Source organism: Antennarius striatus, chromosome 18, assembly GCF_040054535.1.
Source record: "Antennarius striatus isolate MH-2024 chromosome 18, ASM4005453v1, whole genome shotgun sequence".
Classification (NCBI taxonomy): domain Eukaryota; kingdom Metazoa; phylum Chordata; class Actinopteri; order Lophiiformes; family Antennariidae; genus Antennarius; species Antennarius striatus.
In genome coordinates, this window is record NC_090793.1 from 6,231,088 (window position 1) to 6,283,485 (window position 52,398).

At 39.6% G+C, this 52,398-nt stretch overlaps 6 protein-coding genes across 8 annotated transcripts; 4 read left to right on the forward strand and 2 right to left on the reverse strand.

Annotated features, from left to right (window-relative positions):
• The first annotated feature begins 3,387 nt into the window (after positions 1 to 3,387).
• LOC137612317 (uncharacterized) lies at positions 3,388 to 9,356 on the forward strand. The gene is made up of 6 exons (XM_068340786.1): positions 3,388 to 3,741; positions 6,223 to 6,405; positions 6,486 to 6,743; positions 6,950 to 7,048; positions 7,262 to 7,279; positions 7,679 to 9,356. Exons 1-6 carry the CDS (start codon positions 3,672 to 3,674, stop codon positions 7,762 to 7,764), a joined length of 714 nt encoding a protein of 237 aa, XP_068196887.1. The 5' UTR covers positions 3,388 to 3,671; the 3' UTR covers positions 7,765 to 9,356.
• A 3,652-nt stretch (positions 9,357 to 13,008) lies between these two features.
• Positions 13,009 to 16,505, forward strand: LOC137612309 (cell division cycle protein 20 homolog). The gene is made up of 11 exons (XM_068340779.1): positions 13,009 to 13,054; positions 13,295 to 13,513; positions 13,614 to 13,756; positions 13,847 to 13,943; positions 14,059 to 14,184; positions 14,442 to 14,638; positions 14,720 to 14,814; positions 14,898 to 15,135; positions 15,628 to 15,753; positions 15,875 to 15,992; positions 16,088 to 16,505. Exons 2-11 carry the CDS (start codon positions 13,324 to 13,326, stop codon positions 16,264 to 16,266), a joined length of 1,509 nt encoding a protein of 502 aa, XP_068196880.1. The 5' UTR covers positions 13,009 to 13,054; positions 13,295 to 13,323; the 3' UTR covers positions 16,267 to 16,505.
• A 1,544-nt stretch (positions 16,506 to 18,049) lies between these two features.
• On the forward strand, positions 18,050 to 22,178 carry LOC137612488 (cell division cycle protein 20 homolog). Its single transcript, XM_068341029.1, has 9 exons — positions 18,050 to 18,112; positions 18,462 to 18,735; positions 18,843 to 18,968; positions 19,168 to 19,364; positions 19,441 to 19,535; positions 19,620 to 19,857; positions 21,132 to 21,257; positions 21,379 to 21,496; positions 21,592 to 22,178. The coding sequence occupies exons 2-9, from the start codon at positions 18,495 to 18,497 to the stop codon at positions 21,759 to 21,761; spliced, it is 1,311 nt and encodes a 436-aa protein (XP_068197130.1). The 5' UTR covers positions 18,050 to 18,112; positions 18,462 to 18,494; the 3' UTR covers positions 21,762 to 22,178.
• Positions 22,179 to 22,769: 591 nt separating this feature from the next.
• Positions 22,770 to 28,081, reverse strand: elovl1a (ELOVL fatty acid elongase 1a). Of its 2 annotated transcripts, none has more exons than XM_068340522.1 (8): positions 27,786 to 28,081; positions 26,810 to 26,902; positions 26,463 to 26,653; positions 26,240 to 26,320; positions 26,027 to 26,083; positions 25,834 to 25,939; positions 25,282 to 25,421; positions 22,770 to 24,014 (listed from the first exon to the last, which is right to left on the reverse strand). In XM_068340522.1, the coding sequence occupies exons 2-8, from the start codon at positions 26,868 to 26,870 to the stop codon at positions 23,712 to 23,714; spliced, it is 939 nt and encodes a 312-aa protein (XP_068196623.1). In that variant the 5' UTR covers positions 26,871 to 26,902; positions 27,786 to 28,081; the 3' UTR covers positions 22,770 to 23,711. The 2 variants fall into 2 exon arrangements, with proteins under 2 accessions (XP_068196623.1, XP_068196625.1); XM_068340524.1 differs by lacking the exon at positions 27,786 to 28,081 and adding an exon at positions 27,611 to 27,737.
• Positions 28,082 to 33,159: 5,078 nt separating this feature from the next.
• Positions 33,160 to 41,374, forward strand: LOC137612771 (bcl-2-related ovarian killer protein homolog B-like). 2 transcript variants are annotated; one of them, XR_011038872.1, is made up of 6 exons: positions 33,160 to 33,418; positions 33,873 to 34,225; positions 35,108 to 35,236; positions 38,218 to 38,381; positions 38,799 to 38,925; positions 40,500 to 41,374. XR_011038872.1 is itself a non-coding variant. In XM_068341472.1 (5 exons), the coding sequence occupies exons 2-5, from the start codon at positions 34,003 to 34,005 to the stop codon at positions 40,623 to 40,625; spliced, it is 642 nt and encodes a 213-aa protein (XP_068197573.1). In that variant the 5' UTR covers positions 33,166 to 33,418; positions 33,873 to 34,002; the 3' UTR covers positions 40,626 to 41,374. The 2 variants fall into 2 exon arrangements, 1 of the variants encoding a protein (XP_068197573.1); XM_068341472.1 differs by lacking the exon at positions 38,799 to 38,925 and having other exon boundaries at positions 33,166 to 33,418.
• A 6,025-nt stretch (positions 41,375 to 47,399) lies between these two features.
• Positions 47,400 to 52,164, reverse strand: agxtb (alanine--glyoxylate and serine--pyruvate aminotransferase b). Its single transcript, XM_068340955.1, has 11 exons — positions 51,838 to 52,164; positions 51,298 to 51,490; positions 51,097 to 51,161; positions 50,835 to 50,935; positions 50,673 to 50,743; positions 50,498 to 50,582; positions 50,287 to 50,385; positions 50,047 to 50,116; positions 48,265 to 48,360; positions 47,990 to 48,118; positions 47,400 to 47,675 (listed from the first exon to the last, which is right to left on the reverse strand). The coding sequence occupies exons 1-11, from the start codon at positions 52,108 to 52,110 to the stop codon at positions 47,568 to 47,570; spliced, it is 1,290 nt and encodes a 429-aa protein (XP_068197056.1). The 5' UTR covers positions 52,111 to 52,164; the 3' UTR covers positions 47,400 to 47,567.
• Between the last annotated feature and the right edge of the window lie 234 nt (positions 52,165 to 52,398).

Sequence of the window (52,398 nt, forward strand, 5' to 3'; positions counted from 1 at the left end):
CACCAGCTATGACTGGGGGATCCCAAGTGTTCCCAGGCCAGTGTTGAGATATAATCCCTCCACCTGGTCCTGAGTCTGCCCCGAGGTCTCCTCCCAGCTGGACGTGCCGTCCCGGAGGCATCCGCACCAGATGCCAGAACCACCTCCTTTCCACGCGAAGGAGCAGCGGCTCTACTCTGAGCCCCTCGCGAACAGCAGTGTTTCTCACCTTATCTCTAAGGGAGACACCAGCTATCCGCCTGAGAAAGCCCATTTCAGCCGCTTGTATCCGCGATCTCGTTCTTTTGGTCATGACCCATTGCTCATGACCATAGGTGAGGGTAGGAACGAAGATTGAATGGTAGATGGAGAGCTTTGCCTCTTGGCTTAGCGACTGCGATAACGCTCCTGCTGCCCCAATTCTACGTCCAATCTCATGCTCCATTGTTCCCTCACTCGTGAACAGGACCCCAAGATACTTAAAGTCCTTCACTTGTGGAAGGACCTCATTCCCCACTCGGAGAAGGCAGTCCACCGGTTTCAGGTAGCTATACAGTGAGACCGTAATGCTATCCCTTTATATGTCGTTATTAAAATTTTCAAATACGTTTGCTCTATAAGCTAAATTCCCGTAATTTAGCTAATGTATATAATGTAGTGGGGGTTTTTGTCAACAGCTGCATGTTTGTAACGTCTTCATTGAGTTGAGCGGTCCTGAAACTGCTGTGAAAAGGCACTAGGTGAGGCACAAAAACACCCGGCCTCATGGATAGGGGGCGCTGGTGATCCCAGGGATTCGTCTTGGGACTCCTCAGCCGAAGAATAAGTGAATGCAGGTTAATATCTAATGTACATTAATTCAAGTGCAGCAATTATTTTTTTTCCACTTGCCTACTCAAATGGAGGATTACATATTACAAACTGAAGGAAGATACGGACAATTTCTACACACAAGTTATTGATGCGTTTGTTCAGAGGGAGTGGCGCATGGACTTCATTTAAACCTGAGATATTAACAGGTAGGTAACAACATTACATTTTTTAAATCAAATATGCTTATTTGTGTGTTACTGTTTGTATGTGTAAATAATTCTGCAATGAGACTTTAACGTAACCCACTCACTGTTGCTAATTAAATGGTGAATAAGCTAGACTGTAGGTTCATATTGTTGTAAATCTGGTCATGTGATCATGATGACATCTGTGTCTCACCAGCCATGAACCTCACCGCACGTCACTGAAGATGAGACACCATCAGATATCAGGGTCAGCCTCTGACAAGCGAGCATCACACAGCAGTAACGTATTTTCAGTTTTAAATTCAGTTAAAATTTTTACATTTGTTTCTATAAGACATGATGTCTGTTTGAAGGAAGTATTGTTTTGTCTGTGTGCCATAGATTTTTATATTTTATTTTATTTATTCATATTTATTTCAGTTGAATGGACTCAGGGAAAATTGAAGATAAGAGCCATGAGAAAGAATACAACTGATTTGTTTTTTTAATTAATTTTACTATTTGAAAGCAGTGACTGGTAACAAAGTCTGGTTATGTCATCAGTGCAAAAATCCTTATCTATTGGGCTTATGATACTAGACACTAGTCTTATGATTCAGACACCAGTCTGAAGTATCTAATCTTTCACATGCTTCTTTGTCATTTGTTTCTGATATCACTGTCCGTGAGTGAAACCTCAGCTATAAATGGGCACACAGGATTCATAAGTGATCTAATGCAGTGTTTTTATTAGACTGATTAAAAGGATTGTATCAGTGTGTAACAATACTGTGAAAAAGTTCCTTAAATGCAAGAAATTAGAATTGACTTTGATGAGAAAATAGCTTATTAACAGGAGAATATCAATTCATTTAGTAAGCTGTTTCTATTTGTCAAATATCTTAGAATAAATTGGATTACTGCCTGAAAGAAATTAACCACACACACACACACACACACACACACACACACACACACACACACACACACACACACACACACACACACACACACACACACACACACACACACACACACACAAGCTATTAAAAGAAGATTTAGAATTAATTCTCATACAAATCAGCACAAGGTAGCTGAGTTTCTAAGATTCATCTAGGCACACACAAAAAGACATAATAGAAGACTGAATAATCATAATCTGGTATCTTGATAACCTAAACCCCCAACATCCAAGAACAACACTGTTTTAAAGGTAGAGTACTATGTCCTCATCTACACGCAATAAGCACATTAAACTAATACTTACCAATAAGATGCACAAATTATTACAATTAATTAGACTTCTTTTTTTAACTTACTTAAAAATGGCAATCATGTCATTGTACTGGTGCATCATATGTGAGGATTTGCTTTTCCTTCAAAACATTAAAATAATGTATCCTTATTTTCATATTTGTTGAGTTTTTGGTAGAACATATTGTCAGAATGACACTAAAGGTGTAAATAGTATCACATTGATGGCTGTTCCTTACAATTTATAATTTTTACAAACCAAACATTGAATCTATAACTGATCTTGGATGGATGGATGGATGGATGGATGGATGGATGGATGGATGGATGGATGGCTTCAATAACAAAGAAATACTGCTTTAACCATATTACAAACTCTGAGGCGTGCACCTTGCGGTCCAAGCACTAGTGTTATTGTTCATGCATAACATTTTCGCACGGAGAGGCCCCAGGTGGAGTCTTGCTGTGAGGCCACAGTTGCTACCCACTGTGTCACCCCAGATCTGGCATATTCCATACATCTGTGGAAGCTATACACTGTGGGTAGAAAAAAGCAACAACCAAACATGTTGAACCATGACATAGTGGCCTTAAAAGTAATGTGATTAACAAGTCTTAGCTCTGCTCTGGCCTAAGCGTTTACATTCTTCTATTCACGACTAAAACTGACCTAAAGATTTGCCATTAATAGCATTTCATCGTCATTTGATTGATTAGTTAATAATCAAGACTTTGTTTTTACTTTTAAATTATACCTATCGTTATAATTGCTATTATGATTTTTATGATTATTATGATTATTATGATTATTATGATTATTATTATTATTATTATTATTATAATAAAATATGTATTTAATTTCTATTTGATCGTTGATCTTCAGACATCAATAGGTGCCTATGCGCCGATCAAAGCTCCCCGGTTTCCCGAATATGTTACGTAACATTTAAATGCCGAAGTTTCACTTGAGAATTTGAAGTACTGTATTAGTACTTCCTACATACTGTACTTATAAGTAAAAAATGCTTCCCCCCCCCCCATCTGTGTGTACAAGACAAGCACCTGTTGGTCTTCGCTGGGACCCAGTGAAGCGTCTAACTTTGTACTATGGTCAGTCAGCGGAGCAGAGATGGACCGTACGCACAGGAAGCGGTCTTTCACGTACAGGTTTATCTCGATCGTTGAGCGATCTGGCAAGATGTCAGCTTTTTTTTAGCCAATCAGGACCGAGATCCACAATCGAATGCGAACTCGAAAGACGCAGGGAGTGGATCGGAGAGTTTCTGTCGACCTAAAGCGTCTTGGTGGCATTTTTTAAAGGCTGCTGGTGCGTTCAGCAGGGCTGCGGGCACTGAAATGGCTTAAAGCAGTCCTAGTTACTGAGTACTCTGCGCAGTTTTCTCCTTCCTCGACGGCTGAGCGCTGCGAGAACAGTACGAGATGGAAATGTATGTTCTGTGTATTCTGGCGCTAATGTGCGAGTTCTTGCTGGGTGTCCCCGTTCCAATAGGTAAGAAGACTGAAATACACGGTTTTTAAACAAATCCATTTTATCTATGTCAAACTTAATGTGTGTGTGCGCGTTAACTTTACGCATCACAATCTGTCGGCTACAGTTTGGACAAGTCTTCTACTTTCTTCTGTCGACACGAAAGACGCATTCGATTTATTTCTTGAATAGCATATAATAAAGTCATGCCATGCATAATCTCTGCATTAAAAACACGTTTTTGTGATTTTTAAAGTGGGCGTTTTGTTGGCTCCGTCAGAGGATTTATTAAATTGAGGACACGATTGTTTCTTGTGACCTCGAAGTTTATGTTTTCACCGCCGTGCGTTTGTTTGGTATAAAAAGAAGACAGGTCGTGTTTTAGTTCCCAATGAAAGGGGTGAGACCCACCAGGCGGGTAAACAACACCCAAAAACATGTTTGTAAACGCAATTTTAAGATCACAAGATTTGTAAGACTTTTTTTTTTTAATCCGGATTGAACCAAATTACACACTCGTGGATGTCACAACCTCTAAATCTGCCCGATTTAAAATAAAATCACAATTCATAATTTTACGATATAATGAAAGTTTGATCAAAACACCAATGTTTTTCGATCCACACTGAAATTTAACAGTAATTTAACAAAATGTAACAGTGCCTTTTCAGACCCAAGACCCGTAAAAGGACTTCCTTTTAAAATATGATATTGCTGCAAAGGTTTACTGTCACATAAAAAATATTTGTAGATTTTTATTTTGTTTTGAGGTTATGAAGAGATTAAAAAATACTCTTTCACCCCATTATCACCAAGGTAGATCTTAAGACTATTACCACAAGTTACATATCAAGAATCACCAAACTAATAGGTCAAATTTCAAACAGAGGACACTTAAGGACATACATTTTTGTAAGACATGAGCACTGGTAGCGATATGAAGTTATCAGATCCAAACCAGCAGCAAGGAAAGGCACACATTTTTGACGTACATTTTTGCAGTATCTAGTGTTGCAAAATTCCCAGTGTGGATGACTTTAAAAGCTGACTTTCATACCCAGCTTTATGTTTAAAGGGGTCCTATTATGAAAATCACACCTTTTCAGGTCTTTATATATAAAAAGTGGTCCTCCCTAACCCGACCAACTCCTAGAATCTGGTAAACAAACGTTTCCTGCATCAGTAGATATTTGGAGTTTTAGGAATTCATGGCCCGGATCGAATCAAAATGATCGGATTTTGCTGGAGTGTATTTGTTACATCACAAATCCTCTCTGTGATTGGACAGAGTGTTTGATGATATTGATTGGTTGACATGTCCAAGGGCGTGGCATCCCCGAGGGGAGAGTTCATTCTGGCTACGGTAGCATTGTGCGGTAATGTCCTAGCTTAGAGCTACACACTGAAAGCTCCTCACAAACTGTTGAACTCAGTTAGCATTTTGCTAACTAGTTAGGTCCACTAGTTAGGTCTAACTAGTTAGATAGAGAGCTGAGGGCTACGTCCCATTAAAACAGGCCTTTACAGAGCAGAAATGGATTTATCAATATTCAATCAAAGATATTTAGGACCACGGATCACTTTGGGGCAAGACATTTCAAATGCAGTGTAGTTGGACATCTGGCAGCTGAATGACATGAATTTAAAAAAGCCTAATATGGGACCTTTAATTTTTAAATAGACAGTTGATGGATTAGAGTCTGGCTTCATTTTTAAGCATCTGTTGGCAATTTTTTTGCAGAATTCATCTCCCCTTCTCTGTATATCAGCGCAGTGTGCACTTAAATGGCTTAAAGCAGACTTTATAAATAATAAAATTCACAACAACACTAATTCATAATAGCAAAAGAAAAAAGTATTTCAAAGTAGTGTAAAATGTCTTTGGTTGAGAGATTGATTGGCTAATTCCAAACACAATACAATCATGAAATATAAAAAGATAAAAAGATAAATATAATATTAACTATACAAGTGAAAGTGTGTTGCGTGCATGTTGTGTTAGAGTCGTACTTCTGTGGCACTTACGTATGTTGGGGCTGGGAGTGAAAATTTGGGGACCTCTTTCTGCAGCCCAGCCAGAATGAACAGGTATGGATTTTATTTTTTATTGTGGAGCTGGCACCTCTCCACTGCCAGTTCAGAATTTTTGGGCCTACATGGGCTTTGAGTCAACCACCCTCCAGTCCCCAACCCAAGACCTAGTGGAGTGAGCTACTGCCTCCCCTCAATATACAGTAGCAGCAGTTTTTAAAAATATAAAAAATATGTGGATCACTGTGCAGCATAGACAGTCCAGTTTAATGATGAGACATTCTTGACCATGGAAAAATATTTCCTGGAATTTTTAAAATATGTTGTCACTCTTTACATCTCTTGTTACATTACATAAAAACAGTCCATGTTCATAAAGCCTGCTGTTACATATGGAGCCTAATTTGTTTTTACTGTGGATGCATCTGTTTTTTTCTTCTTTTAATTATTTTATCTAAATTCTCTCATTAGACACTGTCATAGTGCAGGTCCAACAGAGGGCAGTCGTGGGCTCTCAACAGGTCATGGACCAGGTTCTTCTCAATGGAGTTGTTGTGACTGACAAAAGCCAGTACTTTGAAAGCATCATCCAAAGCATCCCATCTGATAAACATCTACTAACTCTTGCCATGATCAACCAGACTTCAGTACTGAGTAAAGGAAAATTATCATGCACCATTAAATATAATGACTGAGGAACGAGAATGTTTTACATACTTACCTATTGTTACTAGGAAACCACACTCTTCTTCGTTCTCGTGAATGCATACTGGAAGGGTCTCAGCGGCAATGGAGGGACCGGGTATTTTTGGATGGGATGGTGTATCTCAGTCTGGATCACAATGACAAGTGGACAGCTCATGTACGGCCAGCCCAGGTCCTCAAAGAGCTGTGGGAGCAGGAAGAGCAGCGCACAAAATCAGAGAGGATCCACCTTCAGGAGGGATGCATCACTTTAATGACAGAATTGAGGCTTTCAGAGGAGCAGCCAGGTATACTGAATATTCTGTTGGTTTTCTGAGAACATATCTTAGCTAGCTAATGGCATTTTGAGTCACATGACACAGTGACTTAAGTGTAATTCTGAAGTAAATTGTTGGTTTGTTGCCATAATTGCAACAATTCACCTCCACATCCAGCTATTATTAATTTGAAAGCTTCCAGATTAGTGAGTTTTCTTATTTTTATGTCTTCTCAGACCATGGCAGTCCTTGGCCCAAGTTTTTGATCCCAGGCTTGGCATTCCTGGTTTTTGTTGTACTAGTCATGATCAGTCTCCTTCTCTCTAAAAAGCTAGGTGAGTACTGAAGACTTTCTATTTGTTAAAGTTTAAAAAGCTGTTTTCTTATTACATACTCAAATTAGCATTTAAACTTCTGTGCTTTAATGTCATACTTTGTCTTACCCTCATGAGCATATTTTTCAATTAGTCACATGATTCTGTGGTCTAATAACACACAGTCATGGAAAGCTTGTCATGTGCTTGCTCTTTCTCTCACTCTCTGTGTAGGTTTGAGGCACCCTGGAGGTAAGACAACAACAATCCCTTTGTTTTTTTGTTTTTTTTAAGTTCACTGTAGGCTTAAGAATGTCTTCGTTAACTCTCATATGAGATGTCATGAGGTTTAGGTATTGCAGTAATTGTGTTTTTTTGTCCATCCTGAATCCCGTACCTGAATGATTTCACAATTATTACTAAATACGGCTGCATACTATGTAGTATGCATTGAATCCATCCATCCATCCATCCATCCATCCATCCATCCATCCATCCATCCATCTATCCATCCATCCATCTATCCATCCATGCATCTTCCACCGCTTATCTGGGGCTGGGTCGCGGAGGGAAGAGTTTGAACAGGGGTTGCAGTAAATTATGTAATTGCTTTGAATGTCTTATGTCTATCTGCCCCTTCATTTCTTGCAGGTGTTACTGGGTCAGTTATACACTATCCTAAGGACATGACAGAAACAGCCACTGGAGTTAAGGGCAGTGGTTATCATGCCCTGTGATTTGAAACTACAACTTTCAACTCCCTGATTGGCCACTTATTTTCTTTATACTACTGTTGAATGTCACTGGCTGATTTAAAACTTTGCCCTCCGTGTACACACTGCTGCTACATGAATCTAACCAAACCTTTGTTACTTCTGTTTCTGTTTCAAGTGGAAATGGCAGTTTTGTTTGTTTTGTTTTTTCGCATACACTTTTAAACCTCATACATATGCACACATATGGAGAAATAGAAATGTAAATATATGCTCACATACTGCAAGGAAGAATAAGATACATTTTTCTTAGTTGATTTCCGTGTAGGTTCTCAGTAATTCAGGTCATGGTTTTCCAAAGCAGTTTAAATCATTCCACTGGACTTTAAAACATACCCCTGGGGAATTAACACCTTCCAAGCCAGGTGGCTAGGTCATGGATAACTAGAAAAATTTCTTGAAGATGTTTCACCTCTCATCTATGACATGGATGGCTTCTTTTACTCCTCTCTCACCGCCTCACGCCCTAAGCCAGCTAGGAAGCTGGACCCGCTACAGCGGATGAAGCGTTTGGAAGAAGACTGACTGACTGTCAAACGACAACACAACGTCTGCTCTTTTTGCAACGAGAGCGAGGAGTTAGTTAGACCCTCCAGAGCAATCATAAACTTTCGCTTTTGCTTGGAGAATCCTGGTGGGTTTCTCTGTCTGTTAAAGTGCTTTGAAATGTCTGCTGATGTCATTAAGCTCTATAAAAATAAAGGTTGATTGATTATTACTATGCTTCCGAAAAAGATGCAAAAGTTGGAGAAAAAGCAAGTGACAATGAGTGCTTTCTTGAATAAAAATCAATCAAAACTTAATGTAGAAAAACACAGATAATACTCACAAATATTACTGAAATTTGTGTGGAGAAGGCTCTGTCAGCTTGGTGCGGTGTCCACAGGAGAATACGGTACATGAATTAAAGGCAATAAAAACTATTGAGAGAAAAGCAAAAGTGAAGAAAAATAATATATAATTTTACTCTTTTTTTTTTTTCATTTTACTTAAACAGTTATGTTGTTTGTTTAGTTTTTATATTGTACAATTGGCAAAAGTCAATCCTTGTGTATGCTTCTACCACATATTCTGTTATTACTTTTGGGATGCATAAACGTCATGTCGGGATGCACAAATTTTTCTTGAAGCGTATCCCAGGGATGCACTACTTTTTGAGCTAAAATGAACTCTGATGTAAAAGAGAAGGGTTATTCAAAGATAGGGTTCCCTTTGAAGTGCTCATTAAGCCCGTGTAAAGCCATTATCTCAATTGTTTGTTTTTGCTGGTCCAAATTATTGTGCCTGATTATTGTGCCTATCAGGGTTTAATGGACCAGGTATTAGTTATTTCAGATCAGTGGAACCCCACAGAAAACAGATGTCCAAAATAGGCATTACTGTACTTTCTGGAAATTAAAGAACGGTTGATAATTCCCAAAGATATCAGTTGATGTCAGTAAATGTCAGCTCTGTCCTACTGCACTGTGTTGATCTGAATTACAATTCCATCATCTCTTTGAATGTCTTTTTGTGTCAGCAAGCACCATCCAAATAAATGAGAAGAAATTTTTAAATGTCTGTATTCAGTAATTTAATCCCACTAAACTGGTAAATACACATATGACCCAAATTCCTGTGAAATGAAGTTGTTTATCCCAAATTAATGAGTTCCCGTCTATAATTTAGATATTTTTCCACAATTGTATAGATTCATTTGAAAACCCTAGTTACAGGTCTCGTTAGGTGTCATGATCATAATCATTATACATACATTATACATTATATATATATATATATATATATATATATATATATATATATATACACACACACACACACACACACATATATACACACTGTATAGCTATACATAACATATATACTGTATATATTATCTTACACTGTCGATTAATTATTTGGTTATACATTTCTTTTGTAGTGCATAGTCATTACCAAGAGCAAAATCAGATGTCAGAATGGATCAAACGGAAACACACACATGCCAGTAATGCTATCTAAGGCCAGCAGGTGGTTTCATGTACAGTAGTGATATCCGCTGTGCTCCGATACACGCCCGACTCATTAGGCCTTTCCTTCTGAACCACTGTTTTGAAGCTTGCTTCAAACATGGAAAACTACGTGACTGATGACGTTTGAAACAGAAAGTGCTTCGAAACACTGAAGGCTTCATTCAGCAGGTGACACACTGGTGCTTCATTCAACAGGTGAAGCAGTTAAGTGGTTCAGATCAATGGGCAGGGATTTGAAACACCGGCAGGTCCCAGGTGTGTTAGAATGGATGAAACAGCACGGTGCGTTGCCTATTCTGCACTGATTAGATTAGCGTTCTAATTGCTGACGGTTTACTTTCTTATTGCTTTGCAGTAGAACCAACTAGAGATCTCAAGTCAGGGACTTGTTAGAACTTGTGCTGCCAAACAAAGTAAATTTTCATTTCTAAGAAACTTATTTTCAAGCTCTGTTGCTCACACAGTAGAAAAGAATAAACCACACGTGTCATTACATCCCGCTTCAAACCGGTGATGTATTGTAATTGTCAGCGTTTGTGTGTTCGTCCGTTCGTCCATTCCTATAATATATGGCTACAATATTAATGTAGCCGCAAGAGGGCACAAGCCAGTGTCTTATTGTGATGGTCCCAAGCCCGGATAAATACAGAGGGTTGTGTCAGAAAAGGCATCTGATGTAAAACTTTTGCCAAATCAATATTCGAATCAAATCTATGACCAGATTGGTCGAGGACAGGGTTAACAACGACCGCCATCGGTGCTGTTAACGTACAAGGTGCCGGTGGAAATTGGACCACTGTAGGTCAAAGAAGGGGAGGAGGAAAGTGTGTTTGTGGGAAGACAGGAAAAGGTAGAGAGTTGGTTGATGTGTACTTGGTGTGTCATCTTGAAGGAAAGTAGATGAGGAGATTTGGTGGCGGAATGAGGAAGTACAGGAGTATATACAGAGAAAGAGCTTAGCTAAGAAGAAGTGGAACAATGAGACGACTGAGGAGAGTAGACAGGAGTACAGTACAGGGAGATGCAGCATAAGGTAAAAGTAGAGGTGGCAAAGGCCAAACAAGGGGCTTATGATGAGTTGTATGCTAGGTTGGACAGTAAGGAGGGAGAGACTGATCTATATAGGTTGGCAAAACAGAGAGACAGAGATGGGAAGGACATGCAGCAAGTTAGGGTGGTTAAAGATAGGGATGGAAGTGTATTACCAAGTGCCAGTAGTGTGATGGATAGATGGAAAGAGTACTCTGAAGAGTTGATGAACGAGGAAAATGAGAGAGAACAAAGACTAGAAGAGGTGGCTGTTGTGGACCAGGAAGTAGCAGACATTTGGCAGGATGAAGTGAGGAGGGCAATGAGGATGATGAAGAGTGGAAAAGCACTCGGTCCTGATGATATACCTGTAGAGGTATGGAGGTGTCAAGGAGAGGTGGCAGTAAGTAGAGATTCTGACTGGGTTGTTCAACAGGTTATAGATAGTGAGAAGATGCCTGTGGAATGGAGAAGTGTGCTGGTGCCCATTTTTAAGAACAAGGCAGATGTGAAGATTTTTGGCAACTACAGAGGAATAAATCTGATGAGCCATACAAAGAAGTTATGGGAAAGAGTAATGAAGCTAGACTAAGGGCAGAAGTGAGCATTTGTGAGCAGCAGTATGGTTTCGGCCAGAGGGAACTACATTGTGTTTTTGTAGATCTGGAGAAAGCTTATGACAGGGTACCCAACTGTGGTATTTTATGAGGAAGTCTGGAGTGGCAGAGAAGTATGTTAAGAGTGGTGCAGCACATGTATGAGGACTGTAAGACAGTGGTGAGGTGTGCTGTAGGTGTGATGGGGGAGTTCAAGGTGGAGGTGGGACTGCATCAGGGATCAGCTCTGAGCCCCTTCTTGTTTGCTATGGTGATGGACAGGCTGACAGACGAGGTTAGACAGGAATCTTCATGGACTATGATGTTTGCAGATGACATTGTGGTCTGTAGTGAGAGCAGGGAATAAGTGGAGGAAAAGCAAGAGAGGTGGAGGTTTGTCCTGGAGAGGAGAGGAATGAAGGTTAGCCGCAGTAAGACAGAGTACATGTGTGTGAATGAGAGGGACTCAAGTGGAAGAGTGAGGTTACAGGGAGAAGAGATCAAGAAGGTGGGGGATTTTGAGTGCTCAGGGTCAACAGTCCAAAGCAATGGAGAGTGGAACAGAGGTGAAGAAGTATGTACAGGCAGGATGGAACGGGTGGAGGAAAGTGTCAGGTGTGATAGAAGAGTTTCAGCTAAAATGAAAGGAAAGGTGTACAGGACTGTGGTGAGACCAGCGATGTTGTTTGGTCTAGAGACAGTGTCACTGAGGAAAAGACAGGAGACAGAGCTGGAGGTAGCAGAGATGAAGATGCTGAGGTTCTCTTTGGGAGTGACCAGGATGGATAGGATCAGGAATGAGTACATCAGAGGGACAGCACATGTTAGAGGTTTGGAGATAAAGTCAGAGGCCAGAATGAGATGGTTTGGACATGTGCAGAGGACAGATAGTGAATATATTGGTAGAAGGATGCTGAGTTTAGGTTTATGGATGTAGTGAAAGAGGACATGAAGGTAGTTGGTGTGAGAGAAGAGGATGCAGAAGACAGGGTTAGATGGAGGCAACGGATTTGCTGTGGCGACCCCTGAAGGGAAAAGCTGAAAGGAGATGAAGAAGATATGGCTAAAATATTGCAAGCAAGGATTAACACGTTAAATTATATTCGGTTTTATTCAGAAAATATGCGCAGTACAGGAAACGTCAAAGCGCTGTTTTCTGGGTTCATCGATTGTTTTGTGGCTGCAGTACAGTCACCCAGGCAATGAGGGCGCCCACGTTCCCAATGAATGGAGCGACTAGTAACGAAACGTTTTCGGCACAATTGCCCCAAACGGTTCGAAACTCCATGGGGCGCTATTCGGACATCACTAATTTCATGTGAACATAAAGCCTCAAGAAATGAACCCTTTCCCGAATCTCATGAGCGTCATGACGCTTCATCTCGCCTTCACCAGTTTCCGGCGTTGACAGGAAGTGACCTGGACCAATTGAATGTAAGCGTTTATGAAATCGCCGTGGCAACGCCTCCTCAAAAATGGCAGCTCCTTAAATGGACCAATCGCAAGAGCGCTTGTAGACATTTAAACCATGTGACATCATTTTCACGGATTTCAAAATTGTAACAGACACGAAAAGTTGTTCCTTGGTGACACAGCACGGAACGTCTTGCTGAAGAGGTGAGGATAATTTGTTTGTTTGTTTCGAAGTAACAAGTGTTGTATTTTATTGTACTTAAGTTTATTTTTTCTTCTTAACGATACTTAATGCTGACAACGATGAAGTTAATGATAACGTTTAGCATTACATCAGCTAGCCTAAATTCTTTATACCCAACTATCTGGGTATGTTTTGAACAATTTTTCAGCAGTTTAATCCCGTAATTTAAATCAACTTGATTGTTTTGTCTGTACGTACAGCTACAGGTTGTTCCAAAAAAACGGACAAAATGGCACATTTTGGGTTTGAGAATGATATCCATAGCATTTTGAAGCTGGATATGCCCATTACAAACGCTCCCATGGCGAGGTGGCAGCGAAAGGCCAGCTCATCGAGCGCTCCTGCTTTGAACGGATTGTCGCCTGGCAAGTCCATCAATGTTTCTCTAAATTCATCAAAAACTCCAAGCAAGACTCCAGGTGTGTGTAGTTCATTCATACAACTCCAGATTTGACTAACCTTTGTGTTTGTTTATCTGCTTTTGTTAACTCCAGAGGCCATTTTTTGTGTGTGTTATAGGCAAAAATAAGAAGCAAACACCTTCTAAGATGGGTGGTGATCGTTTCATTCCAATCAGAAACAGTAAACAAATGGATGTGGCGTCTTTCCTGCTCACAAAAGAGAATGAGCCTGTGGAGACAAACAATTCAGCACAGTCATCGGTAAGTTTTTTTAAGTTCATTTTGTCAAAGATGATGCTTCTGATAATCAAGAATTAGAATATGCCCATTTCTACCATCTATATTTTAAAGGAAAACCAGAAAGCCTGGTCTGTGATGTTGAATGGATATAACATTGACGATGCAAAAATCCTCCATATTGGAGGGAAGTCATTGAATGCTCCAGAGGGTGAGTTCATTTGTGTGGCCACAAGCTGTCTCGCTTGTGATAACAACATCATTTGGATGAATAAAGTTTTTAAAAAAATTATATATTTTTTCATATTTTCTCATTTAAAATACAGGCTATCAAAACAACTTAAAAGTTCTCTACAGCCAGTCTGCCACTCCTGCATCTGTCAAAAAGACAAGATACATATCCTCCACTCCTGACAGAATTTTGGATGCTCCTGAGCTCCGCAATGATTTTTGTAAGTCTGAATACATTTCTCCATATAAAATTAGTTAATGTTTTGCATTTCCTTCCTTGGCAACAGTAATGTATGCATAAATTGAAAACATTATTTATGCAGCAATCCTCTGTGGAGGATATTGATTTATTACACAAATTAATCTTTATACTGAATATGAAAATTTTCCTAGGCATATTTGGTCTTTACACAAAATGGCCCTTCTGTTTTTACCAAGCAGACCTTGATCAGGGTTCTGTTTGTATTGATCCTTCCAGATTTGAATCTTCTTGACTGGAGCAGTCGAAATACGCTTGCTGTGGCACTTCACAACAGTGTTTATCTTTGGAATGCGAGTCAAGGAGACATCATTCTTCTCATGAAGTTGGAGCGTGAGGAGGACTATGTCTCTTCACTGTCCTGGACAAAGGAGGGAAGCTACTTAGCTATTGGCACCAGTGACTGCAATGTTCAGGTGTGTGTGCAAATGAACTCATCTTATTGTTACAGATTTGTAGCTTGTCTCGCTCTTAGTGATGCATTTTTTATTTCTTAGTTGTGGGATGTTGAAAACCAGAAGCGTCTACGCAGCATGGCTGGCCATACAGCGAGAGTTGGAAGCCTCAGCTGGAATGAGCACGTTCTTTCCAGGTACAGTTGCTTCCTAATCTAATACAAAAGACAAAAAATGAATTCCTGTAATTTGTGGGACCCAAATATGTTTTCTTTCGTAGTGGCTCGAGATCAGGACACATTCAACATCATGATGTGAGGGTGGCAGACCATCACATCTGCACACTCACCAGCCACTCACAAGAGGTGTGTGGGCTGCAGTGGTCCCCCGATGGAAGATACCTTGCCAGCGGAGGCAATGACAACTTGGTGTATGTGTGGCCCCGTGTGCAGCAGGGCAGCGTCAGCAACGCCCGCCAGTCTGTCTGTTCCTGGAGCGAACATCAAGGAGCTGTCAAGGTGATTATCCTCACATCTGAAGTCATAAAAAGTTTTGTGAAAGAAATCAAAGATTAGATTTTTTTCTGGTCATTACACACATGGTGACACAGTGGGTAGCGCTGTTGCCATATAGCAAAGCGGTTCTGGGTTCCCGTCCTGCTCTGTGTGGAGTTTGCATGTTCTCCCATTGTCTGCGTGGGTTCTCTCCAGGTTCTCCAGCTTCTTCCCACCTCCTTCCCACCTCCCAACATGCACTTCAGGTTAGTGCGTGCGTGTTTGTGTCTCTGTGGCAGCGTGGCGCATTGGCGTTGCTCCTGGGGACAGCCTTGCCTCGCACCCAAGCAAGCTGGGATAGGCTCCAACTCCCCGCGACAGTGGGCAAAGTGGTTGAGAAAATGGATGACATTACATACTTTAATGTGTTTAGAATTGCTAGGATTGTTTAGATCCAATTTTTTAAAAATATCATAATATATAATGTTTGAAACAAACTTTGTGTTGTCATTTTAGGCTTTGGCCTGGTGTCCATGGCAGCCAAACATTCTTGCGTCTGGGGGTGGAACCAGTGATCGTCATATCCGCATCTGGAATGTAAACAGCAGCTCCTGTCTCACCTCGTTTGACACTCAGTCACAGGTAATATTACACATCTACACTCAGATGTACAGTGGAAAATGGGCTTAATTTTTGGATGGGAAATGATTTAACTTTGAGATCTAAAAGATGTCTGTTGATTAAACATAACTTTGTTTTTCAGATCTCATCACTGGTGTTTGCACCCAATTACAAGGAGTTGGTCTCTGCCCATGGGTACGCCCACAACAACGTGGTGATCTGGAAGTATCCCTCTCTCACCAAAGTTGCAGAGCTGAATGGTAAGTAACTCTCAGTGAATCACTTCTTCATTTACTCACACACAGCCAACCTGTAAGCTGCAAACTGCTGCACTTTCTGCTGGTTTTCATTTTAGGCCACGAGGACAGAGTTCTCAGCTTGACTCTGAGCCCTGACAAATCCACTATTGCAACTATGGCTGGAGATGAGACAATTCGTCTTTGGAAGAGTTTTGAATTGGATCCTGAAAAGAAGAAGGCTAAAGAGAGGCGGGGGATATCAACTAGCAGTGTGATTCATCAGTCAATCAGATAAAATTCTTCTTATGGTTTTTATTTTTTCTCATTCTGAAGTTAATTTGTGCCAGTATTTTATTTCATTTACAACAAAGATCTCAGCTGTGTTTTAGCATTTCCTGACAACTTCTTAATAATGTAAAGGGCTGTCACTCCCAACTGTTTATACAGGTCTGAGGAGTGTACAAGTACAGTACAACTAAGTTTCAGCCTTTAAGCGTAAAGCATTGATTATGACTTTTATCTGGCCTTTATAGAAATCTGGAATTGTATTCCATATTAATAAATGGTTTGTTTTCAATATGTAGTGTTGTCTGTTAATTATTATGTCAGTTCTGACCTGAATGTGCGTGCGTACGTATGTTTTACTTTCATCTTGGTTTTCTGCGTCTTTCGAGTGTATGGGAATCTTTGGACTGTCGAAAACTAAAAGTTTTTTTTTCTATTTAAATAAATGGGTACACCTTTTGACATTGTAACAGTTAAAAAATAGGAACAATTGCTGGATGCCCTTAAATATTAGAACCAATCTCAAATTTTAAGTGCTTCAAAAAGTTTCTCAACACAAAGATGTAAAAAAGTGCGAGAAATATTGAGTTGTTAGTGGTTCCAACATCAGGCATCACTGTTATGCTGATTTGTATGATGAAATGGTCCAGTATTAGAGAAGAATGGTGGTCTCAGAAATGCAGGTCGGCTGGTGATGATCTGGACCTGTATTTGGATGATTTACAAAGTTGTAGCATGTGCAACAAGTTACGCCCTTTCAGAGTACTAAACTTGCACCAATAATTGTATCAGATACAGGTTCAAAGTTGGTCATTCTAGACATCAGTACAACAAAGACATGGAAAAACTCAAGTTTAATCACAGTACAGTATTTCTTTTGAGGTTTGGTGGGACTGGTAAAAGCCGGTATGTCATTTGTCTTTTTTTTTTGGTGATCCATACAATCGACTGTTTAAAACATTCTCTCTAAGGTGAATGATCCATGTACAGTATATTCATTTCTGAGGAAAGCATCAGTACCATACATTGCATATCATCTCGTTCTTACCCTACTGACTGAAACATAATTCCAGCTGAATAATTGGGTGTCTTTTTGTGTCTGCAAACAAAACACCCAACTACATGAGATCAGATTTTTATCTGCTTGTTCAAACGTTTATTCCTACTAAACTGATACATATACTGTACATGCTCATCACCGATTTTTTTTTTTAGCTGGGAATGGGTCACCTATTTGTTGTCTATCCTGAGACTATTGGAAAAACTGATATTAATTCAATCATGCAACTCCACAACCTCAGTCTGACAGCAGCTCATCTTCATCAGTAAAAAAAACCGGACGATTTGTCTTTTTTCTTAGAATTGGATAAACAATCCAGGATCTTATTTTCGGATGATCAAAAAAAGCCTATTGGTGGCAAATTATTTGAAGTGAAACAACATCAAATATTTTGCTCTGTTAAACTTTTTTCATGATTAATAGTGAATTTGTAAAATCAGATAAACACGATGTAATTACTTCGTAAAGCACGTCACAAACTTATGAAACAAAAATAGTGACTTTTTTTTTTGCAGTGATCCAATCTTAGACAATAATTTATTGATTTGTCGATTTGTGTGTATTCACTCTACAACTCACCACCACAATCGCTTTTGCGCAAAATACAGATTAAGGGCTTTCGAGGAAGGAGGATGATTTCTGGCGATTTCAGGAAGTGACGTTAGCCAATCCCGTGAAGGCATTTTTGTTGCCATAGTAACGACGAATCGCAAAAGAACGCTCCTTCAGCGCACCGCTCGTTAGAGCAAAGGACGAGATACGTTGTCGCCACTGAACACACCGCTCTGCTGAAGAGGTGAGGTTGTTTTGTTCTAAATATGTTTTAAAAGTCCTGCAACTTGATTCACGCAGAATGGAGTCTTGATTTTCTCTGACATGATAAATGTTACCGCAGTGAACGGTGACGTTGGTGACGTTAATGCTAACTAGTTCTCGTTTAATTTGGCAAGATTGGATTATTCACACCTTCCTCTAGAAATATCTCACCTTGGCCAACGCAGTTTGCAAAACGAACATTATTTTTGGGTCCACAGACATCATGGTATTAACTCATCTTAGATTACAGTGTATTAGGATGTGAGCTTGTAAGGGTTTGGCATCACACAGACAGGTACAGATGTTGTTGTTTTTTCTTTTTCTGAAAGGAACTTGACCGGTCTCTCAAAACCCTGGCCAAAATGGCACAATTTGGGTTTGAGAATGACCTGCAGAGCATCTTGAAGCTGGATGCGCCCATCACAAACGTTCCCACGGCGAGGTGGCAGCGAAAGTCAAGCTCACCAGACGCTCCCGCCTCGGACGGTCTGTCGCCTAGAAAGTCTGTCACTGCGTCCCGAGAGTCATCAATGAGGCAAACGGGTAACACTGACGATGCTACGATCCTGCGCATTGGAGGGAAGCCAGTCAATGCTCCAGAGGGTGAGGACTTCTGTGTGGCCACAAGTAGTTCTGCTAGAACATTAGATGCATGACCGAACCCCATGATTTTTTTTTTAAACTTGTCTATTTTTCCGTCACAAATACAGGCTATCAAAACAACCTAAAAGTTCTCTACAGCCAGTCTGTAACTCCTGCGTCTGTCAGAAAAACAAGATACATATCCTCCACTCCTGACAGAATTTTGGATGCTCCTGAGCTTCGCAATGATTTTTGTAAGCCTGAATACATTTCTCCATATAAAATCTATTCATTCATGTTTTTGTGGCTGTCCTTTGAGGCTCTGGATTTACAAGACTATTTTATATACTGATGATAATAAATATGAACACAGTATTTGGCCTTTTTGCAAAAGAGCATGCATGTACACCAGGCAAACATTTATTTGGTACTTTTATTTCTTCTTTCCTCCAGATTTGAATCTACTTGACTGGAGCAGTCGAAATGTGCTTGCTGTGGCGCTTCACAACAGTGTTTATCTTTGGAATGCGAGTCAAGGAGACATCATTCTTCTCATGAAGCTGGAGCGTGAGGAGGACTATGTCTCTTCACTGTCCTGGACAAAGGAGGGAAGCTACTTAGCTATTGGCACCAGTGACTGCAATGTTCAGGTGTGTGTGCTAATGAACACATTTTTACAGATTTGTAGCTTGTCTTGCTTTTTGTGATGTATTTTTTATTTCTTAGTTGTGGGATGTTGAAAACCAGAAGCGTCTACGCAGCATGGCTGGCCATACAGCGAGAGTTGGAAGCCTCAGCTGGAATGAGCACGTTCTTTCCAGGTACAGTTGCTTCCTAATCTAATACAAAAGACAAAAAATGAAAATCCTGTAATTTGTGGGACCCAAATATGTTTTCTTTTGTAGTGGCTCGAGATCAGGACACATTCAACATCATGATGTGAGGGTGGCAGAACATCACATCTGCACACTCACCAGCCACTCACAAGAGGTGTGTGGGCTGCAGTGGTCCCCCGATGGAAGATACCTCGCCAGCGGAGGCAATGACAACTTGGTGTATGTGTGGCCCCGTGTGCAGCAGGGCAGCGTCAGCAACGCCCGCCAGTCTGTCTGTTCCTGGAGCGAACATCAAGGAGCTGTCAAGGTGATTATCCTCACATCTTCGTCTTCCTTTTTTCCTTTCAGCTTTTCCCTTCAGGGGTCACCACAGGAAATCCGTTGCCTCCATCTAACCCTGTCTCCTGCATCCTCTTCTCTCACACCAACTACCTTCATGTCCTCTTTCACTACATCCATAAACCTCCTCTTTGGTCTTCCTCTAGGCCTCCTGCCTGGCAGTTCTAAACTGCATCCTTCTACCAATATATTCACTATCTCTCCTCTGGACATGTCCAAACCATCTCAGTCTGGCCTCTGACTTTATCTCCAAACCTCTAACACGTGCTGTCCCTCTGATGTACTCATTCCTGATCCTATCCATTCTGGTCACTCCCAAAGAGAACCTCATCATCTTCATCTCTGCTACCTCCAGCTCTGTCTCCTGTCTTTTCCTCAGTGACACTGTCTCTAGACCAAACAACATCGCTGGTCTCACCACAGTTTTGTACACCTTTCCTTTCATTTTAGCTGATACTCTTCTATCACACATCACACCTGACACTTTCCTCCACCCGTTCCATCATGCCTGTACACGCTTCTTCACCTCTTTTCCACACTCTCCATTGCTCTGGACTGTTGACCTTAAGTACTTAAAATCCTCCACCTCCTTGATCTCTTCTCCCTGTAACCTCACTCTTCCACTTGGGTCCCTCTCATTCACACACATGTACTCTGTCTTACTGCGGCTAACCTTCATTCCTCTCCTTTCCAGGACAAACCTCCACCTCTCTAGCTTCTCCTCCACCTGTTCCCTGCTCTCACTACAGATCACAATGTCATCTACAAACATCATAGTCCATGGAGATTCCTGTCTAACCTGTCTGTCAGTCTGTCCATCACCATAGCAAACAAGAAGGAGCTCAGAGCTGATCCCTGATGCAGTCCCACCTCCACCTTGAACTCCTCTGTCACACCTACAGCACACCTCACCACTGTCTTACAGTCCTCATACATGTCCTGCACCGCTCTAACATACTTCTCTGCCACTACAGACTTCTTCACACAATACCACAGTTCCCAGAGGGGAACTGTGGTATTGTGTGAGGATACAATATGTATTGTATAAGGATACAATACTTGTTTTTATAAATCTGAATTCATAAAAACAAGTTCAGCATTTTGCAAAAGAAATTAAAGATTTGATTTTTTCCCCTTGTCATTACATGCATTCATGTGTTTTTAGATTGTGCAGACACATTTTAGTACCATTTTATCCTAAAATTGGTATTGTTTGAAACAAACTTTGTCATGTCATTTTAGGCTTTGGCCTGGTGTCCATGGCAGCCAAACATTCTTGCTTCTGGGGGCGGAACCAGTGATCGTCACATCCGCACCTGGAATGTAAACAGCAAGTCCTGTCTCACCTCGTTTGACACTCAGTCACAGGTAATATTACACATCTACACCCAGATGTACAGTGGAAAATGGGCTTAATTTTTAGATGGGAAATGATATAACTTTGAGATTTAAACAATGTCTGTTGATTAAACATAACTTTGTTTTTCAGATCTCATCACTGGTGTTTGTGCCCAATTACAAGGAGTTGGTCTCTGCCCATGGGTACGCTCACAACAACGTGGTGATCTGGAAGTATCCCTCTCTCACCAAAGTTGCAGAGCTGAATGGTAAGTAACTCTCGGTGAATCACTTCTTCATTTATTCACACACGAGCAACTTGTGAGCTGCAAACTGCTGCACTTTCTGCTGGTTTTCATTTTAGGCCACAAGGACAGAGTTCTCAGCTTGACTCTGAACCCTGACAAATCCACTATTGCAACTATGGCTGGAGATGAGACAATTCGTCTTTGGAAGAGTTTTGAATTGGATCCCACTAAAAAGAGAGGCTTGGCTATATCAGCTAGCAGTCTGATTCATCAGTCAATCAGATAATTTTCCTCCACTTGACTTTTGGAATGGATGAAAAAAGTGATTTTACTTTTTTTTTAATCCATCCCATACATTTATCCACAGTAATTGATCTAGGCCATTATTTTATTTCATTTACAATAAATATTTCAGCTGTGTTTTAGTAATTTCTGGCATTTTACTTCTCATCAATGTAAAAGGCTGTCACTCCCAACTGTTTATACAGACCTGACCGGTGTACAACTACAGTACAACGAAATTTCCGCATTTAAGCAGTCCTGCTTTATGAAGTGTAATTATGACTTTCATATGGCTTTCATTGTAATCTGTAATTGTATTTCATGTATTGGGCTATTAATAAATAGTTTGTTTTCAATATTTGGTTTTGCCAGTTAATTCATATGTTAGTTCTGACATGTTTCCACTCTGTCCAAGAATGTAGGCCCAGGACAAATAAAATAATATATAAATTGAATTATAACCAATTATGTATAAATTCAAAAAAATAAGTGTAATGGTAGATATTCTGCAACTTCAAACATTCATCTGATACCTGCCAAATGAAGGGAATAAAAAGGTCATTTTTGTTCTGTGGTTGAGTTATTCCTCCTCAACATTGGACTGTGAACAAATGTCATCGTAACCACCAACAGAGTAATGCTGCTTAATCCAAGAAGCTGGTTTTTGACTTCCATTGGCAACCCAAACCTTGCCCAATACCTGTGATTATCCAGGGAAGGGACATTGAAATGGTAACATGTGAAAGCATGAAGGGACATTTTGCAAAGTATTTTTTGGTCACATCCTTGACATCTTTTGAATATATAAAAATTTTTGGCTCCATGTGGTCAAGAACATTAGAAAAATGCCCCCCCCCCAACACTGTTGTTTATGCTTGCTCTGAAGGTCTTGTTAGGTTTCTCTGTCTGTGAAAGCACTTTGAAATGTCTGCTGATAAGATTAAACACTGTACAAATAAAGGTTGATTGATTGTAGCTGAAACATTGAAACACAAAATTACAAAACATGTGTAGTTTTTTTTATTTGTAAGTAGGAAACGTAAACTTTTCAACATTGTAAGGGTTACTCCTGACAAACAGCTCTTAGATACACTCAAATATTGGATCCAATTGTAAAACAGCTAGATGCACTTCAAAAATATACCATTACTGTACTATGCCATCTGTAAATACATGTGTTAACACCAGTAAAAACACTGATCATTACATTCTGAAGTGAAATACAGAAACAACTTTATTACAAGTAAAAAAGCAGTTTTTCTTCACTTTGTGCACAGTGCGCAGAGACAATGGACACATACAAAACAGAGTGGATTAGCATGGATGACCAAGCATGATAATATAAATGTCACTACCTGAATTGCGAAATTCATAAATTCTGTAATATACAGTATAACATTTCATTTCCACAGTTATTAAAGTTGAAAAATTGAGGCGTGGTATGTGTCCTTCTAAGTCTATACGAAAACTGATCTCCAAATGACAGACCTTTATCTAAAATGTTTTATTTCAATAGATAAATAGAAACAACTACAAAAATAACTATTTGATATAACAATGGCATTTTGTTGTTGTTATTTATATGTGCTAGTCTTTTGTGTGATATTCCCAAGCTATGAAGTCATGCCAGCTAAACAGTTGGTTGTGTATGTCAAGCCTGAGTTGGAAAATACTATCAGTGTTGAAAATGAGCCCCAAACTTGTTTGGACCGTGTTCATCACAGTTAATAGTTGTAACAACAATTAGCAAAAAAGTGGCAAATGGGATATGAATAGCATGTGATCTCCAAGTGTGCAGAAGTAACAGCTTAGAGACAAAAATAGTTAAGAGGTAGTATATTGAAATCTGTGCCATTCCAATACACAACCAAGACATGAATGAACCGATAAATGAATGAACGGCATGTTTAAAGTATCCTCCTATGGCCTCCTCCTCATTTCCAGAGTCACAAAGTTAGATTTTCTTTACTTTACAGGCTGTGCCGTTGGTGTGGAAGTGTACGTTCCCATTCTCCTGGTGTTTCCCGTTGTCCACCACAGTGATGTGTTCAGTGATCAAGCCTTTGTGTTTCAAACCGTCTTCTTTGACAGGTAGCCGTGTGCCCTTTACATAAGCCTGTAACCAGAAGTTTGAGAAGAGGAGGAAGAAAAAGACTCCATACGCCATGATGAGGTGGATCCAAAGGGGACTCTGGTAGTCACAATTTTCCATCAAGTAAAACTGGCTGGCGTGAAGGGCGATCAAAACAAACTGCGTCTGTAATAACAACAGGAATGGACAGATTTAGACTTAGAACTGTAATGAAAAAGAGGACCTATTTTGTTATGAAATAGGAGAGCTCTTAGTAAAAGGCTTATCTCTATAAACATCAACAAATCCCTGAACAAATTAAACTGAATCGTAAATCAAAAAAAGTAAAAAAATAAACAACTCCATATCTAGATCAAAATTTAACTTCTCCTTTGCGTTACATGCACAATTCTCCCTGCTGACAGACAAAAAAAACTCCTCAAAACCAGAAAACAGACTGATAAAAACAAATCCTCTACGGTAGGGCTAATATTAGAACAGTGCTTCTCAATTATTTTCTGCTGCGCCCCCCCTAGCAAGAAGAAAAACAATTTGCACCCCCACTCTCCGCCGTGACTATAAATAATTATCACTTGTCTATAAAATTCTTAAGTACACCTCTGCATAACACTGTATCCTTATTAACATGAAAGAAAACAAAAGAAAAATAGGTCAATTTATAGCAAAGACTAATTTCATTAACATTATTTTTTAGTCTATAACAGAAAAGTTGTGAGTGCATCAATTTGCCTTATATTAAAAAAAACAACCTTGTTTACACTGTAATCATTTTTGACCAACTTATTGTACCATTTGATACTGAAAAATAAAATTAAATAAAATAATGAAAAAAAAATCAATTTCAGTTCAGCGACATTAACTGAGGAGCACAATATATAAACCATTTTAACCTACAAAACAAATGAACTCTCAGCTCCTGCCCAATGTTTCAGCTCCTCTGTTGTGGTTTGGGTTTTTATTTTAGCACTGAGCAGTTTGGTACGCCAGCTTATATGATGCTAACAGAGCTCGCTGGTTTACAAAAGTATCATTCACAAAGGGGGTTGATTGCTGGCAATATTCAGCACATTTTCGCTGACTGAAGTCCAACGGCTTATCAGCATGATTGGTTTGTAATGTCTTTAAGTTCCGCCCTAATTTATTTGGCTTCATGCTGTCTGCTGCCAGCATTTTCAGACACAGTAAACATACCGGCCTCTCCCCGTCTCCAAATGTAACTCAGCGCTACAGGCGCTTCTTCATAGTTCCTCAAGCAAAAACTCCTTGCGCACACCTGATAATGGAGAACGCCACTGCTAACTACTGTAGTGGATGTGCAATTACACTTTGTTCTAGTATGACAAAAAAGCATGTTCTCTGGGGGGGGGGCACTATTTGAGAAAGAAAAAGATGGATTGAGAAAGAAAAAGATGGAAGGAGGTGGGGGACATACAAGCTGGATGGCGGTCATGTACTTCTTCCACCACAGGTATTTCTGGAAGCGAGGTCCTGCAGCAGATAGTCCATAGTAGAAATACATGATGACGTGGACAATTGCATTAATCATGGCATGGAAGGTACCCATTCCTGAAGCTGGGGGGGGGGGGGCACACAGACATGTCATCTTTAATGCTAGACATGGTGACATTACCAATTTCTTGTTTTGGTATTTGTTTCTTTGGATGCTTATACATCTTTGAGAGTAAATGCTCTTGCAGTTTCTTGGAGACCAGATAGAAGTACAAATTAGCAAGTGGAGCAAGAGCTTGTGCTGACTGCTCTTAAAGTTGTTTTTTTTAAAAATTGTCTTGTTATACAACATTTAGATGGAGGCAAAAGAAAAAAACCCTCAGAAACACAGCATGTAGGAGTTTGCTTGGACACAAACTTGTACATTGCTAAAACACAACAGCCATGTTTGGTTTTAGGCAAAGTTTAGGTATAAAATCCCTTTCTAATAAATTATGAAACTTTTTGCATCGCTGTTGTGCTGAGTAAAACATACCAGGAGTCACAGTGATGCCCCACCACCAAGACCAGGGCATGAATGAATGATGAAAAACATGTAGAAATGTGATCTGACTTTGTTTCTTCCTCAGAACAAAGAATATCTAAAATGAAATGGACAAAACTTTAAAAAGGAATGTTGCAAAAAGGTTATAAAAAAGTGACTATGAGGAAAATAAAAATGTACTTACCGTGTCAAGGAGTTCAATGTATTTTGAAAAATAAAACAACCAGCAGACTCGAATCATCTGTGTGTGAGGGGGGGTAAAAACAGTTGTCAAGTCTAACTGTGAACACCAGCTCCAAACAAAATTGACTTCTTGGGGCAGTCATCAGCATACAAGGTTGTCTCAGGACACAACAAATGGAATGCAGTGAATTGGAGAAAGAGTTCGTCAGCTTACCCGGAGAGTTTGAGGGCTGCTGGAGTTGTCAATAAGGTCACATCTCCACGTATATGTGGTAGCCCATCCAGACATTAAAAACTGTCAAACACATTAGCAGCGGTTATACCAAATAAATAATAAATCATAATTCAAATGTAGACATATATGAGATTCTCAATAAATGCCATAAAATCATCATCACAAGGGATGGGTCACCCCTTCCTCACAAACATATACGCACCTCATATACTATATAGGCGTTCAGTAAAACCATGGTGAGGTTGTAGACTATCATGGCGTTGTTTAGACGGAAGGGGCTGCGGTTTGCCATTAGCCAAGGTCCAATGCGCACCGAAAAAATGGTATAAGCCACCAAGATGGAGGTCATTCCTACAGGACTCTGCATCAGTGGGTAATCTTTGACCCGGGGGTCTGATGAAAAATAAAAACACACTCCTCATTGCCTCTACATGTTACATGTTTTGAAAAAAACGTAGCTTACACAAAGATTTGGGAAGAATCATGGAGATCATCACCAGTTATTTATTCGTTCTTAAGCAAAGCAATTACAGTGAAATGGTCACTCACCGGTTCTTTTCTGCAGGTAACGGTGGTATTCTAAAATACTCAACATTGCCTCTTGGAACATTTTGTCAGTTTGTGTCTTTTCTTATAAAACCCCTGAGGGGGAAAAAGAGTGCAGAAGCAGCAGGTAATGAACCACACTGATCAAATCAAAAGCTTGTGAACTTGCTGAATAAACAGACAGCTGCATAGGCCCATCAAACACCCCAGAGTCCCTTGGTATACAACCTTTGAATAAATACAATATGTTACAGGTGTCTAAAGTTGTTTAACACTGGACTTTAAGAAAATTCATTGAAGACATTTTAACTACTCATCAAGAGGCGTCTTCGGTTCTGGTGGTGGACGGTCTCACAGAGTTAACACTGACCACACCTCACAAAGTTAAGAAGCTGACAAGAAAAACCACCACCAGAACTGAAAAAGCCTCTTGGATGACAGGTGAAATAATCTTCAAGAAACCATCTTAAAGTCCAGTGGATTGATTTAAACTAATTTGGAGAGCCGTGACCTACACAAACAATGTGGTTACAGGTGCTTCCTTTCACTTCCTCTCATGAGCAGCACAGAATTCAAGCTATAATTCATAAACACAAAAGCTATATTTTACTCAAGTCACAAAAGAATTACTTCTGTACAAAAAAAGAAAAAAAAAAAAAAGGAAATATATGAACTGTGTAAAAGTGTGACACATCCAAAGGGGAATGACGGACTAAAGCCAACCAAATAGTCTCCCGCTGACTAACAGAGCAAGTCTAACAGGTGAGGCAAAGAACTGGGCCTTCTCAAGTCAAACCAACCTACCTCAGTTCCCAGGGTGTGAAACTACACAAGGAAAGTAGCTCATTTAAGTCTATTTTATCCAGTTAAATCACGCTGAACCGTGAAAGTCTGACAGCATGAGTGAAATCAGTAATTTTTATTGACCAGAGCAGCACAGATTTGATTATGGGATCGCTCCCTGTTGATAGTGACTCACCTGCTGAGCGCAAATCGTCACGTCTCACTCACGTACCGGCCGAGACGAGCAGCGCTCAATGCGCACTCAAAATAGATCCACAGCACCAGTGAAAGTGATCAGAACAAAAAAATAAATAACAAATACATGCATCAAAATCCCCCTCCCTGGGTAAGTATCCTTTGGCTTGTCCGCAAATGTTCAATGTTTGAAATATCTGATGTCCAACAAGAGCTGAAATGGGGTGAAGAGGTTTGAATGAGGGTCCAGCTATGAGAGGTATGAGAGCGATCATTCAACTCAATTTACACCACAGGTAATTCTATGGACAGCGACAGTTTCACAACCACACCTTGTTTCAAGGCGAAGCCCCGCCCCCCTGTCCTCACTTAGCTTGTTCGTGATTGGCCTGTCTCATTCACTTGTGCGGCTCCATTGTCGACCAATGACTGCCAGATTAGAAACATGTGGTGACAAATGCGATTTACTCGGATTTAGTAAATTAAAACAGGGAATAATATGAAAACATAGAAACATGTTCTTCTTATGCCAATGGAGGGAGAAAAAAAAATGCTGTTGCCCAAACTTGATTTATGCTAAAGGTGAAATCGTTCATCATCGTTTCACACATGGCCTGCCACTTGTTGCCCATCCCTTTCTGCAGCGTCAAAGTCGGGCCGGGTTCCAGTCCGGTTCTTACAACTGTGACAGTCTCTCCTGTACCTCTGGTTCTACCTGTTCGCCAACAACTGTCGATAGTGGGTGTGATACATGGATGGATCTTGAAATGTACATCGCCTCACATGTACTAGCTGAAGTGTTTAAAGGAATGAAAGGAATTCGTTCTAGGAGATGAGAAATGAGGAAGGAGTAGTCCACGTTTGTTTACGTAGTTGATGACTTTGGCACATGGCCGACAATCCGAGGCCGACTGTAAGGAAACAACGCGTCCCAAAAATAAATAAATAAATAAATAAATACATAGAGTAAAAGGGGGCAAAAGAAAAGACTACATTAACGGTGATTTAGATTTTTTTTAAAAAATGAAATCGGTCCATTAGAAATGTTGTCCAACAGTGGACAACAGAACGGTAGTGATTTCATCCGGGACGTGTGATCCAGAGAAACCGTGAAACTCAACCAGACTATTAAATGGACACTTGAAGATGAGAAATAGAATTCTTAAACTTTTTAAACAGATACAAGTATCAAACAGAACCAAGGGCCGGGTGGACATACAGTTAGCCCCTTGAAATGTGGCTTATGAAAGACTACTGTAATTATAAGATGACTATTATCATACAAAGCAAAACTTTTACTTCACATGCTTTTTTTATTTTGCAACATTGAATCTTAGTGTTGATGTCTATGTTTTAACTTTGTGGTCAATCATTTTCATTGGAACCAATAGTCCACACACTACAACACACTCCCTGTCAATCACGGTCTTGTGACAGTTTAACTTAACTATAGGTTTAGCCCAATGGCACAGTCTGTTAAACAACGAGCAAACAACTTGACAACATGACATTGTCCGTGGACCATAGTTCTTTGCCTGATAGCATAAGCAGAGTATAGACAGCAGCCTCGGGACACACCAGTCGCCCTCAATTAGTTAATCGAGAAGAGTTAGGCCAAATGCCTCCAGATGTGACAGACCATGGTTTGGTTGCTGGAAAGTAATGAATGAACATGAACGTGGGTGTTAATTTATACGTGAGGGGAATTTGTGAAATTTAGCAGTGATATCTAGTCACAAGAGTTTCATAATTTAGTTTTATAGTTATACAACTATTAACCTTGAAATAACATGAACTGTGCTGTTTACTTGTTCAGGTTTCATATTTAAACACATGAATAATGACTACAAGAGTCTGTTTTTCAGACTTGTCTTTAGAAACCAACACATTAACATGCCTGTCACTAATTGCTGAAATACCATCCTTTCTCTAGGATGTCAAATAACTTGGTAGACTACACAGTACAATGACACTTTTGAGTTTAATTACTTTTGATAGTCTGTGTCTCTTTAAATTCACAAATCCAAAAGTTAAAAACTTGAGCAACAAGAATTTAAGTTTGTAGATATTATGAAGTATAGCTCTCACAAATATTAGTTTTAACCTCAGTGATTTTATTCACATTGTCTGATGAGCATATGTGTTTTTTTTATTTTCCACAGGGGCCCCAATTATTAATCTGAGTCTGGACAAGTGAGTGAATTGAGTCTAATTGCAGTGATGTTAGTTGCTGCTCTGTTCAATTATGTGTCTGATCTATCTGTCATATTAATTCTCGTAATCTGAAAAACTTTGCTCACATCTACTATCATATGGGAAAGTCTAAATATGAAAGGCAAAATGGTCAAAGAGTTTGATAATATACAGTTAAATACAAAATAATTAATAAGTGCTTTTCCTTAGTATACACAAGAATTACAAGAGACATACTTTGGTGAAAAGTACATCTATAAATTACATTATCTGCTCTAAAGTGTTATTGTGTAATACTCATTGCTGTATAATACAGTGCCTTGTGAAAGTATTGCCCCCCAAAAAACTTGTTGATATTTTACCACATTTCAGGCTTCAAACTAAAAGATAACAAACTGAAAATATTTTTGAAGAATCAACAACATGTGAGACACAATCGTGAAGTGGAACCAAATTTATTCAACATTTTATATTGTCTTTAAAAATAAAAAAAACCCCTGAAAAGTAGGATGTGCAAATGTGAGACCAAATGACACATAGGTGAACTCTGTCATTGTTTGTCATTTAGGTCAACATTGGATCATTCAGAAGTCATCAGGGAACTTCTGGAGTCGGTTAGTTGAGCTGAGAGAACAGGGGGCCAATATTTTTGCACATCCTACTTTTCAGTTTTTTATTTGTAAACACAATATAAAATGTTGAATAAATTTGGTTCCACCTCAGGTTTGTGTCTCACATGTTGTTGATTCATGAAAAATATTTTCAGTTATCTTTAAGTTTGAAGCCTGAAATGTGGCAAAATGTCAAAAAGTTCTTGTGGGGGGCCAATACTTTCGCAAGGCACTGTATGCGTTTTGAAGAAACACATCAACTCTTGATTAAAAGGTGATGACCTCAAGAAAACGTAACAGCGACGCCTACAGGCCAAATGTTTAAATTCAAAACAGAACTGGGTGCAGCGGATATGTCATCATACTTAAAGCAAAAATAATTTCCTTAAATGACAACTTCGTCATAATTGAAGTGTTCAGTTTGACACTGTTGTTGCATTTCATCCAGATAAATACACTCAATTCATCAATTTATTGCAAGCAGTTTAAAGCTCAATTCATCAGGTTCCCATGACATGTTAACAAAGTCCCAGATAATAAGTGAACATGGATGGATATGCTTGCAGAATTATAATTGCATTACAAGATAATGTATGTAAAAATAAAAGTATGCACAGCTGTTTGGATTGTATGAGCAGTGATTTTAGTCCTACATGGTTCTCCATGTGCATAGATGAAGATTGTTTTTCCTTCATTGGTTTGACACACTTGTGGTGAGGTACAGTAATGTGGAATGGGGATTATACGGATTTTTTTGAAAAGATCCAACAACATCACCTGGGGAATTGCACCCTAGGAAATCCTGTACTATGATTTATGACAATAAAGTCACACAGTTTAGTTCATATCACAGGGGCGAGGCAGTGTTCAATTAAAACAAATCTTTGTTGACAAAACGCAAGGAAAAAAAAACACTTAAAGTCACACAGTGGTTAAACAGAAATCAGTACTTGGACATGAAAGGGGATGAGAACAGGGCTGAGGCCTACCTAGGAGTGGAGTCAACCAAATACCCTTAAATAAATCACCCAGTGACACTGGGACAAAACAGGACAGAGAGAAAACCAGAACACAGAAGAGGAGGACCTGCCGGTCTGTTTGCCTGTCTGTCTAATCACCTACAAAATAGTATAGAGTAGTGCGGGACAACATGCAGAGCTAGTTACTCTCAAAGCTCCTTCCTTGCTCTGAATGAAGACACCAAACTAATAAATCCACTCTAAAATTAAGACACATTCGTCTTGTGTAGGACAGCTATAGTGAATTTACCCAAAACATCTGCATGATAGTATCATGCCAGAATGGACCAAACTCTCTGAGAAATGTTTACAGTATCTTGTTGAATCTATGCCACAAAGGATTAAGGTGGTTCTGAAGGCAAAAGAGGGTCCAACCCGGTACTAGAAAGGTGCACCTAATAAAGTGTCAGGTCAGCGTACGATAAAATACTGTTACAATTGTCAGAGTAACACTCTTGAAGTGCTGCTCTCCATACTGGCATGCATTAAAGAGAAGTGATTGATCACACCGTGTCCATGATTTCTAATTTTTGAGAAAATTAGTAACTATAGTAGGAAGAATTTCCCTTATAAAAGTGGATGAAACTTTGTCTTTAAGGCCTCAAAGCTATCTTCATGTTGAGCTGTCCACGCCTCTGCAGCCCGATCAGATCCCTTCCTGGAATTAGTTTTCCCTTAGTTGACTTTTTTTAAATCTGTAGCCTTTCAGCAACTACCTGCTACCCGTGTGAGCTCCCAATTCATTATTTACCAGCATGTAGCTCAAAATCTTCTGGAGCCTGTTACTTATCCCAAAGTCCAAGTTGAAAACCATGGACTGAACCCCCTGGAATCTTGTACATGAGTAATTTATACAAAAGACATCACAACTGACATTAAAATCATCTCTCAAAAGATACAAAACACATGTGAAATATGTTTTTATTTTATTTCAATGGGTTAATGCCACCCATCATTCTCAGAAAAAAGGGATTTTGTGTATTATGCGCATTTCATTTATTATGTTCATTTTAAAAATTGTTTTATTTGTTCATTATACTTTTTTTGGGTTGTATTTTATTTGTTCTTAATGAAGCACTTTCAAACATTGCTTTTAAAAAAAGCTTTAAAAATAAAGTTTTTATTATGATTATAATGTTGTTGTTGTTGTTATTTAATTAGACCATCATTTATGGACAACATGAACCCCAATTAACTTGACTGGTTGCAGACTGGGACATCTATATTTACCTAGTCTGAATGAGATTAGAAATGTCACACTTCTGCACCTTGACGTGAACGATTGATTTAATTCCTCACATGTGACATTGCATCTGCATGAAACAATTGAAAATTTTCTATAGATTATGTGAATGTAAATTATTGATCGGATAAAAATGTAATAAACAAACTGTTCAACTGGCTGATTACCAATCGTTGATTAGTCTTCTTCTGTGCGGCGGTGAGAGCTCTGTGTGTGTCCGAGGAGTGTGACTCCACCTCAGGGCTGCGCAGAGCTGGAAAACCAACGCATGCGTAACGCGCCAATGGGAAGGTGGAACAACAGGTAGGCGGCTCCATTCGGTGTCCAACTGTATTTGAGATAGTGTTTCTCGGGGGAACAAGTACGACGACCAGACTATGAGCTCTAATGGGAATAAAACCTGAGACAGATTTTCAATCAGCTGTGTCTTAATTGTGGAACTGGTTCTGTTAAAGAAGACGCGACGCGTCTCCCGTGACTTTTGGCTGGAACACGACAGAAACACACTGAGGGGGTTTGTGATTTAACTAATTGGAGGGGACATCTCAGGATGAATGCAATGATACAGGTAAGCTTGTTCCTTGTATTAAACAACCTGCATTGTTAATCAATATATTTTCTTAATCCGGTTCAATTGTTTGCTTTTTTTTTTTTTTTTTTAAATTTTGAAATCAGCGTAACAACAAAATTTTTCTCGTCATCTTGTGATCTCAGTTTGTTGTTGCATAATCTGAGAAATGTAGCAATATTTTAAGTATCCCAGCATGTGACTCAAAACATTAACGCCTCCAACATAATCTTATGTAAGTGTCTGTTTTAGATCCTGGAGCTTTATGTGCAGCATAACTGCAGTTCTTATAAATGACAACAGGAAGAGTTACTGATATAATCTCACAATTGCTTACTATTTGGCACCAGTTTGTCTCCCTATCTGAAAGACACATCTCAAGATTTATCCAAGTCTGTTTCACCATCAGTTGTGTTTAACTCTGTCTTGATAATCATTTCCCCCTTCCCCACAGCTTCCCCACTGACCATTGCACTTGTTCCTTCGGGATTCAGAGAGGACTCTGAGATACAGCTGATCTGAGGAGGTCAGACGGCTCTCTGACCTGAGACAGCTGTCTGACCTGGGCCTCCTGCAGGACGGACATGGACGTCCTGCGGAAGTCCTCAGTGTTTGCTGCGGAGGTTTTGGATGTGTTTGACCGGTCATTGACTGAGAGGGAGCTGGTGTCCCAGTCTAAAGCGCTGTGTAGAGACTACATACTCTCCAGACTCAACCAGAATGGACTGGGATGGTCCAAAACAGAACTAAACCTTTGTCCATCAAGTGCAGCACTCTCAGAGGTGTCTTTGGTCCTTCTCTGTCTTGGTAAGAGTAATCTGCAACAACATGATTTGTAATATGTATATGTGAGTCCCAAAGACACAATCATATGTTTAATTTCTGCTCTGAGAATTGTATGTTCAGGGAGAATAGATCAGTGTTCTCATCACAGTCTGTTATGTTAGAGACATAGCACGTCACAATGTTGAAAAAAAAATAAAATTTTTTAAACAAAATTATGGATCTCCACAAGAACGCCTGTGCCATCCACAAAATATTGTGCAATTTTTTATCATACATTATCTTACAAGAATCTTAAATGAAAGTTTAATATGTGATTTTTAAGAGCAGGTTAAAAATTACAAATGTTTTTATTTCAAGACTAAAAACTCAAGTTCTAAAAATCTGCGGCCTAGCATAGATTGATTAATTGCTTTCAAAGCAGTCAGTACAGCTGTTGATCAAATGTGCCTCAAGCGTGAGTCTGTCTGGTGTCGGCTGCTTTTGCATCTTAGAGACTGAGTTACTGCTTTCTAATCTACTTTTAGAAAATTGTGGGCCGAGAACAGAGATGACTCAGCAGAGCCAGAATGGATAATTTATACACAAGAAACTAGACTTAAAAACTTCAGTTCTGAAATGATTTATTAAAAGTTTACTGTACATTTGAATCTTGGATGACCTGAACTCACTTAAAACAGCAGCTAATGTAGTCAGTCTTTAAAAATCACCAGCAGAGACATACTTTGTCTTTACATCCTAAAAGCTCTCCAACAGTCTGTATTGGTTGCATGACTTGGTAACTTGAAAAACTATTTCTATTTAAACATAATAGTTTATACAATTCCTTTTCTTTTTCATTGAGTTTCTGATCATTCCCAAATTTGTTGATGCTTTTTTCTTCTTTGACCTTGCTCTGTTACGAAGGCAATGAGCTGGAGCTCATACAGCCCAGCTTGTACAGGAACGTGGCACGCCAGCTCAACATTTCTGTTGCCATGGAGAGCATGGTTTCAGATGCCTTTATCAGTGTGGCAACAGAGATCTTCTCAACAGGTACGCATGGCTTTGATGAAAGGGGTGATGACGACAATGAAACACATTGGTTGCTTTCCAAGGTGGTCATTATTTATGCAATTTACGAGAACAGTAAACAGGTATGTCTGTTTTGTCTTCAGTAAAATCACAGTAGACTTACAGGAAATCCAATAAACTTAACTGTTTAAAAAAGCTAAATAAACTGCCTTTTTATATTGTTTCTTCCCACAGTCCAAAGACATAAAAATACAGGCAAATGTTTGTTTATTCTTCTACATGTTGGCCCTGTAGTTACCTACTGACCCCTCCAGGTCAAATTCTTATCGGCTGTTGACCCAAAATTGTCAAACCATGGAGCCTTGATCCATAGTTCTTTTAACTAGTGGTCCACAAGCGGATCACACTAGCCTTAGATGTAATAAATCAGTTGTCCATAACTCCCGGGCCACGGACCGTTACCAGTCCGTGGGTCATTTGGTACCGCTCCGCACAGAAAGAAAAATAATTTACATTACTTCGGTTTTATTTCTGTCTGAAAGATTTTTTATTTTGACATATTTTGAAAAGTGACGTCTGTGCGGAATGACGCACAAACGAATGCATGTGTCTGTCAGTGCAGTCACTTCAATCGAGTTTTTAGTATAATTATTTCTTACAATTATTTTGTTTACAGGGATGTTGATTATGAATTTATGAAAAAAGGTTTATTGTCTGTTGATGTCTGCATTTTACATAAAACTACTGCGAATGATTTATTATTAGACTACAGCTGTCCTGACATCATTAGTGATTATCAAGCAAATGAAGGCCGGTCCTTGAAAATATTGTCTTAGATGAAACCGGTCCGTCGTGCAAAAAGGGTTCGGGTTCGCTGTACTAAATGAGTATTTCTAATTAAAAAATGTTAACATCACAGTTGTAGAACATCAGTATAATGAGTAATAAAGTCACTGTTAACAGGGTGATTTTATCATGTAGCTCAAATACCCGCAGAATCACAGAACAGCTATCCTGGCTGCGGTTCTTTTTTCTTTGTCAGCCTTTACTGGTTTAAAGTCACTTTTAGACTCCATGTCTTTGCTTGAATTTGTTTGTGGTGACTTGTTTTAAATTGTCCTGACAACAGGCATAATTTGTAAAGTATGCGTCCCCGGTTTGAGCCTTTGGGATTAGATTAGATCATTCAACCACAATGTTTTGTATAAATAAAAACTGGGACACACTGGTGAACTCGGGCTGCCCTTGTCCAATGGAATGGGTTAAATCATGGCTAGAAATTAAAAAAAACCATCTAAGTTTATTTTTCCTGCTGTCCAGAGTTTATTTTATGACTGCTTTCTTAGCTATTTGTCATGGTTCCAAAAGCTTAATCTAGAGACCAAAGGAAATAAGTGTCCAGGACGTCTCATAACCACATTCTTTGGATATGGTTTAGTGGCCGTCTGTTCTGTGGTCTCCCTCCATAAAATCAACATGGCTTGTCTCTCCTCCATCTATCTCTGCCTGCCTCCCACTCCTGCTCTTTCTCTTTCCTCCCTCCCTGTCTCCAGCCTTATCCCTGACAATCTTGTCTCTATTCTCGGCCTGTTTCTCAGTATGGAACGAGACATGACGTACTCTGACAGCTTCCACGGGTAGTTATCTCACTTAAGCTTGCTCAGAGCTCAATCCCTTTATAGCTACAGTCAGTCACTGTGGTTCAGGAACAGTCATGATGATGTAAGCTGACCTAAGGAGGCTAATACTGTTATGGGCTGCCGTGCATCACTAATGGTCATTGTAACAGTCCTGCTGACCTGGAAACTACTTGGAAATGACCAGTTGCACTTCATTAACAAACTATATTGATTATATTGAAAGGATGACACAGATTTGGCCATTTTTTTAGATTCTTGTCTCTCAAGTCCGTCATTGAATGAACATTTTTTCTGATTTCTCCCCACCTCACAGCACAGACAAGAGTCTTACTCGTTTTAATTTACAACTGGTAAAACTTGTTATCTACAACACAAATGCACAGTTTCTTGACTTAAACCTGTTATTTGCAGTTTATTTCAGTGCAAGGTCCACCACTTGTCCCACATACTTTGTGTGAGGCCACAAAACGTTTATTCAGAAAGAGCAAAGAATAACCAGGAGAACTTGAGGCCAAGATTAAAATGTGAATAAAATGTTTGTTTTTTCCCCGTTCTCACTTATCAAGCAACTATGACTGCAACCTCTTTCATAGTTGATTAATATCAACTTGAATTATGGTAGTTTAAACATCTCATCCAAATGTGTTTAGAAGGGTGTGACTAATAATTTCTTTGTATTTTGAAGTGGTTTCATGTTACCTTTCTCCCCAAGTAACAGATCTAGAGTGTATGAATTTGAATGAATTGGGCTTTTCATATTTTTTATCATTTAAAACGAGAGTATTCAATTAAAAGTCAGGGAGGTCCAGTTATTAAAATTTCCTCTTAGTAAAAGGTCCGAAACCAAGTCCAGCTTGTGTCTTGTGGTCGGCCCCCATGTCCACATTTTCAATTTTTATCAATTTTCAATGCAGGATATTAGTTAACTGAGTGCACAGCAAGCTCTTTTACCATAAATAAAAGTAGATGTAGGCAAATATGTTTAAAGCCTTTATGTAAGATTGAAGAACACACACAAACTTCAGAATTAAATATAAAGTGCAAACGGAGCTGAATAACCTGGTACCTGTACCATTCCTTACCACTGTCTTCTTTCATTTGAGCTGTCCTCTTTCATTTTTTGAGCAACAGGCTTTAGGTTTCAACATAATATTCATCCAATTTACAAATAAGGTCATGATTGGGCTGGCTTTGAACCAAGCTGTGATGCCACAAATTCCTGTTTTGTATGTACTTGTTAAAATGTATTTTTAAGTGAATAGACGATGTTCATGTTTCAGAGTGGGCATCAGAACTCTTCCATCTGTCCATCAACGCAGAGACATGAATGTAACTCAATGATGTCTGTTTTCCTGGTTGTAGGTATAACGTGGGGTAAGGTGGTGTCCATGTATGCAGTAGCTGGAGCGTTAGCAGTGGACTGTGTCAGACAAGGCCATCCAACAACAATTCACATTTTAGTGGACAGTCTAGGGCAGTTTGTTCGCAAATTTCTAGTTCCCTGGCTGAAGAGACGTGGAGGATGGGTAAGTGGATGCTGGTGTTTGTGCTATTGCTTGTGACTACTTTATGAAATGACAGAAGTGTGACCTTAAAAATAGAATGAAAATGCTGGCAACATTCTGGTTTTCTATCCTGTTAATAGAGAATATGTACAGTATGCTGCTCCAAAGAATTAAGGGAACACTTGAATCCGAGATTGGATCTTGATGAAGAATTTTTTTTGTCCTGAAAATCTTTCAAAATAATTTACACAATAGTACTTTATTCTCACTGATGCTCTGATGAACTGATGCTCTGATGAGCATCAGTGAACTTCTGGATGGTCTGTGGTGGTACTTGGGTCAGATGCACCAATACAAAATGTTACATAGGTGTTCAGCTGGATTTAGTTCTGGGGAAAGTGAGGGCCAGTCGATGGCATTAATGCTTTCATTTTCCAGGACATGCATACACATTCTGGCTATTGGCATTGTCCTGCACCAGGATGAACCCAAGGTCCACTGCAACAACTTGAGCTCTCAGGATTTCATCCCTTCTCCAGATCCAACTCATTGTATCCAACTCGAGGTAGAATGCCATCTGCCCACTCAATCAGAAGCAAGGAATGGCACTGATACTGTGCCACTGGCTGAATATATGTCATAACATATGTGTCACTTTTGAAAGGCGAGGCTAGATGTAAATTTATGTCAACTGAACTCATGGCTGGGCCTAGTCACCACTGGCCTTACCCGCCTACTGGGTTGATCCCCTGTTCAGCTTTCCTCATGTAAAGGCCGGTCTCCTGGTATCACTTCTATATTCGTGAGACTTTGCAGGGAAACCTCGCACACCTTGGAACCTGAAGGAGGTTCACCACCTGAATGACCTGACTTGGCTATAGGCACAGACTCAGATACCATTAATTAAAAGCATATCAGCAAAACACAAAACGAGAGGGGAATCGGTCCAGAAGCATAAGGGGGGATCAGCTTCCTGTTTGCTAAAGTGACACTTTTCCCTTTTACGGGGTCTTGCTTGTGGTTCTCCATTGCACCTGTTTCCACTGTCATTTGCATTAAAGTAGGTGAAAATGATTCACAATCACTTGCGCTTCTTACGTGGACAGATTGCTATTCTCAATGCTGAACTGATTTGTGCTACATTTCAGTTGTTCTTTTAATTTTTTTGAGCAGTCTAGCTGGTGGCATGAGCTCTTACAGCCTGAGGCAGCGTATTTTAAATTTGATGATTGCTCACACCGAAATGTAGATCCAGTAGCTTCCTTTTGGTTGACCTGGTGCAGCAGTTAATGTTGTTTTATTGGCTAAAACAACATTCATTGAATGGTAATAATTTGAATCAATACGCTAAATAATAATAAACACACCACCTCAGTGTGTTTCGATGTAATTCACAAATGTGAATTCACAAACGGTGAAAGATGATTAGACTTTTACCTACTAAACAGCAGGTTAACATCACTGTAAATACTGTATCTCAGCATGTTAATGTTAAGGTCTACTGAAAACTGGCATATAAAACTACGAGCATGTCTGTGTATGCAGTCTAGTTCTTAACCCTCAGGTGTTATTTTACAGCCTCAGTCCATAAATTTGGGACATGAGGCAAAATGTCAATAAAAATGTAATTTTTTAACCTCATTTTTTGACTAAATTTCAACTTTGAAGTGTAATTGAATGCAGTATACGATAATTTTAATGTTCTAACTGCAACTTTTTCAGGCTTATCAATTTTATGCCTTTAAAAACTTTCAGAAATCTTACATTCATGATTACTGTTGTGTTGCTTTAATTTTTTTTTTGAACAACAGTCGGGGGTTAATTTGGGATTCTGTCCCATTCTTTCCTGATGATAAAATATTGCAGTTACTCAACAGTGACCAGACTCTTGCACTCTGAAGTCACAATGTTGGGCCACAATTCATTGTGGTTAGAATCTCGACTGAATGTCAAAGACTTAGAAAATTAGAACATTTTGTTTGAATGTTTTTCAGTGTTTCTCCTTCATTTTGGAAACTTGTCTGAAAAAGGGTATGTTTCCTTTAGAGGTGTACAGAAATTGATTGTTTAAAAATGCATATAAGCAATTATACTGTAATTTTCAATCAAATACATTTTTTAAACATTTCTATTGATCAGGCGGAGATCACAAAATGTGTGATAAAGAAGAATCTCACACCTGAACACAGCTGGTTTTCCTCTACCACTGAGTCCCTGAAATACCTCCTCACTACAGTCTACGTCTACATCATGAAGGAACCGTGAACAGACAAGACGTTCTGCACAGGAATCATCATCAGCTGGATGAATGAGATTGAAAACTCAGACTGGGAAGTGAGTCAACCAGTAGATGACTGTCACTGATTGGCCATCAGCAAATGTTTCATCAGCATGGTGTGTTTTCAGATGCGTCTGTGAGTGATTGCTCTTCATCCAAAGAGTAGTCACACTGGTGTACAAGAGCAGTCATGTCACTCCACTCCTACATATTCTCACAATGCTTACACCGGTGCAGTAAATCAAGCTTATCCAGTGTTGTACCTGAAATGTATGAGGGTTGAAAGTTGGATGTGAAAATGACATGAAATGGTTAATGTTTCTATGTTTGTCTCAGAAAAGCAAATGTAAGAGTGAGAGAGCCATGTTTGGAATTGATTGAGGCTCACCCGGCAGGCTTTTGTGAGTGTTTTGAGTCTGGAAAAATGGAAATCAGGAGGGATCACCGGCTCACTCTTTGTGGGATTGACTTACATTATAGTAAATCATATTTTTTTAACCTAAGCAGAGACTGTGTCTTAGAAGGGCTTAAGGACCGAAGAATGGCTCTATCTCTATCCACGTATGTGGTAATACAGATTTTGTTTTCGAGTCGTAAAGTTTATTACATTTTTTAAGTTTTGACTGTCTTTCTAAACTGAAGCCACTGCAGTATAAAGACTGCCACTACATTGTGCTTTCTGAGTGATAATGTTTGTGTTTGAGCACTTTTTTTAATAAACTCAACAAAATCTTCACTTTTTTTATTGACATTTTGATTTATTTGCACTTAGCAGCATTATTATAACCATGCTAGTATATCATTCAACTTTTCATTTGCTACTACGTCAATACATGAAATTGCAACAAAGCAAGAATATTAAAATTAAATAAATCACGGGAATGCCTACAATGCACTAAGTCAATTGCAAACAAAATTGACTCCTGAAAGATTTGGCATGTTTAGTTTTCAATCTTTGTGAAATTCTAAAATAACAGGGTGTACTGACATTCATATCTTTATAAACAAGGCAGTAATGAGAGTGCATACGTGTGCATAGAGTGTATATGTATGTACGTGTGTGTATCTAGTAGTCCTTTAGTTCTTGTGTAGTCCAATCTATGCTTAAATCATTCCCTCCTTGGTGGATAATTTGGAAAATTCTTGAAACATTACAAGCATCCACACTGAAAGACCAGTAAGTACAACAACCTCATGGAAATGCAGTACAAAGTCTATTTTTGAGATTCAAGGTTCCCACTGGAGTTTATGCCCTTTGCCAATGTTTTGGAGAAGTTTTTTTTTGTCCCATGAGTGGGTCTTGCTTATTTTATCCTGTCAAGGAATTTTAAGTGGCGGTATTGTGACACAAAGGCAGGATAGAAGAAGACCACAAAATATTTACCAAAGAAGGATTTAAAATATGTAACAAATGTTATGAAATACACTTGACTCACTTTTTGGTGAAGTGAAGTTTTGTAAAAAGACAATTTAAAGGTCCCTAATCTTTAAGACTGTCACATTAACCCTTAGCCACTGCAGTACCTAAATAAGACAGAATTGTAATACATAGTACAATTTACCTAATGAAGTAGATTTTCGAAAAGAAGTTAGAGATACTTTTATTTTTACCACATTCCTTATATCATTTCCATATATTATTCTTTTAATCTACTTTAATCTGTCCACTGCTTTTATAGATCAACCTTATTTAGTAACCATTATTTTACCTGCCTGATGCATTTCTATGTACTGTACAAGGAGTTGACCAGCCTGTTGGGTCAACATGACCAACGGTAGGTGAAGGGCAAATGCTACAGCAGTTGCTGGTTGTTGCCATGGAAATGCTCTGCCCCAACCTTCCATCTGCCCACATTTGAAACACTCTAGAAATCTAAAAGATATAAAAAAGGGGATGAGGTGAATTGAACAATGTGTTATAAACTGATGAATGATAAATATGGAGAAGATCATGATCAGAGAAGGAGCTTCACTTGCGGGACACGTGCCTCTTGGGCAAAATAAATTCTGGTTAATCCTTGTTATACAGGTTTATCTGCGGTGCTGTCAGCTCGCTCTCTTCAATTTCCACCAGAACTGCATAAAAAAAAAAACGGGTTCAATGTGTGTGGGTGTGTGTGTCTTGAAAAGGCAAAACAATATACAGTGTGCCCTCGTGCATTTGTGCATCAACGATTGCAACTCCACCTCGTTGCGGATTTTTAGTAGGTAGTCATGTGATACCTTACGCTCATTCTATTGACTGACGGCAACTGGAAGTGCACAACTTTCTGTGAGTGAGTCTCGGACTTTCGTGAGACAAAGACGAGCTTTAAATAGTCGATATTAGTGTAGGAAAAGGTAATACAGATAGAAGGTGGTTTAATATAAGTATGGGGAAGGTTCATAAATGTTTAAATTACCATAAATAATAAGATACATAGTTCTTCGCTCTATCGCGGAATTCATTAATCGCGTGTTTCCTGGAATGCGTCAACAGCAAAGAACGAGGGCGCACTGTGTAAGTGGTTTTAAGGTGAAGCGATATTACAGTCTATAACTTTTAATTACAGCAGTTCTTTTCTGTGATGTGTCAGTCACACGTCATGACATATCCGCATGAAACTGCCAGCAAAGAATGCAAACAGACAGGACCCTGATTATAATAACCAACGCTCAATAGTCAAAACAAGTCAGTAGTGAAGTAAAAACAATTGTGTTTTCTGTACAGCTAATTCTTCTACAAGTTTTAATGAGTAGTATGCTTGAGAGTAGTTGCTGAGCTGTAATCTGGTCTATGTATGCTGCAGGCAAAAGTGGACAAAGGCAACACAACCAAATGGGTGAAACTTACAATGTTCCTACATCATTTTTCTCTGAAGTCAGATCTCACTGCATTTTAGGCATTGGACAGTGGTGCACTGGCAAAACAAGTTGGAAATTTCTGCAGACTGGCCTTCCTTTGGTAATACACCCACCTCTGAGTCATAATGCCATGAAAAGCAAAATGCATTGCAAGAAGCATTTAAAATTCATATACTCCCACTAAGCAAGTGATTAAGTGTCCGAGAAATGAACATCTGGACCGATTGTCTCAAGATATTCCAGAAATACAAGTAGGAGTCTGGTTAATAACAAGGCAGCCTGTAGTTTACATGAGTGTAACTACCTGAGTTCTGTGCTATGATGAATGCCACTGTGTTGCTTCCAGGCTGCATTCTAATGAAACCATAGTCTCTGTGCAAAGGGTTTTGGTCTCTGGATGGAAGGCACTGAACCTGCCAAATGCAGTAACAGTGAGGAATCAGCTGAAATCTGTCAACAGGGTTTCTAGACAACAGCAATACGCAACATTTTTATTTCAGTACCAACACAAACATGCATTTGATACTTACTATATGTTACATTAGGGTTCCATCAATTCACTTTCTTGTCTACAAGCTGCTTATCCACCTTGCGGGTCACGGGTCTGCTGTAGCCTATTCCAGCTGGCTATGGACGAGAGGTTGCAGAATTGTCTGGATGAAAGGCCAGTGACTTATACACACTGGGCCCATTTCACAAAGCAGGTTTAGTGGAAAAACCTGGGTAAGTCAACCTTGAAATAAGGGAAAACAAGAGTTTTTGGTTCACAAAGGGAGGTAACTTAACCCAGAGTTAGAGCAGTAACCCTGACCAGTTTCATGAAGCGAGGTAAACATTTTTGTATCACATTCAGATGTTCCGTCACATCCAGACAGTTCTCTTTATGATTGGTACAGGTTCACGTCCCGATCCATCACACCCACCCATCCACGACCTGATCCATCCTTACATCTTCAGCAGCGCTCCGGTCAGTTTTTTTATTTTTTATTTGCAAGAGGTAGTTTTTCTATACAATGTGGGAGATGCTCAGTGCCCCTCGCCTTGAAACTTTTACCCCAGTTTGTCTATTTTCCTGGAAATAAATCCATCAGAATCATCGAGGAGGAGTTCCACAGGACTGCAGGTGAATGATGCAGAAATCTGATAAATTAATTTGAAATTATATTCCCTTAATGACATTTTGCTGCAACCTCAGAATTTTGATTATTAACTTACATATATTTCTTTTAGGATTTGTCAATGTAATCGGCTGCATAGATGGTTCCCACATTCCCATCAAGGTACATGTAGACTGACCACTGTTTAAACATGTTAAAGACTGCATCATGGAAAAACTAACATCAGTCCAGATCATGTGTGATGCTGTAGACTATATTTCTGATGTGGAGGTCTGGGTCTGTTCCTGACTCTCAGATGTATGATCTTACTGAAGCAACAGACTGTAATGTGGTCAGTAACCTAAAGGTTTGCACAATAATTCACTCGTCTTCATTGTTTAATCCACTCTAATAAATCCACTAAACAGTACAGGAAAGAGCCTCCGTCACCTCAGGATGATTCCTGCTATCCGGTAGGCAGAGCAGTGACAGAAAACATCTGCCAAAATCATTTCAGAGTCTAAGTCACCATCACAGCGGGCAATAAAAACATACAATACGCATTTCTTTTGGTCATCTTTATTTCTTACAAATAAAAAGTTAGTTTTTGTATCGTTACAGTAGTTAACATTCTAATAGTTAATATGATTCACCTGTGACCCCCACCCACATATAACTTGTGCTCCAGTATTTCTATGTCCAGATCTGTCCTCCTAATCTGGAGGTCCAAGTAAACCATTTCTGTTTCCTGTATTTTCTATAAAGTGAATTCTATAAAGTTCTTTAGCAGATCGATGGGAAAACATGAGGAGGGCATTAAAACATAGTTGCACAAGAATTTTGTTTACTGAGCAACTATTTCACTGTGATAGTCTGTGTAGTTGGGACCCTTCTGCTACTGTCCATCCATGCTCTGTTAAAAAAGGATGAGAGGGTGTTAATACTTCAGTAGAGGATAAATGTCACACTCTGCATTCCACCAGAATGTGAAGCAATGAGAAGAGAACAATCAGTAACATAAAATATTAGACCATCTTTGTTTTCTTCAATTTCTTGTCAATTTTTTTTCTTTTTATCAATTAGTAACTCCTGAAAATAAAACCTGGAATACCTTAAAGCGGTTCAATGCCATTGATGAAGAACTAAAACAGTTTTTCCTGTTACTGTATCAAGGAAACCCTGCAAACGAGCTACATGTCAGCTCCTGATTTCAGTTCTTATATAATACAGTATAGTTATATACAATGGTGTGAATATCCTTTTACTCAACAGTTTTTGTAATGTGCCTAATAACATTTAAACAGATTTCCTTATTTAACAGAACCTGATATAGATGAGAACACATCTATGTACGTGACAAGAGCATTATTTTGGCGATAAAACAACTGAAGAGTCAAACGTCCACTATATTTACTGTACAATATCAAACATAAAGAGGAAGAGGAGGATCCCAAATGAAATGATGCAGAAGTCTGACCTGTGTGAACGGTGTTTTTACACTTCATTCTCAGCTGCTTACGTGTGCGCTTCTTCCCCGCTGGATTGCGCCCAAATAAAATACATTAATAAACTATCATTCAAAGCCGTTTAATTACGTATTTTTACCGTGAGTGCAACGGATTACGTTTAAACGTACACATTGACATGAGCAGCAATTCACTCCCACGACATCTCTCTCCTTTCTTCTGAAAATGTCCTCAAAGTCTTCATTTGCATATATTAAAATATTAAAATATGTACTCCGACTGCCGTAAAGCGTTGCTGTGCGCGTCTCGTCCGTCGTCATGGTGAATCGGCGGATCGGGGCTCCATTGATGATGGCTTTTTTAGAGTTGTCGCGCCTGTTAAACTGCGGGTCAACTAACTCTGGGTCAACAAAACTAACCCTGAAAAGCGTTTGTCAAACCGAAATCCCTGGTTTTCCAGGATCAGGGTAAATCAACCCAGAACCACAGGTTTACCTCAGGGTTTGTTAACCCCACTTTTGAGTCGAAACGCTTCATGAGGCCTCGTCTTTCTACCCATCATTACCGAACTGTATAGAGACTGTGTCGATACCGTGTCACTACATACTGACTCCTGCTGGACCTTAAAAATCCCTGCAGGCAACCTAGTTGACAGACTGAACTGACACCGATTTGATGACCTAGTATTTACAATCATACAATTCAAGTCATAGTATTTTATACAACATTATTTCATACCTTTATCTAAATTTAACGTATCTTTATTTTTTAGATATACTCACTGAATAATGTGATCATGTATCATAATGTGAAAATCTAAGTGAATGTGTTGTGAGTGAGGATGCTGGTGAACCGGGATTTTTTTTTTTTTTTTTTTTTACAAATTGTTATTTAAAAATAAAGTTTTTCCAGCTTTTTTGAATCGAGTCTGTGACACTTTTTTGATGCGACTTCTCCAGCTGTAAAACACACCCGCTCACACGGGACAAGATGAGGCTGGGGTGCGCTTCCCTATAAATACAGTGGTGCGTCAGTGCTGGTTCCAAACAGTTCCTGTATTGGTCACGTGACTTTCTTAAAGCGATACGCACTCCGACACGTTGTTACGCAAATAAATCGGACGCGTGCGCCGACGCATCGGTGTTGTTGGACCCATCACTAGTGCAGACCCGATCTGATGTTGCGAAACTGATGACCTCGTCGGAGCAAAGAACCTTGGGAAATGTGGTACCACTACTGGGAACTACAGAGGAAACCATCCTGAATAAATTTAAATTTGTCTAACATTAATTTGTTTTGCAGCTATTTCTGAATTAATTTGTCGTTGTTACAACATTTTCAAGCAAGAGAAGTGTTTGATAAAATAACACTCTTTATTGACATCTCTCAATGAACTTTCAGTCTATCAGAGCATAGAATATATTACAGTGTCTACACCTTCATCTCAAAACCAGTTTCACATGATCAGTGATTGATGTAATCTCTGCATTCGACATCCCCAAAAGAAAATCCCTGTCGTCTCTTAAGCCTTGCTCTTTTTGCAGTTCTTCAGAGCGTCTGCCAACGCGTGCAGGGCCTTGTCAGCATTATGCTTCTCACAGTTGTATCCCATCAATCCAATTCTCATCACCTGATGAAAAGAAAGGTGGAAATAACAGTACATCAGACCTGCAGTGACTCATCAGAATGACTTTTACAGCCGTAGAGACCAGACTAACGACACGACACTGCTCTTCTTATAACTGCTAAAATTGATGCCTGGTTTCATTTGTGTTATTTTTTTACCACAGTGTTTACTCCTTTGGAAATTACTTCATTGCTGGTGACATGCTGAGTGTACAAATCTAGAACAGTTACCATAAGGGCCTGCTAATGACTTTCGCTGCAGATTGTAAAACATAAATTTGTCCTCTGTTCTAGGTTGAAATAAGAGCAGCAAATTACCATGCCAATGGAGGGACCCAAGCCACCAGTCATCTCAATCTGGTGGTTTTTCATGATATAGACCAGCATATCTCTCCAATCATAACCTTCAGGAATAGCAATAGTGGTGACGGAGGGAAGTCTCAAATCCTGCAGGAATTACAGTGTGTCAAACTATAAGAGGTCACAACAGGATACCATCACTGACGAAGGCTGGTTAGATATCGCTCTACAATGACTATCTGTTTGTATTACGTGTGTGTGTGTGTGTGTGTTTGCAGATAAGATTGCCTCACCCGTTCAGGGATGAAGAGCTTGAGACCCAAGTCCTCAAGCCCTCTGTACAGGTATGATGCAACCTCCTTGTGTTTCCTCCAGGATTCCTCCAGCCCCTAGAGGGAGACAGAGATCATTGCTGGAGAGTGATCATAAGACAAAAATTTAGGAGTGGCATGCTCTTAGCCCGTGGCGTTGCGCCCGGAGTTTCCCCTGGCTCACACCCTAAGCCAGCTGGGATAGGCTCCAGCTCCCTGTGCCTTGCGACAGCGGATAAAGTGGTGAAAAGAAAGTAATGGACGGGATGTTCTCAGCAAGAGTGGCATGGTCGCCCGGAGTGTCCCCTGCCTCACGCTCTAAGTCCGCTAGGCTCCAGCAACCCCGCGACCCACGATGGTGGAAGAAGCGGATATTGAAAATGTATGCATGTATGTTCTTAGCAACACTTGTTGCTCTCAACAAACTGTGCTGTACCAAAATTGCATGTTATAAACACAAAGGGCATTGGTGAAGGAAACCTAAATTAATTGTGTGCACTGAGATAAACTGATTAAATAATTATTTTCATCTACCTCTAATGATAATAATGGATTCGATTTATATAGCGCTTTTCTGGACATTCACTCACTCCTCATTCATACTTGGTGATGGTAGACTTTGTGTGTAGCCATAGCTGCCCTGGGGCAGACTGACGGAGGCGTGGCTGCCAATCTGTGCCTACGGCGCCTCCAACTACCACTAGAACACTCACACACATTCACACAGCAACGAGTGCCCGACTGGAGGCAAGGAGAGTAAAGTATCTTGCCCAAGGACACAACGACAAATTACTTTTGGCAGGAGCGGGAATCAAACTGCCAATCTTGAATCATTAGACGACCTGCTCTACCACTGAGCCATTGCCACCCCTAAATAAAAAAAAAAGATAAAAAAGGATCAAATTGTATTTTAATTTGTACAAATTTAGATTTAATTGATTTTAGATCAGAAGTAAAACAAAAACATTGTGTGTGTTTTTTTCTCTTACAAAAAGGACATTCTGCCAACAAACCACCTGCATTAATGAATGCTGATTGGTCACTTACGCATTTACACACCTTGCCTCAAAGTCTACAGACTTTTTTGAAATTAAATGAAATTGATATGTAAGGGAGAATAAAGACGACTTTAAATTCTAACAGCCACATACTGTACTAACAGCAGAGGTATTTCAGTGACTACTCATATTATAGTGCTGAGCGTTGCACCTGACAGTGGCATACCGCTATTGCTAGTTATCAGAATATCTCAGACACTAATTTTTCCAAGAACAGTAAAGTTTGTGAAGCTAAAAATTCCTTTTGGCTTTTCTGTCAGGGGTAGCCACAGCACGTTATCCTTTCTCTGTTCAGAAGGCTCATATTTGTTTTGACTTTAATACTAGTTGCCCTTCCTGCTCCAACCCCCTGCATTTAGATAGATAGATAGATAGATAGATAGATAGATAGATAGATAGATAGATAGATAGATAGATAGATAGATAGATAGATAGATAGATAGATAGATAGATAGATAGATAGATAGATAGATAGATAGATAGATAGATAGATAGATAGATAGATAGATACTTTATTAATAGGAAGGAAATTGCACATATCCACTGCTCAGGGATTTATTCGGGCTTGGGACGTTGCTTGTGCCCCTGCAGCGCTGCAGATGCTGGTGATTGAACCCAGCACTTCATACATGCAAAGCATGCGCTCTATCAATGAGCTACATCCCCAAATAAAGTTTCTGCAAAAAGTAGTGAATTGTTTGTTTACCCTCTCAGCGAGAATTGCCAAACTCTCTCTTAGGGCAAAGAATCCACTAACTGGTCCAGTGTGGTGGTATCTAAAACCAAGAGCACATGCAAATGTTATTCTTATATCTAACACTGTTGTCAATGATACTACCTTTTCCAGCAGTCAAACAACAAAAAATGTCAAGTTTTTAAAGCTTTGTATTAAAACAAAAAATAAAGTAAGGTCAAAATGAATAAAAGAGCACAGTAATTCACTCACGCTCTGGCTGCTTTGCCATCACAACCCCAGTAGTTGGATAAATGATTCATATCAAAGAGATAGGATACTGGTTTTGTCTTCCTGTTAAACATCTTATTGCTGTAAGAACAGAGACAAATCAATGCCTGGTTCAGTAAACCTTTAAGTCTCTTTTTTATCAAACATATATAGTAACAGGCATGCATAGATGACCCATAGACTCCCTCCTTACCATGCTCTGTCGTTAAATGAGATGGGTGCTGTTCCGGGAGGTGCATTCAGAGCCTTCTGAGAACCAGTGTAGAGGATGTCAATATCTAGAAGTGAAACAATCAGCAGAATACGTATATCACAGACACAAATTCATAATAACATTAACAGACTTCAAAGCATCGTTGTTGGCTTACTCTGCTTGTCCATGAATATTGGTGCAGCACCAAGAGATGCAACTGTGTCAACCAGGAAGAGGCAGTTATGTCTGCAGATGACATGATAGTAAACATCAAGAAACATTATATTTGGTAATTTCATTTTGAACCATGTGTCTATAGCATGTGTTTAAAGCTCACTTTCTGCAGATGTCTCCAATGCCATCTACTGGGTGACAGAGGCCGGCGGATGATTCTCCATGAGTGAGGAAAAACAGGACAGGCTTGTGTTTTTGTATTGCCTACAGAAAGATATAAGAGTGAGTCTAATGTCACGTCTGCTCTTTGTTACTGAATTGTTTCTCTGTCATGTACTCAAAGAGCCACATTTACAGTTTACAGAATGCTGTTTATTGTTAGACCTGCCGTAAATTATGAGCTTCTTCAAAGATATTGTACCTACCTGCTCAATTTCCTTATTGCTGAAATATCCTCCTGGTGACTTTACCATTGTATGTACATTGGCACCTGAACATTTAAAACGTCAGTCATCATTTGGCACAGATGATAGAATGACAGAATGTGTAATAAGTGCAAATATAGTTGTGTAACTTTTTTCGCAAGTCCAGTGAATGCGTGCGTAAAACCTTGCGTAAATACGCACCAATTCTTTCTGCGATTTCTGCAACGCGCTCTCCCCAAATTCCATTGATGGCAACGAGCACGCTCTCTCCCGGCTCCACAGTATTGAACACTGCACATTCCATAGCCGCATGGCCAGAACCGCTCATAGATATAGTCATGTTATTTTTTGTCTGAAAGGCGTACTGGATCCCTTGTTTGATGTCATTCATAATCTAAGAAGAAACACAATGAAATCGTTACAAACAACGTTTGTTTAGAAGGCTTTCTGTCAGATTTGAGCCAGTAGGACAGACACTGCGATTGCGCTCACCATGTTCAGCTGAAATTTACAGCTGACAACAGTACAATACTTTGTACATCAATTCTGTGACGTATAAAGTTTTGGAAAAAAAACATTTTAACTCTTATAATTATGTTATTACAAGTTCACCGCGAGAGAAGCCAGACGAACGAAATTATCTTCAAGCTTAATTCTTGTTCTATAATTTGCGTATTCCCATTAGAAGTAATTAGAAATAAAAATGTAGTCTAATTCAGATCTGTGTGAGCAAACCGTTACCTCATACATTTCTGGATGCAGGTGACCGATTATAGGCCTTCCACTTGCAACTAAGATTCGTGGTGGAACGTTTGAGGGTCCTGGTCCAAACAGGTAACGCTGTGGAACCTCCAGGGGCCGCAGCATGCTTTCGGGCGGCGGGATAGTGACTGAGGACATTGAGCGGTCCAGTCGCTGCAGCGCGGGCGCGCTCCTCGGCGCCAGCTGAATGTCGAGGGCAGCCGCTGCCTGGTGGCCAAGCAGCGAGACCCGGCTGAACAAAGCCCGCTGCATCACGGCTGGTGTCCTGGTTTCTGGGAAGCCTGCGCAAACTGAGCTATGAATTTGACTGTGAAGTTTGGATGAAGACTTCATACAAACAGGTCTTTGACCTGCTGGCCAAGGGGCGGCGTGGCTTGGAGCAAAAAAAAAACAAAAAAAACACCAACCCAACACACTATATACTTGCTATAACCAGCGAGGCCGGCACGATGACAGGGGTGGAGGGCGCTCAATCCACCCAAATTTGTACAATATTAAATGTGTCAGTGTTCATGTGTTTGTCCGTTCGTTCATTCGTTA

Excerpts from the sequence above, each read along its gene's own strand:
- LOC137612317 (XM_068340786.1), top strand. The coding sequence starts at position 3,672 with ATGGAAATGTATGTTCTGTGTATTCTGGCGCTAATGTGCGAGTTCTTG. Across the intron at positions 3,742-6,222 it reads GGGTGTCCCCGTTCCAATAG|ACACTGTCATAGTGCAGGTC; the intron begins GTAAGAAGACTG and ends TTCTCTCATTAG. Across the intron at positions 6,744-6,949 it reads GCTTTCAGAGGAGCAGCCAG|ACCATGGCAGTCCTTGGCCC; the intron begins GTATACTGAATA and ends ATGTCTTCTCAG.
- LOC137612309 (XM_068340779.1), top strand. The coding sequence starts at position 13,324 with ATGGCACATTTTGGGTTTGAGAATGATATCCATAGCATTTTGAAGCTG. Across the intron at positions 13,757-13,846 it reads ACAATTCAGCACAGTCATCG|GAAAACCAGAAAGCCTGGTC; the intron begins GTAAGTTTTTTT and ends TATATTTTAAAG. Across the intron at positions 13,944-14,058 it reads GTCATTGAATGCTCCAGAGG|GCTATCAAAACAACTTAAAA; the intron begins GTGAGTTCATTT and ends TTTAAAATACAG.
- LOC137612488 (XM_068341029.1), top strand. The coding sequence starts at position 18,495 with ATGGCACAATTTGGGTTTGAGAATGACCTGCAGAGCATCTTGAAGCTG. Across the intron at positions 19,536-19,619 it reads AATGAGCACGTTCTTTCCAG|TGGCTCGAGATCAGGACACA; the intron begins GTACAGTTGCTT and ends TTTCTTTTGTAG. Across the intron at positions 19,858-21,131 it reads AACATCAAGGAGCTGTCAAG|GCTTTGGCCTGGTGTCCATG; the intron begins GTGATTATCCTC and ends ATGTCATTTTAG.
- elovl1a (XM_068340522.1), bottom strand. The coding sequence starts at position 26,870 with ATGTTCCAAGAGGCAATGTTGAGTATTTTAGAATACCACCGTTACCTG. Across the intron at positions 26,084-26,239 it reads GCAGCCCTCAAACTCTCCGG|ATGATTCGAGTCTGCTGGTT; the intron begins GTAAGCTGACGA and ends CCTCACACACAG. Across the intron at positions 25,940-26,026 it reads ACATTGAACTCCTTGACACG|ATATTCTTTGTTCTGAGGAA; the intron begins GTAAGTACATTT and ends ATTTCATTTTAG.
- LOC137612771 (XM_068341472.1), top strand. The coding sequence starts at position 34,003 with ATGGACGTCCTGCGGAAGTCCTCAGTGTTTGCTGCGGAGGTTTTGGAT. Across the intron at positions 34,226-35,107 it reads TTTGGTCCTTCTCTGTCTTG|GCAATGAGCTGGAGCTCATA; the intron begins GTAAGAGTAATC and ends TCTGTTACGAAG. Across the intron at positions 35,237-38,217 it reads AACAGAGATCTTCTCAACAG|GTATAACGTGGGGTAAGGTG; the intron begins GTACGCATGGCT and ends TCCTGGTTGTAG.
- agxtb (XM_068340955.1), bottom strand. The coding sequence starts at position 52,110 with ATGCAGCGGGCTTTGTTCAGCCGGGTCTCGCTGCTTGGCCACCAGGCA. Across the intron at positions 50,936-51,096 it reads GCAATAAGGAAATTGAGCAG|GCAATACAAAAACACAAGCC; the intron begins GTAGGTACAATA and ends ATCTTTCTGTAG. Across the intron at positions 50,583-50,672 it reads AATATTCATGGACAAGCAGA|ATATTGACATCCTCTACACT; the intron begins GTAAGCCAACAA and ends TTTCACTTCTAG.